This window comes from Pyxicephalus adspersus, chromosome 4, assembly GCF_032062135.1.
Source record: "Pyxicephalus adspersus chromosome 4, UCB_Pads_2.0, whole genome shotgun sequence".
In the NCBI taxonomy this organism is placed as follows: Eukaryota; Metazoa; Chordata; class Amphibia; order Anura; family Pyxicephalidae; genus Pyxicephalus; species Pyxicephalus adspersus.
This window is the reverse complement of record NC_092861.1, coordinates 78,408,934-78,481,022: the sequence shown is the minus strand read 5'-3', so window position 1 is coordinate 78,481,022 and position 72,089 is coordinate 78,408,934.

Sequence of the window (72,089 nt, the reverse complement as noted above, 5' to 3'; positions counted from 1 at the left end):
CTGGGTTCTTTTGTTGTTATTCTGTCTCTCACACCTACAATAAACCTACCATTACAATTATAGACCGGTCATTTCTTTGTCAGAGGGCAAACGTACAAAATCAGCAAGGGATCAAATACTTCTTTCCCTCACTGTATATATAGTCATATATATTCATATTTTTAGCATCAACAAAGGAGTCGTTGCAGTTTTATTTGCTAGGCTTGCCATCACGTTCAAAATCCTTGAAGACTAGTTGTATACCTCCACATGAGCGCCTCCATTTTTGACAAGTTTCAGCCACCTTCGGATGCAAGCCTCCCCAATGTTTTGCAGCATCCCTTCCCGACCTCGCTGCAGGCCGTGTGGATTCTTTCCTCAAGCTGTGACAGGTTATGGGGCTTAGTGGCATACAGTTTGCTTTTGATATTGCTCCATAAAAAAATCAGAAGATGTAAGGTCAGGGGAGCCCATTCAAGGGGACCTCTTTGACTGATCCATCGATCGAGCAGAACAAAGACATTTGCAAGGTCACTCCTCATCTGAAGTTGTGGCACAGCAAACTGCTGCAGCATCTCTGTGTTTTCAGATGCATCACAGAAGAAAAATGGTCCAATCAGTCCAGTGCTAGACATTGCACACCAAACCACCAGCTTCAGAGAATCTCGTTTATGTTTGAGAATTTCTGCTGGGTTTGATCTTCCCCAAATTCAACAGTTTTGTTGGTTAACCTGATCAGAGAGATGAAAGATAGACTCATTGCTGAACCCTAAGTTTTCCAAGAGCTGAAGGTTGTTTGGTAATAGTGTAGGAGTGATTAATTGATGATAGTAGCAGGCCTTCCACTGCATGGTTTTTCAAGAAAAGAACTTGCCATGGATATGTGTTGGAGCAGTGTAACGGCCATAAAGCTTTTTAAACTCTAAACTGCTAACTACTAAACTGCAATCGGGGACTGAAAAACTTTTTGCCAAACAGCAAATTTGCAATGCTGCTCCAATGTCAATTGACGAGCCATGGTCAAGAGAATGATATGCTTACAGAAACTGCAAAGCCTAAGGCTATATACACACATGCAAGGGTTCTCGTCCGATAATCGTCTCAGGGCCGATATCGGACGAGAATCTGGCGTGTGTACAGTCCAAACGACCATCTTGGCGGATCCACGGGCGATGAACGACGAACGATCGTAATGCAAGTGAAGGGGGGGAGAGTGCAGTGGGGTGCTGCTCCGTAGTTCTCCCCCTCCTTTCTCCACAGAACAGAACAGTGCTGTATGTACAGCACTCGTTCATGCATTGTGCAGTCCTCAGTCATTGGAAAGGATCTTTCACAATTATTGCACCTGTGTACATAGCCTAAGTTGTCATATGCTGATGGCCTCAGATCCCTTCAATTGATACCTGGAACAAAATAGAATACACAATACTATTAGTTCAAGAAGGCTATGTGTGACAAGTGTTATTTTTCTTGGACGGATACTGGTTCCCACAATATATTGATTAAATCAGCAAAATATCTATGCATCTCTAGTTAATAGCGGCCAGGTATATCAACCTATTTAATTAATAATAGCTATAAAGTCTAAAGGAGAGGCAAAGGGAAAAAGTGTACCTGATTCAGAAGTTGATGTTTCCAAAGTTGGTGTCTGTGTCCAGGCAGTGGCGATGTCCGGCCCCTGATTTATCGCACTGCACAGGGATTCTGGGGATCGCCATTGTCCCTCTACATGGTGCAATGTCGGCATCTTCCAGTGCTGATCAATTGCGTTGAAAAGTGGGAAGTTCCAAGACTGTTTTGAGACCACCTACATTAGTTTTACAATATATGATGTACAATTTCTACATTAACTTTTGTTATATACAATAGGTACATGCATAATCCATTTCATTATATATGTATAAAAAAAAATTCACGTTGACTGAATCTAACAGCGTTTACATCTTATTTATGTTATAGCTCAATGTGCCTGCTTAAAGGAGTTGTTATGTTACAATTTAGAATCAAATATATATTTTCATATATATGCCTGTATAATTGTCTTTTTGTTTTACCAACATAATATCTGCCACAAATACAAAAAACGAAGTATGTAACTCCGATAGTCTCACAATTAACATGATGTTTCATTTGAATATGAATTCCTGCAGGTCATGAAATATGGGAAGCACCTTTTTTTTCATAGTTAATCCATCTATATTGATTGTCGGCATTACATCTAAATGTACCAAAATGGTTACAAGAATCCCCTTGTTGTGTTGAAAAATTACTTTTTACTAATTTAGGCATGATCTACGCAGACATTTTCCCCAGCATTTAACCTGAGGCTTTTAAAGCCCATGTTTGAAACCCCCATACAATCCTAAGGGCTAATCTACACCAGGACATTTCCTTGAGGCACGTTAATAAGCTTTATCTGCTTCCAACATTTAAAAAATTAAAACGCTGAGTTAACACTGGAATACGCCCAAAAACGGGAGAAAACCTGGGTAAACGCTTACATTGATTTCAATGGGTAGTTTTCCCGTGTTTATAAGCACTTAGTAAAAGTGCCTAAAAACGCAATAGGAACGTTTACATGCTTTTTTAAAAACGTCCGTGTAGACCCAGCCTTATCTCCTAATGAAGATGTTTTCTGCATACAAACTGTGGTTTATCTAGTATAAATTTTCTGATATTTTGGTCCCAGGTAAGTAATGGCTAGAATTTAGAACCTATATTTCGAATGGACATATGGTCCAGTAATTCAGAAATAACCTCTAATTGTATTATCCTTAGAATGTGTCTTTCGAGTAAACAAAACCTGATTTCTATCTTGGAGATTGGCCTTGTGATAGGTCTTTATAACATCTTTTTGCAATAACCCCATTGCAAAAAAATGCCCCTCTAGTTATTTGCATTTTGTTAATATTCTGACTTGCTAGAGCAATTTGTTCAAACTAGGTATTGTGAATAAGGGGTACACCTTAAGGGGTGCAAGTGTATTGTCTATTTGTTTAAAAATTTAAATATCTAAAAAAGACACAAGAGTAATAGTATTGCACAGTAAACTGTAAATTGTAGGATTTTTGCTGCCGTTCTGATATGAAGTATTTTAATAAATCTTCTCACCTGGTCCATTAGGAAAACATCATATATTCCTCACATTAAGAGATGCTTATCCATTCTGTGATCCCTTTCTGACCTTTTGCTCTGTATTCTGGACTTGTCTCTGTTGGAATGTTGGTACTGCTTATCTGTGGGCTCCTGGTCCTCTACCAGTTCTTCACCAAGTACCATCCCTTGAACACAGAAGTCTCCTGAGGCTGAGCGGGGGCTTGCTATAGCTGCAGGGTGCGGCATTAGATTAGGTGACTGGTGTCTGGTGAGTACTGTTACTGGACCAGGGCCTTACACCTCAGCCACAAAATAATGTGGTGGAGGTATATAGATACCCATTCTTGAAAGAAAACCCCTTGCTCCTGACCTCCTAAATATATATTTGCATATGTGGGGGTACACTAGGTCCTCATTGCCACTCCTTGAATTTGTAAACAAAAATCATTATCAAAGGTAAACACATTTATGGTCAATATAAATCTTAATATCCCTTCTCAGTTGTTAGGAGATGTAGTATCTGTTCTTATCAGTTTATTATAAATCTTAATATCCCAGCATAGTCTCATAAGGATTGATCTCCTTATAGAAGGACTTTTCTGATTATACAAATACCTAAATCATTAGGAATACTTGAATATAATTGCTTCAATGTCTATAGTGATCAGAATGGCATTGGAAAGGATTGTCAAATTATTAATAGGTTTCAAAAATTTGTGTGCATATTTGAGAAAGGAGGGCAAACCAAACATATGTGACGTTGCTTTCATGACAGCTTTGCACACTCTTCTCTGAATCAACTTCCTAAATAATCACCTGGAATGGTGAATAATTACCCTTACTCCGCAATAAAATGCCAAACTATACTAGACAAAAAGTACAGGAAGGTGTTTTACTATAGGAGTTAAGATTATCCAAACGCACCTTTATTGGCAAGCCTACTGAACATAGATCATACCTTCTTTAGGAACAGTTGGCAAAGTATTGTCTGCAGGTGCTGCATCTGACACTAATAGGTCAGTTCAAATTATAATTATTTATTGCTTATGGGCATCTTTAATTTATTACTTTATCTCTACTCTGTATGCATAAAGTATTTGTTTAGGTACTTATGCAATAAACTTGGTGATCCCAAAGATATCTACATATGTTTTACATTAAACTCCCTGCCTGTTTACCATAAACCTCTGGAAAGTGGAAATTGAAAAGTAAATGATTTGTGCTCACACAAAGTCAGATCTAGTCACAAGTTCCAAGTTCAATTCCTTGTTTCTAAAAATATGATTAAAACTGCAGTCAGAATCTTTTTAATGATATCTGAAACAATTACACAAGTTGTTGCTTCACTGTCCAGTAAGAAGGATTACAGACAAAGTGGTAAAGCTGTCCAAAATCATGCAATTACAATAACACAATCCAGCTGTTTTCATGGTTGAAGGACAATTTTATGTGCCAAATGAAAGACCAATATTTGTGGATAAGCTTTTGAGTTGACAGGTTGGAGAACATTAAGAGAGTTTCTCCACAAGTGCTCTCACTTGAGCTAATAGCATTAAAGCAGAACTAAACCTTCTGACATTGTGACTAGCCAAGCCCTTTATTGTAGAAGGGACACAAAAGTGTGTGTTCTGATCTGTTACTGCTAATATTATGTTTTGATTTGTATTAATACTTTTTAAATTAAATTAACCTCCCAACCGTTAAGCCTGTACTTTTCCGTGCAAAAAAAAGTTGCAATTATCGTTAACCCCGTACTTTTCTCACTATATTAAAATCCCACTTACGTGGTCCCGCTGTGCTCATCCAGCGTCGGGTCCGTGTTCCAGCGTCGTCCTCCAGCGTCGATCTCCCTCTCCAGCGTCGGGTGCCGTCTCCTATACCAGCGGGACCGGTAAGATGCCGGCCGGCGGAACACAAGATGCTGGCCGGCGGACCACAAGATGCCGCCGGCTTCTTACCTAGTCCCGCTGATCGTCCCGCGTCGTTCTCCTTGGATAGTTTAAGCCGGCCGGCTTTTTGTGCGTGCGTGCGCGATGACGTCGGCGCGTGTGCGGGAAATTCAAATTGAAACTCATTCATTCATTTTGTATTGGATTGGATACAGGAGCACCGTTCATGCATCGTGCACTCCCTTGTCGTTGGAAAGGATCGTGAAAGATCCTTTCCAACGACAAAAATTGCAAGTGTGTACGCAGCTTTAAAATCTGCTGTCATTCTGCTGTTATCATGGCAGATTAGATTGACTAGACTAGCATTTTCATAACAGCTCACAAACTATTAAAATTGTCAAAAACTATGTAAAAAATGAATGGTATCTTCAACAACATTGTAAAATTTTAGCAATAGCCATTGCCTTTTCTATTGTTCATAAACAGTGGATTATACATGTTTGAATACCAATGTATGGTTTGATAATTGCAAATGTGCTGCTTTAGGAGTTTAAGGTTAGAGCTTAGATGATCTTCCCTAATTTGGAAGAGACAGAAGTCATACACACTTGTCAAACTTACAGACAACTGTTCCTTGTTCCTTGTATTGTGAATATACTGCATCCATACCTCAGGTTAGACAGGCTCATCATTACTGCTGGTCGCAATTCTGTCACTTTTTTCAATGTTTTGGGAACAATAGTTTGCAAACTTTTACAATGTCATATTATTGGAAATGATGTTTAAATCGGTTGCCTAGCTTGCAAATACTGTCTATCTTAAAATTACTTAAAATAAAAGCAGCAAGTGAATTAAAAAAAAAAAACAATTACGTGGCATATGATTAAACATCTAAAATATTTTATAAAAACTTTTGTAAATCTATTTCTAGACAGCAGTTAAAACCAGTAAATGTGATGCATACAGAAACATACAGAACCATTTTTTTCTAACAATAATCTCATTAATAGGAGAATTCCAGATATAAATCTATTGTTTACTATTACAAATATACATTAAATTTGACATCATCACAGTATGTGAAATGTTCTTTCTCTTGTAACATGAAAAAGTGGGGTGGGGGGGCTTCTTAAAACATGCAACATTTTCTGGAGTGGACACAGGGAAAAAGCAGGAACCATTAAACCTGTGCTGAGTTTAGTGATTCTGCAGGTAAAGTTGGAACAATCTTCCCAACTTTAACTGCGGAATTGTGGAATTTTGTGGGCAGCTTGTGGGATTTTGGTGCAGTCAGTTGTCGTATTTTACCAAATTGTGAATGGCAGTGATCAGATAATTTAGGAACAGATTTATTAGGGTATCAGGTAAGCTAAAGAGAACCTGGGTTTTCATAAATAAGCATCTGAGTGAGTCCAAGTAGCTCTAGTGGGGAGTAGGATAAGGGGTAGGTCTTAGTATTTTGGTAAAAGAAAACTGTGCAATATTCAGTTCCTAAAAATACTGTGTGTTGTCACAATACACATTAGGATTGAGTGCATTTTGGAAGATCAACAAGTAATTATCTGTAATTGCAGGGTTAAAACATAGGAACATAGGCAGCACGGAAGCTTAGTGGTTAGCACTCAGGCCTTTTCAGCACTAGGTCCCAGGTTCAAATCCCAGGACATTATCTGCATGGAGTTTGCAGGTCCTCCTCGTGTTTGTGTGGGTTTCCTCTGGGTACCCCGGGTTTTTTCCCACATTAAAAAAACATGCAGATTGGGTAATTGGCTTCCCCCCAAAAAATTGTCCTCAGACTGTATTAATGACATATGACTATGGTAGGGACATTAGATTGAATCCCCTTAGAGGCACAGCTAGTGACATGGCTATGGACTTTGTACAGTGCTACGCTGGTGCTTTATAAATACTGTGTAATAGTAATGTAATAATGTGCATATATTGCAGAGATGTACTGCATATGTATTTTACCCGGACATAAAATAAAGTGCTATCTAAAAAGACAGCTACTCGACTTGTGACTCCCAAAGTTTGATTCCCTAAAAGAGCAGGGGATGTTTACTTAGCAAAGAGAAGCAGTGCCCTCCTGGAAAGCATTATTATATGCATGGGATTTTATCTTACATTTGAGTGGATAAAAGTGAACACAGCTTTACATTGCAAAGTAAACTTTTTTTACTTCTATAGTATATCAAATCCAGAAAAATTACCACTATTTAAATGCAAATGTATTATATTTTAGTTCAACCCAATTTGTTTCTACCTTTTTAGGTTAGAAAGAGCATTGATGGTGATAAACCGCATTGGTGCCATTCCTGTGTAATGGAAGGCAAAGTGCTATAAATTAAACAGAAGGGAAGAGGGTTGTTGGCTAACTTCCTGTGGTTTTAACCTCAGTGTTTAATGTGTGCTAGAGACTTTAATATGGAATACACAAGTAATTATGGCTTCTTTATTAAAGTCACAGAGATGATGGGGAGGTATAGATGCAGGCAGTATTTGAAGTTAGTTAAGCAGATGTTTTAGTGATTACTGTTTAGTGTAAATGATTTTATTTTACATATGGACATAAATAACTTATTTATTGTTGTAACATGAATGTATTAAAGTGTTGTTGGCACCAACATAGAACTCACAATGTATATGTACATTAAGGGAAATAATTATATATCTTTTTATAAGAATGTCAAGTAAATAAAAGCTGGCAGACTGGTAATGCTATACACAGTAAATGCAATTCCATCTACTACAGAAACAAGTGATAGATACAATGTAGTTTACTTATAATAAAGGTGTGATTTCACTTTGCCAATTGAGATTACTTTCTAAAAGTTTCATGAAGCCGCTTGTATGTCAGACACAGATATCCTAGGTTATGTGTGGTGGTTGCCATGTTCATCTATGTAGTGTCTTTTACAGTATATATTTTTTATTAGGTATCACTAACAAGTCACATTGGATTGATTTATGAGTGATCAGGTGATTATAGCTTTGTTCCCCTAGCACCGGACAGCACTTTTTATTAAATAATGCAGCTCCCCAGCTATAATCCCAAGCCCTTCCAGATGTCCTTTCTTCTAGGCTATGTAGAGTTATTAACAATCTTAAATAGGGTATTACCATTCAGCCATATGTTCTTGTTTTTATTTTACTTACAAATGCAGTTACAACATCTTCTGAGCAATAGGGGAGAAACTTCGAACTCTGATAAATAACCCAAAGGCATTTCAATCTTTTTACAAGTAATACCTCTACATACCATTGCCTCTCCTTAAACAAGAGTGCAGGCATTTGTGCAATTCTTTGTGTCCTAAACTATCCAACACATTAGAGATTGTTCTCTCTGCTTTTACTTTGTCATGTTATTCTGCCTACCAATGTATTATCTCTTAAATTGTATATAAATACCTAATACAATCACATCTAAAATTTAACATTTTAATAAATAATCTTCATGAAGATCCTTGTGTTGGTAGATCCTTGTAAAGAATGAAAAGTTCCTGTCTCCTGTTTGTGCTCTTGTATTGTCACTTTATCACATGCACTCCCAATGGAGACAATAAATATCTGTTTAAACAAACATTACATAGGCATAGTCCACTGTTGTCACAATCAGAAAACACATCCTGAAAAATGCCAGAATAATTCTGTCCATGGCCAATAATAGGATACAAGGTGTTGGAAGAATTCTGGTTGTGCCAAAGACAATAGGGGCCAAAAAAAGTAATTTAGATGACATCCACTTAATCACAGCCATTACTTTCATATCTGGAGTGCTGGAAGTACAATGGTAGGTACACACTGCAGTGACACTTATGTATTTATTTTTCTAGTAAAGCACCAGTAAGTACCCTTAGCAGTGTGACATGGTCTGCCTCAACTGTAACCGCCACTTTTGTGGAGAAAAAATTAAAGCCATGTAAAGCAAAAAAGACATTCGTATACTTTCTCTTACAGGTAATAAATTCATACTATAACTAGAATACAATATAGTGAAATTTATTGACATTGCAACTTTGATGGGTGGACTATTCTAAAATAATAAAGTCGTATAGAACCAGTCTTCTTTAATTAAAGTGATATCTTTGCACAAGCAGGCATGTTTACCTTTCAGTAGCGGGTATGAATCTTATGTCTTATCCCTAGTTTGCTGTTGATGACCTAACAAGCATCTAGCTTCTGCTGCAGGGTATCCTGAAACAGTGAAAGCCAACTGATGGAGCCCATTAGTGTGAATGATGACTTCCTTTTACACAAAGCTCAATTTGCAGGTAAAGTTTTTCCACAGTGTCAGGAGATAAGGAGAGCCTCCTTTTTCAAATGTCCTGCAGCAGATCCTTGGGCCATGGAAGGTCCGGGCTCAGTAAAAGCTTTTGTTTGTTGACATTGTTCAGCTATTTTGAAAACTGTTACGCTATTGTTTCCCGTGTTGATGAATTAATAAGGGTATTCCTAGGTCACCTGAAAGCAAACATTCATCTTTAATGAATCTTTAACCTCTTTGCCATTCTTTCTCTTTTTGTACATTTCTTCTGTATAACACATGTGGCCTCTGCTCTACTGGCCCTCAACAGTGCAATAGATGGATATCTGTAAAGTGCTTAATCTTCATTTTGGTCTTTAATGTAGGGGTGCTGGGCTCAATGAGGGTCATATGATAAAAGAGGAGAGATTAGTGATATCCCAGATTGGCCAAAATGGTAAATTATAAGGATCTGGATCTATTACAGCATAAAAGAAAAGAAAGACATCTTGTATGTACAGTGGCTTTAGAAAGTATTCAGACCCCCTTCACGTTTTTCAGTTTTGTTATGTTGCAACCTGATGCTACGATTCATGTAACCCCCTAGCGTTCTAATTCTGTCTGTATTTTCATGCAAAAAGCATTACATTTTTTTGCATGGAAATTTATTTTACATTGTAGGCCTAAAATTCTTAGGCATAATTCACCAAAATATGTCCAATATTGAATAAATGTAATAATAAACTCTGTTAAAACAAAGGTGCATAAAAATACCAAAACCTGTAGTATAACTGTACAGTAGCATGTATAATATATAATTAATATAATTATATTTATATTATATAAATATTTCTTTTTATTTGATTACATACAGTTATTTTGTATTGAAACCAATACAAAATTATTTAAATTTCCCGCCGCACCTCCCGCCTGCACCGACGCATGCACCCACGTCACTGGGAAACCCTGGAGAACGTTTCTGCAGTCGCGGGCTGAAGGTCGGAAGAAGAGTACGCCGCCTGAGGACCTGCAGGGATGAGCAGGATGCCAGGGGACCCCAAAGGAACAAGGTAAGTGTTTTTTTTTAATGTTTTTGGTGACCCCGAGTGTGACTCAGGATTACCGCTTTTTGCAAGTAAAATCCACCCCAAGTCACACATTTGGGAATACCACTGGGGGGGTAAAATTCTTTATTTTTCTCAATAATCTTCACATATTACCCCATAATGACAAAGTGAAAACAGAATTTTTGACAATTTTATAAATTTATTTAAAAGAAAAAAAATGAATATTGGATTTACATAAGTATTCAGACCCTTTACCTAGCAGTTGAAACACCTTTGGCAGCAATTACAGCCTTGGGTTGTTTTCGTGTATGATACAACAAGCTTTGCACGCCTAGATTGGGGAATTTTCTGCCATTTTTCTTTGCAAATCCTCTCAAGCTAAGTTAGGTTGCATGGGGGCAATGAGTGGACAGCCATTTTCAGGTCTCTCCAGGGGCAGGGCTCTGGATGGGCCACTCTAAGACATAAACAAAGTTGTCCCTAAGCCACTCTTGCGTTGTCTTTGCTGTGTGTTTTGGATCATTGTCACGTTGGTAGGTGAACCTTTGGCATAGTCTGAGCACTGTGGAACAGGTTTTCATTGAGAATATCTCACTTTATTTTGCTTTATTCAGCTTTCCCTCAACCCTGACCAGTTTCCCAGTATTTGGCAGGTGATTAGCAGTGCCTGGTTTTCTCAAGACATAACATTTAGAACTGGGGCCAAACAGTTCAATCCTTATTCCATCAGACCCGAGAATCTTGTTTCTCACAGTCTAACACCTTCAGGTGCTTTTTTTTTACACTCCAAGTGGGCTTTTCTATGTTTTGAATTGAGGAGAGGCTTTCATCTAGCCACTCTGCCATAAAGCCCAGATCCATGGAGGGCTGCAGTTATGTTTGTCCTTCTGGCCCCATCTTCACACAGGATCTCAGCTCAGTCAGAGTGACCATTGGGTTCTTGGTCACCTATCTCACTAAGACCCTTATCCCTCAATTTCTTGGTTTGGCCAGGTGACCAGCTCTTGGAAGTGTGCTGGTTGTGCCAAACTTCTTTTATTTGAGAATTATGGAGGTCACTGTTCTTTTGGGAACCTTCAATGCAACATACATTTCTTAGCCTTCCCCAGATCTATATTTTGAACAATCCTGTCCTTGAGTTCTGCAGGCAGATCCTTTGACCAACATGGCTTGGTTTTTGCTCTGATATGCATTGCCAGCTATGAGGCCTTCTTCATATCATGTCTATTCAATCTAATTTACCACTGGTGGACTACTATCAAGGTGCAGAAACATCTAAGCAGTGATCAAGAGAAATGGAAGGCACCTGAGCTAATTTCCAAGTCGCATTGCAAAAGGTCTGAATACTTGTGTAAATGAGATACTTCAGTTTTTTTTTTAAATCCATTTACAATATTGTCTAAAATTCTATTTACAATTCTCTTTGTCAATAAGGTGCAATTGAGTAAAGATTAATGAGAGAAAAAAAATTAAAATGGCAGGTACCTTGTGGAACATAAAAGCATATAAACTCCTTATTTTTGAAGAATCTTTTGAGGGCTGAGATCTGTACACATTTTAGAAATGTGGTTTAAAAAGAGTCAGAATATGCCCTTTTTACATGAAAACTATGTGTGGAGGTTGACAACCATAGTTTATTTATCATGACGCAACCTATCACCTATCACCCAGACTCCAACTATTTTTTCAGAGCTAAGGCTGACTGCTTTTTAATAGACCAAAGCAGAGCCTTTTTCAGGATGAGCTGGATTTTGGTTGACTTTATTTAATATACACCTTCCCTTACTGGGGTATCAATGGCAGTCTTTGAAGAAGTGATGGATACACTGCAATACACATGCAGCCTTGTTTTAGATCACCCTCCTAAATTACCCTAATTTTGCTTACCCTGAATGTATGTAGCCTATTTTGCTCCTGTTAGACACTCTTTAATCTTAGTGACTTTTAAATATTATGTTTTGATATATACTCCAATATAACAATTACCAAAAAAGTTTATTTGGGCTTCCTCTTATACTTACTTTTGGTTATGGGAGATTGGGTAGTAGAACTATTGTTCAGAATGGTTTGTGCTGCATTGTTTTTCATTAGACCTAGGTCTGTTCCTAATGAGTGATCTCTTTGATCCTCAGATAGACATTTCTTTTATGATTGAACAGATGACAGGATTGTTTTCCTTTTAGTTTGATTTTATGTGAACTTCATTGATTTTATGGGGTTAATGATGGTTAATAAATACATATTATTCTTTCATAATATACTAATTGGTATTCATCAATTTACGTGGAGTGTCCAGTGTTGTAACTATAAACTTAACTTAAAATGTTTTATTGTCATATATGTACCAGTTTAACTTAAAGAATACAGTACTCCTTTACATCTCCCAATTACTGGCAATAGTATTTTTTTTAAGCACCATTGGGTGGCTCTCCTCTGAACTGCTATCCCCCTATGGAGTTCAGTGCATAGATTCCTCCCTAGGGCATGTAAATGATCAAAGCTATACTGAAGCCAGGGTTCATCAGTCGCACGCCCCAAGGATAATTCTATGCATTGAACGCTGAAACCAATAGGGGAGAAAAGTGCTGCCCACTGCATTGGAACCTGCATTCAGCTGTCAGCAATAGGTAGCTTGTATAAACATTGTAAAACCTAAATCCAGCTACAACTTTTAATTTTGTTTTGAATAGAGCAGAAGAGAGGTAAACGCTTTGTCCGGTTTTATTGCGGTCTGTGTCTCAGTTGAAAAGATGCTAGAAACTTGCAGCTCAGATCACTGCATACAACGTATAGACCTCTTGATAAGATGAGTGCTGTATTGACAATGGCGGCTCAAACCATCATAAACAAAGCAAAGCAGAATAGAGTTTGTCATCAGTACACCAAAGTAATTTCCATTGTAAATATTATTGTAATGGGATAACAGAACATGGGATGTTCTGGGTACTCAGGATGACCCATTCTTTTTGGTTTTAATACCAAAACGTCACATTTTCTGATATGTGATTTCAGTAAATACTTGCAATGGGAATTAGATTGGTGTGCTGGTGATGTGCCCTTTTCTGCATTCTTATTCAGGAGAATTCCAAAAAACTTTCCGTCAGGAAACACAGAATGAGGAAAGGTTTTGTATTGGTACAGGGCCCAAGGGTCCATCCTGCAGAGAATTATTAGGAAACAGAACCCCTCTTCTACCCAGTGCTATACTAAGCAGCTAAACAGTCCCCTGTTTGAAACCCAAAGGTTCCGCTAGCCTATACTTTTTTGTCATTTTTTTTCCATGTTATTAACCAACGTTCAAAGTAATCCCAGCTTCTGTGTATGTTAAATATATAAATAAAAGGGCTACTATATATATTTTCTAGCACAACGGTAAGTTTCTTGTCCATATTGTTCATTTTTAAGAGTAAAATGCAGAATTAAGATCCTAATTAGTTGTTTTTGGATATCATTCAATTATGGACAGTTTGGTCTTTCATAAGATCTGCTTACTTGTGGTCAGTAATATTCAAGCCTAAAAGCCATTTATGAAGTGCTTCCAGAGCTTCCAGCGCAGAGTAGAAGTTGCGATATGGGACATCATTTTAAAAAAGCCTTATTTATAAATGTAATCATTCTGCTTGCCTTCACCTTACTTAAACAGAACAACAGAATGCCTGGTAATTCATTGATCATCCCTTATACAATGTGCATGCTTTACTCTAACAGTTATTTATCTAAATGTTAAGTTAGGTGAATCAGTGTGCAAGGAAATGTAAATAAATAACCTTTCGATAGATTGTTGAGTATTTGAAACAAGCATGCATAGAAACTTGGTAATAAATGATGTAGGTGCTCTCCGGATAACTTTTAATTTTATTATTTATAATATGATGCTGATAATTAGAATCTGGATATAATGAATATAAGGTATTTAAAAAAGAAAACAATCATTTTATAACTTTCACTTTCTTCTTGCTACTAAACATAATAGTTAATATGACTGTTTGCTATGACATTACCATCTTTTTCAGCTTTTAAAAATCAGCCTCAGTTTTGTTACATGTCAGCTTTTTGTATACTCTTCTACTGGCGTGGTCCTTTTATTTATGTACCATGTAGAAACTCGCGCTCTATTTTCAGCCATTCGTGACGGGCAGCTTGCAGTATGCCTTTTCTTGATCTTCAAAAGAAATTTCACATGTTAAATCTGCTACAAAGGAAAGGGCCAAGTTTATTGTTTTTCCTGTTCACTTCTGTAGTCTTTTGCCACTGGTACCACATCTAAGCACAAGCTTCACACAATAATGGTATAATTAGGACTGTGCCAAGCAGCTCTCTTCCATGTTTGCATGCTTCACAAACAATGGAATTTTGATGAGCAAGGAGCCTATTACCCTATGTATAATATTATACAAATATATATGCATATCTATATTATTAACAGATATTAATACATATACATGCTTCAGATGAGAGGGCAAGTCATTTTAACATCTGCCTGATGTATTAAAAAGCGAAAAATAATTTTAAATTTCATATTATGAAACATTGTATTCAAGTATAACATCTGTCACTGATTTTGGAGTGTCCATGTTTTAAATCAAGGCTCACTTTAAAAGTATGAATCCCTGTAGATCTTTTGTAGTTTTTTTGTTAAATAGAAAAAATAAAGAAAAAGAAAAAAATAGTGCTTCTAAACTAAACTGAAATAAAAAACAGATATATGGACACACTATAAATAGGTGAGACTCCCTTTTTATTTTCTATCATTCTTTATTCTTTATCAGAAGCCTATATGAGTGCTAAATTAAAAAAGGGAACTAAGTAATATATGACATCGGAAGAACTACCCGTGACAAGCCTTGTCTGTTTTTTATTCGAAGTATTAGAGGTTTTTGATAGAAAAGAGGCTTGTTTGTGACTTATCGCCTGTTTTGTGACCTGAACTAACCATCGCACATGTAATTCAGTGTAATTTAAGAAAGTTTGAGTGAACACCCCGTCATGTGCAGAAGAATTAAAACGATATAAATTCTCTTTCTACATGATTGGATGGTAAAACCGAATATGGCTTAACTCTGTACAAAATGTAATATTTTAAACAACCTTATAAGGCACACAAGCAGTATTATGGCTGCACCATGGTTATACTGCTGCTTAAAAAAAGCAAATACCATACCAAAAAAGTAACTGATTTTTTCTTGGTGATTAAAGCAAAAAGATATCTGTGATTAAAGGGGAGTTGATGATGTGACCTATTAAATGTCATATAACTAGCTCTCCTCCAATCGTGGAGCTCTCTGTACTCAGCAAAGTGAGCTCCCTAGCTCTATTGTTTCGTAGCGGGATGGGCCATAATAAACAATGAAGTTCAAAATGATAAATAATGGATAGTAATATCCACCTTCTGTAATACCTATGCCCCTGAAGTGTGTATTGACAATGGCCTGTTATTTGTGGATTAACTGGGGGGTAATTTACTAAAAGTGTAGGAAATGCTCCATTACTGAAACTATGGGCTCAAAAAATTTCAATTGAATATATTTTTAATAGCCACAAAGTTTTAAAATTCACTTTGTGGACACTAAATGATCCAATCCTGGTTATTACCGTGTAATAATAAGAGAGAATGTGTAGAGAGCAGAGGGAGGGACCCAGCAGACCTTTTCACTACAGGCTGCTTGAAGTAAACTACACGGGGTGGATACAAGACCAGTCCTACACAAGGAGCAGCAGTTACCAGTCTTTATTACTGAAAGCTTCTGCACAGAGAAAAGATTTCATGCTGAATTACTGAACAGATCTGAAAGACATACTGTACCCAATCACACCAAAATTAGTATGCCTCCTTTTTAAATATTTAAACAATATTTGCTCTTCCTGGAGTTCAGATTTAGGTGTATAGATTGAATATTATTAATACAGAATAATGGCTTGCACAAAGTAAATACAGCTTGTTCTTTTCACTAAGCAAAGTGAATGTTTTATACTCCTTTTGTACATCAAAATCCATTATCTCCCATGGTGTGATATGAAGAATGCAGAGTTGTAACTGTGTTCTGGTGTTCTTTATTCTAAATATTTTCTGAACCTAAGTCATAACAAAATAAGTTTTTTATGCAAATAGCAACATTTAGCTGTTCAGAAAAAAAAGTGCAACATCCTGCTCTCAGTTAATTAAACTGAACACAGAGAAAAAAAGTCAAATAGGGTGAATGTCCAGTAGATTGACAGAAGTTTTATTCCTTTGATAAATCAAGAGATTTCAACAAAATTGTGTGCTTTTGGTGCAATGCATTTCTCTCAATAGAAAATGTATAATCTAGGCAATTTTTAAAGTGTGCAGTAGGCTTTGAATGGTTTTTAAAAGAAAAAAAAAGACAGTATAAGACAAAATTGAAACGCACAAATTAAGATTAAATGCACAAAAAGGTAAGAAAACACCTACAATCAACATCATTAAAAAAAACTAATCTACTCTTATTACACTAAATAAATTGGTATATTAAAAGTTCATGCTACATTCCAGCCAAACCCCTAAACCCTTCCCAGTGTAGGGGAGATATAACTATCAGTAGACAATATTTGCAACTTGGCATGCAGTTTTCCAGAAAGCTATATTATTTTGCTATTTTTTCAATTGGTCTATATCTTTTAGGTATGTTAGAATTATGTAAACAGAAGAACATTTTGCTATTGTAATAAAATACAGATTTTCTGTATGTAGTAGCTGCCCAGTACTTTGTAAACATAGCTGTTAATGACTTTAATAAATACGACCATTGACCCTCACCAATGTGTCTGGATATAAATTTAGAGCATGCTGATAAAAAATAAATTGTCAAATGAAGAAATGAGTAATACTAGAAAGCATAGATGACTGCCAAGGTTTTACACAATACTGTAAATAAAGCAATAAATATGTACTTTATCAGTAATTTAATAAACTAACCTGACTGTTTGCCACAGATAGGTTAAATACAGTAAAGCTCTATGAATTCATGTGCCTGTACTTTGTACTAAGGTGTTTATTTAGTATCATAAATGGGTATTCTAAAAGCTAAATCTCCTTTTTCCTATGATGTGTTTTTTTTTAATCATGTATTATTATTGTTTTCTACTGTATTCAGCCATACTACCAGTATGAACTGTTTTTTATGCAAAATGTGAATATATATATATATATTTTTTTTTAACTAATCCTGGTATAGTAAAATGAAAAAAAAATTACCTCCTGGTACATGGTGTACTTTGCTCCTATGAACACTACTAAAGTAAAATAAGACTGTCACTGTACGGTTTCCTTAGGGTAGGTACACACGTGTATGGTTCTCAATAATCGGGTGAGGGCTGATATGGGAGTGGAATCTCTTGTATGTACAGTGCTCGTTGTCCATCATCTGAACGACCTTCCTGGCGGATCCACAGACGATGGATGAGGAAGAGTTTAACGGAAGTGAAGGGGGAGAGAGCGCAGCGGGGTGCTGCTCCGTCGTACTCCCCCTCCCCTCAGAACGGCGCTGTATGTACAGCACTCGTTCATGCATTGTGCAGTTGTTTGTTGTTAGAGACGAAAGTGAAAGATCCTTTCCAACGACAATTATTGCATGCATTTACATAGCCTAAAGCTGCGTACACACTTCCAATTTTTATAGTTGGTAAACGAACGACGAATAATCTGCACGATATCTGCGAACGATCGTATGGCGCCGATCCTGTACATACAGATGACACAATCGTTCAAAGATATTGTACACACGATAGATGCGATCGTTTGAACGATACAGGAAGTGACGTGCACCAGAGGAAGTGAGCGAACGTTCGTTTACCGCGCATGCTCAGACCATGGACGATCACTGAACGACCGTACACACGATAGATGGTTAACGATCGTCGTCCAATCCGATCCGCCGGTCCGGTCGTTCATTTCCAACGACTATCCTCGTTTGTCGGCGTCGTTGGTTACTTTTTTTACGAACGATTTTTGGCCAATCGGTCGTTCGTCGTTCGTTCCTCGTTCATTTCCAACAATAAAAATTGGAAGTGTGTACGCAGCTTAAGTTTCTACATTTTAGTGTTTGGCCAACCAAGAAGCCAAGGACTCCAAACCCCAATACTGACAGTGACAAAAGAGAGAACAGACATTACTGTGCTGGAAAGGGTTGCTTTGTCTGAATAAACACCATAATGTGCAAATCTGCTTTCTTTACGTGATCTTTTACATATACTGTTGTGGTTTAAATCCACTTTAAAGGTGAACTTTGTAAAGAGTCTGAAAAGGCTAAATGTTTGTTAAGACTGTATTGCTGATAAAAACAAATAAAAATTGTGGGGTAAGCACTTCCAAATTTTTTTTTATATGTATTTGCATTTACATATTTACTTGTGCTTTCTATATCACAAGGTTGCAAGGAAAAAAACATTCATAGCTAGCTTTCATGTATTTAACAAAATCTTGTTAAAATATATTCCTTTACTCTTTGCTTTTACAGAAAACTAGGGTACTACCCCAGCTGGAGTTCCTAAACTTTTAAGGGTGTTTTTTCACTACCAATTTCAGCACACTAATATCAGTAAGTAAAAAGCAGTACTTTCTCAAGTGTTTTAGTATTCTCTAAGCCTTTGCATCAGGCAGGGAAACATCTTGGTCTACTTTTCCGTACTCTGCATGCCTTGGTACCAGCGGAGCAGTTAAAGCAGGTGATAATTTAAGAGCTCCCTGAGTGCTCCTGGTGTGTGATTTACTAGCGCTGGCCAAGGATCATATGGAGCCGTACATGTTCATTTCATTGTACAGACACAAGCCTTCCAGTAAATTGTGAACAATATAAAATCAATTTTCTCTACATTGTCAAGTGTGAACTGATTAGTGAAAACCTTTAATGGCAGGAAATTGTTTCTTTAAGCAAAATGAAATGGCTTCTTTAGTCCATTAACATTAATTTCTCTTTATGGGAAAGGAGAAAGATCAGGAAATCTCATAAAACGTAAGCTTCTATAGGACACCCTTAGGACACAGAACTAGAAGAAGGTCATATGAGATATGTGCTATTGTAATGTGTAATGCTTTATGGGACTCACATTAATTGTGGAAAAAAAACTTCTGCATTACACTTTAGTAATGCATGGAAATGTGTGTCAGCTTAGTTGTTAAATATTGCACGATATGGGACAGAGGCACTAAGCAGCCATATTTCCATAGTGGTAGGTATATGCTTGACTCAGTTTACCATGGATTTATTTGTCATAGGAAATGATCATATCTTTATCTTTTTCTGTATATCCTTTTCAGTGCTATGTTTCTCTACCTGCACTTTTTCACATTACAACAGTCCAGAGAATGGACACTGTAATACTAAGTAGAATAGATACAAATCAATTTTTATGTATATAAGTGGATCTGGGTGTTCTTATTTGTAATTATAAATTTGTACCCATACAAGTTCTCATTATGAGCTAGATTAGATTATTAACATTCTGTGAAATATTTGTGACTTGGATACGCAACATTTTTCCGAGACCAGTGAAAGGATGGTGGTAGATGTAGTTGTTTATTTGCCAGTGGAGCTATCCTCTCATTTCAAAAAGGAGGCTACTATTTGCATGGGCTCACCACAACAGGACAAGAGAAGATTGGAAAAATGTTGTCTGGTTTGATGAGTTTCGATTTCTGCTGCGACATTCGGATGATAGGGTCGTAATTTGGCATCAACAACAGAAATCATAGATCCATCCTGTCTTGTATCAACAGTTCAGGCTGCTGCTGGTGTAATGGTGTACAGAATATGTTCTTGGCATGTTTTTGGCCCCAACTGAGCATCATTTAAATGCCACAGCCTACCTGCATATCCTAGAATTGTCTGTCCATGTCTTTATGATCACAGTGTACCAATTTTCTCGTGGCTGCTTCCAGCAGGATAGTATACCATGTCACAATGCTCAATACATCTCAAACTGTTTTCTTGAACATGAGTTCACTGTACTCAAATTGGATTGAGATCCGATCCTCTACAGTCACCCCCACAGTTACCAGATCTCAAACCACAGTCACAGATCCTCCACAGTACTTTAGGGATGTGGAGAAATGAGAGAGTCACATCATAGACGTACAGCTGACAAATCTGCAGCAACTACCTCATGTAATCATGTGGATATAGACCAAAGAATGTGTCAAGCACTTTGTTGAATGCTATGAAGAATTACGGCAGTTCTGAAGGCAGGGAGTTGAACCCAATACTAGCAGGACGTACCTATTAAAGTGGCCAGTGAATGTAGTTCCTTGGTATTGTAGCATATGCCAGAGTTACAGCCCAAATGCATAATATACAATGTTCATGTTATTTTAATTATTTGATGTTATGAATACATTTAACTAATTGTTTTATGTTGCCTAACACTTCAGCTGTATACTAAATATGTTAAAAAAGTATTTTAGAAAAATCTAACTTCTTCTAATCTATACCAGACAGGTTCAAAGCAGTTGTTGAATAACATAACAGGGATGCTGCCTTTGATTGGCTGTGGAAAAAACCACACAAACGCCTCTGTATTAAAGCTGTGTTCACATTAGAAAGTCAGAAGGGATCAAATAAGGACGATAGAAAACATGGTGGTTGTGTCTGGGTGCGGAAAGGAATAGAATTATGTAGGACATTCTCCAGATGGGGTATGCTTGGATTAGACCTTAAGGCTGTAGTTAGCTAGACTGGCTTTGGAGGTTAAGCCTCCTGAATAAGCTATTACAGATTTTTGGGAAAATGCCATGGCAGCTTTATCATGCCTTCCCACAACACAAAGTTCTGAATATGTTTCACTTTTAAGCGTTTGTTTACTAATTGTCAGAAACAGGGATTATTTTCCTAATTTAACAGCCTCTGTCTTTGCCTCGGATTGGACATACTTTAAAAACATTACTGGTGATTTGTGATTTACAGTGTCTGCTAAGCTAAAGATAATTAACAAAACAGCAGGCAAATGTGTTAATCAGTGTTTTACTGTAATCACTGCCAGTTTAAAGCTGAGCAGTCACTAATTATGAAAGTGCATCTTCTAATACAATGCCAGGCAACCTGTGGTTTGCCAGATGCTCTGTATATACATTTCCCAGAGCCTGAAAGAATGGTTTAGGAGAGGGTACCTACAGATCCTCATCCAGCTCAGTGTGGATAGTACTGTACAAAGCAATGGAAGGCAAATTCCTGTGTTAAAGTGACAGTTTAATGCAGGCGTGCCCAACAGGTGGATTGCAATTTACTGGTGGATCGCAAAGGCAACACTAGTAGATTGCGGAGCCCTGCCTTTCAAAATAAATTCTGACGCACACAGGAGTTATTAGATCCAAGTTTTTATTGTTGGTAGATTATTTTGACCTGGTCATTTTAAAAGTAGCTTGCAAGCCAAAAAAGTTTGGGCACCCCTGGTTTAATGCACTGAAGTAAAAATAGAGGATTTATTTGAAGATGGCATTCCCATGAACTTCAAATTTCATGATTCAAATTTAACATAAAATATGTCTTTATTCTCTGACCTTTTTGATTATCTGCACTTCTTACCTCCCTACCCAAGCACATCTGAAATGACAAGATGATGTTTTTAGGAGTTGCCTCTTTCCTTTCCAATTGGCCCCCCTTCCTGCATCACCCTGCAGGACTTCTTCACCACTTCTTCATCTGCATTAGTGTATCCTGGCTCCAACCACATCTTGCACCACCGAGGAATTGAGAGTGCCAGCTGCTGGGGTAATAATGATTAAGGTAAAAATAGCAGCTTTTTCTACCCCGCTGATCTAAACAAGCATTTAAACCCTTGAAGTAGATGTTCATGATGTTCCTTTACAGTAGCTGTATATAGCATACAGTATAAGGTTGGTTAAAGCCTAACATTATAAGAAATATTTTACAAAGTGCAGGAACTAGTGTGTTTATCCTTTGAAAACCACTCAAAATATCAAATGATCATTAAAATATTAAATTATTATTAGATCTGAAAACAGTAAACTGAAATCAGATTGGTTTATAGATTGCTCTCTTGTCATTGATGTTGCTTTTTCTCTAATAATGATATCCAAAAGTGTGGAAACTAGGCACATGTTTTAAGTAAAACTGCAGTCAAAACAAGTTTTCACACAGTGAGGAATTTTTAGAACATTTGTAAGATTTTTGTTGCCCTGGATGAGGTCACAAAGCGAGCAATCATACACTCTTGGTGTACATTTATCAAAGATAGAGATCTGTCCGTAGCATAACATAGCAGCCATTTACATTCAAACCTCCATATATCAGCTGTCAATTTCCAGTGCAGATTTGATCCTGAGTGGCAGCTATGGGTCCAAAACAGACATTTCTAATTACAAAAACCTCCATGATACTGTCACTTGATATACTGTTGCTACTTCATCCCATAAGAAGAAGACTTCTAGCTTTAACAGTAGAATTTTTATGGTTGGGATGAGAAATCCATGAGGGGACTATAATTAGGCATGGTGTCCTGCACCCATATACAAGGATTTTCTATGCTTCCCCTTCGCACAATGAATCAGAAGTGAATATTATGGTAGCACCTACAAAATACACCACTGAGATATGAAGTTTGTAAGAGATATGAAGTATATTTGTGTGTTTCCCTTTTTGATTCGTTGAAAGACATTCTGTCTTACATACTGAAATATACACTCCAGAAAGGATGATTACACAGGTGTTGACTGTCTCATTCATGAGTATGGTGAATTTGTATCCAGATTTCCTTGGATAACCCATGATTCATATATCATCTGGCAGTCAATTTTACACTAACCAGCATCTGGAGAACAGCCTCCTAGCTGGGGCTTGGCAGCGTTTCCATATTTTGAGTGCAGGCTATATTGTAGTTTGTTAACTAATGACATATTGTTTCATGTCTATTGTTAGGTTTATACAGTAGGTGACTTTAACTTGTTATCTTTAGAAAAAAAAAATTATTCATTAAATCTAATGTGAAAATATAGGCAATATTATACTAATAGTTGTGTTTTAAAATGTCATATTATGTCACTTGCATCTAAATACTGATCATGGGTTATTTAAAAATCACATTGTACTTGTAGGTTTAAGAATTGTATAAAGTTATGTAGCTGCAGCCTACACATCAAAAGCTTGTTCAAGTCTCCTAGCATATTAATATGTATAACCATATCCAAGTCTATGATTTGAAACATATTGGATTCATCGACTTACAGTTTGGAGCTGCCACTAACAGAGAGTTTCCATGAAGACTATCTGCCAGGTTTATGAATCTTGCAGCTTCTGATAAACACAGAGGAGAACTACACTTTCAATGATGTGTTTTTTATCTGGTTTATTGGGTTTTGGCTTCATCTTTCAAATTCCGGCAAAAAATGTCTGGAACAACTGTGCGCGGCTTTTCAAACACAATTAATTTAAAATGCTGCCATTACATTGTATTGAGTGCTTGGGCTGTGTCTGTTCTCATAACGTATTTGCTGTGATTTGGAATCAGTGCCTTCCAAAGTCAGCATAGGGTAAATTAACAATAATATTAATCGAGACAATAAATTTATAGTTATGCAATGTACTTCAAACCTTTTACTTTAAAAGTTACTCTGTGAGTAAAATAAAACCCTCGACAATTATTTAAAATACTCATCACTCCTTTTGCCCTTACTACTCTAACACCACCATGGGAAGATTTTATTAAATTTCAACTTTCAAAGAAGTATTGGAATCCGTCTCCTGCCGCACACTTCGGTTCCACCTGAATGCTAGACTAAATCTGTATAAACTGTCCATTTTTTGACTATCAATGTCCTTCTCCTATTTTTCTCCCCCTAGTACTTGCTTACAATGCTTTTTTTCCAAATTGTTCATCTTTTCTCATATATTTATGACACAAGTTGGATCTGTGCCTTCAGTGTCACTTGCCCATCACTTATAAAGGTGTTTCCATTTAGAACAGAATTCTGTTACTCATTTGTGAACCCATGGGGGATTTTCATCCCATTGTCAATTGTTTCTAGGACTTGCTTATGTGACATTTTAGTTGTTTGCCTTTTTTGCCTCTTGCCTTGATTGCATTGCTTTTAATAAACAAGTTTGCAAAAAGAAACAAAAATGACAAAAAAAGAAAAATAAGAAATGTACAAATTATGTAAAAATGAAGATATAACATTGCTTTAGCTCGATGAGAAAAAACACTATGTAAACCAATCCATACAAAGCAAAGAAGAAAGATTAAAACTGATTACTAATATTTTTGACATGAGTTATATTTTTTAAAGTAAATCAGCTGTATGTAAAGCATAAATCAAAATGTATAGATTCAACATATATCAACCAGAATCATTACTTGGAGCACTTTCATCCATAAAATCTCAAAGTTTATTTATTTGTTTAATGTAATAGATGCATTTACATGTATGGAACCCATACCCAATTTTAAAAAAAAGCTATGTAAGCCATAGCTAATAACCAATTTTTGCCAATAAAATATTGTTTTATTGTTTGTCAGATGTTCTTTATCATAATAAAACAAGAACAACTAGTTTTCAATTTAGTTCATCCATAAATTCCAAGATGTCATAATTGTTATGCTTTCAAGGAAGTGGTAAATTCATATGACTGTAACAAGGTTTTACAGAAAATTGACCTTGATAACCCTAGGAATGGGTTATTGGGCAAACCTGGAATGGATCTGGTCCAGGATTCAAAACATTTGCTAGCAAATAGCAAATGACACTGAAGGAATCCATTCAAGGTTTGCTGGATCACCCAGCTTCACTAATGGAAGTGTATGCTAGAGATTTATTAAATCATGCCCATTATACCTGCAAACTGTCATATTTATGAATATAAGAAAGAGAACATATGATTCCATATTGTACCACTTACTTAATAGCCATATATTAAATACACATTGAAGTCTTGCAGCAGTTAGTATATATTACATGTTGATTATCAGCACCTTGGCATGTCACTCCAATCCCCCCCCCGACTATGCTACAAGACATGATGTAGCAATTTTCAAGCTAGCTGCTTTAAATCGAACATTTCCTGCTTGAAGAATTTTGGGTTCTGATCCAGAGGGTCTGGCAGCTATAACTCAGAAATGTTTATCAATATCCTAACTGTAGAAGCCTCATAGGAAAACACCTGCATAATTCTATTTGGTGGTCTTGACCACCAGGAATTGCAAATTGAAAAAAATATATATATATTTTTTTGTCCTATAAAAAACCATCTAGACATGGAAATTGTACCTATGTAGTAACATAAAAATGTACCTTTTTAGGTAAAGAAATAAAATTCCCCTGAAAAACTGCAGTGTACAAATTATTCTTTAGATCCCCTATTCCTACTTTTATTGTATTTGGAATCTAAGAGGACTCCTACTTGGGACTGATTTGATAATCCAACCTATTTGTTTTTGTTAGTTCTTGAATGTTTTCCTGCTTCGCAATGGGTCTATAGCAGTGGTAGCCAACCTTTTTGGACCCATGGACCACTAAATTTACTGGCTCCGGACCACGCATGCATGGGGAGCCAGGTGTCACTTAAGGGGTAAGAAACTTCTCCCATAGTGACGTCATGATGCCAAAACCTGTCTGGGTTGTGTCCAGAGATCTGTACGGGGGACATGGTCTGTGGCTCTGGCCCGTGTGCCCTCCCAGTGGCCGCGGACCACCAGTTGGCGACTGCGGGTCTATAGGATGTGTGATACAGTTAGAATTAGTGTTAGCTAGAATGAGGAAGAGTTTGTAAACTCTTGACCTCTAATGCCTATTTTTTATATATGGATAAATATGTTTTTATAATATTGACTGGGAAGACGACATGCAAGCTTCACTCTTGTGGTGTCCAGTCATTTCCCCAAGATAGGCCATAGCTTGTGTCACTATTTGGGCATGGGGGTTCAGTATCTGATCTTTCTATCAGCTAGCCTTCCTGCAACCCCCAGTCTTCCCTATTTGTTTCCCTTAGCTTTACCAATTCCCATTCCTGATTACCCTTTACTCTCTTTATTCTTCCCTGGGTTCCCCTTTTTTTTTTTGTGTGTGTGTGTGTGTGTGTGTGTGTGTGTGAGGGGGGTTAACACACTTCATACTGCTAAGTAAGTGAGCACCACATACTACCAGGTAAGTGAGCAATCTATCACTTTATTAGATTTGGTCCTGGCACATGGTTTTTAGACCCCTTATTGGCCACTTACATATAGCTGTGGACTTTTCCTTCCCACACTCCCTGCATGGTGCCCTTTATTGGCCTGGGAGATGGTGTAAACTCATTCTAAAGTTACATAGTAACATAGTTAGTCAGGTTGAAAAAAGACCATCAAATTCAACCACTAGGGATATAAATCCCAGACAAAAACACTTTAGACATAGTTGATCCAGAGGAAAGCAAAAAATCCTGGCACAATTTGCTCCAACAGAAGAAAAAAATCCTTCCTGATTCCCTGAAAAAATCAGATTTTTTTTCTGAACTGGTCCGTCATATCCTTTTTAAATCTCTCCTAAGCATGATCAGCCATACAGGTCCGAAATATCCTTTACACTCAATGTGCATGTCTGCACCATATATTAGTGCAAATTTTATTTGTAGATATATTCTCTAATGGCCTGGTAGATCAACTACCTAATGATCTATGAAGAATTTATAACACAATAGTGAAAATGATTTTACTACAATAATATGACCTAATGCTTGATATATTTGAACAGACATGCATACGTGCATGCTATACTGTATCTCCCAGATTGAGAAACTGTTAAGGAAGCTTCAACGACACTGCTACTGTTGCAACTAACTGCTGTTTAGTAATAAATGTCATTACACTGTAATATCCACTGATCCCTGGCTTTACATGGTCTTTAAGACAGCAATGAAAGTGCCATTAAAGTGAAATGAAACTTGTGTAATCAGCAGTATTAGGAAAGTGGAAGGTGAAAGTGTCGATGTCTGCTACTATGGAGGTTTGTCTTCTGTCACAATACATGAGGTGGTTACAATTTTCCCATCACTGTCTGTGCTGAAAATTTACAGACGAAGGCGGTGTAGTCCATTACAAACTTATTTTAGATTTATTATAAAGAGCACTTTTTTTCAAGAACAATTTAATAATTTACTATGAGGATTTGATGCAGCCACCTACAAGGACCTGAAGGTATTTTATTATAGTTTGAGTAGGAAGCTCCTGCACTTAATTCCTCCAATTGTTTTGTTGTTTTAGTACTGTTACTCCTGGGACACACAAAGAGCTTAAAGGGTACCAGCAAGCACCTCAAGGTGCCTACTTATCAATCTTGGCTTCACACGTAGGGCAAAGTAAAAGGTCCACTTAACCTCCCCTCCCCCCATACCAAACAGGTAAAATGAACCTCTCCTTTGCTTCCTCACCTCTCACTATTACTATGGGTGAAAAATACCCAACTCAAACATTTCGGCACCCACTTCGGTGAAAGATTGCGCATGTCTAGGATAGTGTGCTATCTTTTTTGCGGATATTTGCCGGTCCTCAATATTCAGCTCATGGACAGAATCGCAGGTTGCCGGGTCAGTTGAGGTTGGGGGGCGCCCACTGCGGGGCTCATCTTTAACGGTGAAATGCCCAGTCTTGAAACGAGATATCCAGGTTTGACAGTGCTGTAGGAAGGACACTTCTCCCCCAGCATTAGTGACATCTCAGTGTGAATGTCCTTTGCTGATTTTGCCTGGAGAAACAAAAACTTCATGGCGGCCCGTAACTCCAACAACGTAAAACTTGCTTGTGCCTCTGCCATCACAGCTTCTCACTAAAAGAAAAAACAGTTTTACGAATCGCAAAGACCTGATATTTGTTATACAGTTACATACTAAGATATTAGGCTGTCATATGCCCCCACACTCATTTTTCTATTTCATCTGCAAGGGGGCAAAGCCAGGAACTTCTCAGCACCCCCTCGTACAAAACATACTTTATTAAAACTTAAATTGGGCCAGTAGCTATGTAAAGCATTGTTCCTTTTTCTGTTTTAATATTATACATTGATCTCACAGTTTATTATAGAAATCTTTCCCTGAAAATAAAAGCTGTCCATCTCTGTGTTTGTTCCTTTCATACTTGTACAGTTATCTAGTAAAAATCACAATAATGTCTGAAGAAGCAGGCGGCTACTATAGATCATAGGAATATGATGTGTCTGTTGGTAAACACAGCTGGTGATAGAAAAAGTGTCAGTTTTGGCTTCAGAAAGATTACATCAAACACCTGGACTGAATGAAGACCTTTGAAGAGAGTGTTTGTGTTTACGTGTGCTGAGATGTTTCACAGAGAGAAAATTTTGTAGGATAATCTATCAAAGCATTTTTAAAGTGTCTTAATAGGACAGAAACTTCAGAGACCAATTATGGAGTACATTTATTTCAGGGAATTTCTAGGATTTTATAATCATTGATTATTTCTTTTCATGAAAGTTCTAGTGGCTCAATATCTTATTTACATACAAGAAAATAAGAATACATTAAATAAATGTTAGCAGAAATCAACAACTATACATATTTACCCATAAATAGCCAATTATATTAAAAATTTCACTAATATGACTACACTAAAACTGCATGTAATTGCCTGCAATTGGTTTTTCAGACATTCAACACATTCATTGCTTGATGAGATTGTACTTCCCTGTTTGATGGGATCAGTCAAAAGTGTTCTTGTAAGGTTTATTTCTGATGGTATTTGACCCTGATGAGAATATCCAAATGCGCTCCGTCCTATTCTTTGCTTTGTTTTCGGGGTGGCCAATCCCCGGGTAATAGGCTGCACATTTGGTGCACTTGTCCAAAGGTGCAGCATTTATGGACCAGAGTATATTGCTTTATCTACTTGGTGCTATTTATTATTCTTTCTCTTTGGAAGCTCTTCTTTTTAAACCATTATTAGACATCCCAAACATGAGCGCACCCTGATTTCCCATATTGACTATACTGACTCATTTGGATCTGACCCCTCGCTTTTCATGTATGCTCCTTGGGACCCTTCCCCACCCCTCTCCCACCTTTCTCCGCTTTCCTTGGCCTATTTTCCCCAGCTGCCCATTTCCCCTTCATAATGTGAACAGCCTACCATTGTTCCTAGACATTGGTATACTGTTTATGAAGTTGTTTTCTGGCCTGCACTATTATTTAGACTTTTACATATTAAAGACTGCTTTTGGTCTCTATGCAAGTCAAAGTATAAGTAAATGCAGCTTGAATGGAAATAAAGGGGATTTTTTTTAATTACAAATATTTTTTTTATACTATTTGTAATATTATACTGTTAGTAAAAATTACCTTGTTCTATACCTTGTAGCAGCAGAATGTGTATATTGGATCTGATTCATTGCAATTTTAGACTGAGCCCTCACTCCTCTAACTCCTTTACTTTTGTTTGTACATTTTAGCTTAAGCTACTGATCTCTGTAAACAACAGAACACTACGATAGGGAGAAACTGGGAAGGACTTGAAACTGAGACTAGAACATGAACTGATAGAGAGATTTTTTTAAACAATAAACCGTAATAAATAAATAATAACATGCACAAAGTCATTACACATTTCCTTGAAGACATATCAGAAGCAGTTCAGAGCAATTTAAAGCAATTCATAAACTGAAACACAGATGCAAGTCATAGCAAACAAAAGCATACTGGGATTTATGCCCGTGCACATAAATCCTGATAGGAGAATATAGGAGGATCCCCATCCTAACTTGTTGTCATGGGCCAGGTTTTTACAAATTTCGGAATTTATTTTAGCTATGTTAATGCACAGAAGATAATAAAATGAAATATACTGTTGTTAAAATTTAAGTTTATGAACTGATTTGTTCAAGTAACTTAAAAACAACCATTGGGAACAGCTCTGCTTTAGTAGTGTCTGTAAAGAACACTGTAAATGCAGAATCCAAAAAGGGGAAATTTATATATTATTTTTGGAATGTGACTAATAACATATCATGGGATATGTTGATATTTTTATAATATGCGCCAGCTGAAAATATACATTCCTAAGTGATAAATAACAAAAGCTATATTGTTTTTACACATATCAGAGGAAAGAAACGTCCATGTGTTCCCTTCCAGTCCGTTAAATACTGTAGAAAAATGCAAGACATACCTATAAATCCTGCCAAAACTCCAGTGCTGTTTTGTGTACTCAGCAGTGTAATATGATTTAGGACTACTGCTACTAGAATATCTTCCTCTATACTGTGGAGATGAGAAGATATGGTGGTCCATAGTCCTAAAATACTCCTTGTCTATGTTGACAACATTGCTTTTTCATAGATGCAGTACAGTGTGTAAGTGTTGTCATCCTAGGACAGAAAGTTTGCTACTGGCAAGATCACCAAACAAAGTCTAAAATAAAGCAATGCAGCCATCGCACCCGAGGACTGGTATGTTGCAATATGTTAAATGACATTTTTAAAGTCACTGCATACAGAGTTAGATGGACCTCCTTCATTCATTTACATATGCAAGGCCCTACATGGATACCAAATGAGAATGCTCATGGTTAAACAGGATGATTAGAACTTGTACCAGGTTTTAAATGATGTCTACATCCCATTAAATTTTGTCCAAGATTAATGTGCTGGAGGTTTAACCTCAATTCCTGTGTCCTGAATAGGAAAATGGGAGGAAATCTGGACAATGGTGTCATAGACATGAATGTAATCCTATCCTAGTATCTGGTTGACACATAAAAAGATAAGTGGGTTGATTTTTCCTTACTTCCTGTTCTGTCCTTCACTTACCATATTGACCAGGGGGGTCAAACTCTGGCCCTGGGGGCAAATCTGGCCCCCAAGGTCCTGTTTTTGGCCCCCAAAGGAATCCCAAATATGAACTGCAGCTGGCCCGCCTCTGCATTGAAATAGTGCTGCTACTACAGAATTATCTATAGGCTCTCTGTGTATGGGTGGCCCCGTATTGAACTGCTTTATAGACAGTTGTAGAATTGTAGTAGCGTCGCTTTTACAATGAAGAGGGAGTTCCAGTGGCAGGCCATTCCTCCAGCACCTCTCAGCTGTACTTTTCCTTGCTACTCCAAGGCATGGACTTGAATGGCTGGATTTTCATAGAAGAATATTGTTATTAATATTGTTAGCCTGTGCAAAAAGGTTACCATTGAAATTTAACTCAGAAGGCAACAAATAAGAGAAAAAGGCATAGTTTTTTTTCTTAAATAAAATAAAAAAATTTGTATGCCTCTTTCTCTATTATAAGCTTGTTCCAGATAGAATGTGAAGCAAAACCTCTTTGTTTCCATATGGAAAGGTTTTATATCTAATGCGAAGGAAAAACTTCCTCAATTTTTTCAATAAATTTCAAGGTTGGCCTGCGACTTGGTCTAAGTTTGTAATTTTGACCCACTGTGCGTTTGAGTTTGATACCCCTGATATAGACAGAAAGTGATGATACATTTCCAAAACAGAGAAACATTTTAAACATATTGATAGTGATTTGGCTGGAGAATTGTCTCTCTCAGCATAGAACATTTATAGTGAGAACAGTTTAATTAGAAATTTAGGACCCTGATTAGAGATGAGTATACTGATCAAATGTGGAAATGTACTGATCTAAACTGAGAATGGTGTGGTTAAGAAAACAAAACAGTCCTATCATTAGATTAACTTTAAAACATTATCCAGCTGCCTGGAGACAATGTAACTTTTACACATGTTCCAGAGTTACACCATTGGGGCCCTCCAATGGCAGAACAGGATCCTTGTGCTCTTGGACGTCGGCAATGGAGATGTCGCTTTCCTGGGATGACAGGTCATCGCTGCAGGGTGGACTGCTGACTGGACAGTGAAAGAACAATAGCAAATGAATAAAGCCATCCTGCTTACTCAGCTGTCCCATTAAATCAGCACATTCAATGTCTGCATATGTACATGCAGCACACCTTACCCATAGTCCTGCCTCTCTATCTTTATCATTCTAGACCTCATTTAGGGTGCAAAGGCACTAAATACATTAATTTATGTATTATTGGGTACAGACCTGTATTCACTTAAGTTTTTTGTATCTGCCTGGTGTTCAGCCCAAGCACCAAAATAAACATATTTAAATAAATCTACAGTAAAATGCACAGTCGAATATATATCTGTTTCCTCCTCTACCTGCCATTTTTTTGTTTCTGTACAGGCATTCCTATCATTTCCACATTTCTCTTTGCCCAGAGCCCCAATTGCATCAATGTTTGATCTAGGAAAGGTTCCTAAACCAAAAATCTGATACATGTAAAAAAGGTTATTTTGGGAGTCAAAGGCTACGTGCCTGCAGGTTCTAATAAAGTGATTGCAATAATTTTAATAAAAGTAAATATTATTGATTATTGCCAATTTTTGTAATATGACAAAATCATCAGGACTGTGCTGTAAGGACAACATAAATGTTGGCCAACTAAATGAGTACAGATAACTCTCCAGAACTTTGCGTCATTTACCACTTCAAAGTGACATCTGACACAGATTTTAATTAGGGCTCCCTATTGCAGAGTGATAGAGCAAATCCCGAACTGGGGCACTGCACATCCTAAATGTTGTCTACACATCCATGTTGTACTAATAAGCCTGTCTGCTGAACTGAAAACACGCTGGAGTAATGATCTTACATAGGACGAGCAAAGAAAAACTTCAAAGGCGGCAGGGAAAATGATCAAAACAACCCAAAAACCAGTTAAATTATTGCATGTCCCTTTTTTTAGCTTATTAAAGAAGTCCAGTCTGCATTTATTGCACATTTACCCCCAAAACACGAGCAGACAAAGCACGTAAGCTTTCAATTTGCATCCTCTGTAAAAATGAAAATTATACACTTTTTCCACAGAAAAGAAAAGCATTGTAGTGTAATCATAAATTCTGAATATCTGGAGGCAGGGAAAAGTATAACCATCCATGTAATCCTCTACAGAGTATTTCTTCTGGGTGCAATGTGGACTTTAATAGGAATAAACAGACAACTCATTCAAAAATGAAATGTGTGGTGTTGTAATGTCGCTGCCTACCCATAAAACTGTTTCCCTTTCACTAGTCATTTTATTTTTCCTTAGCGTCCTGCTATAAAATAAAACAGTTTGTCAAGTCTGCAATTATTTTTCAAGTTTTAGCTCTGCCTTCTATCTCATATCCAAGCTTATTAAATACCGTCCCCAACTGGCTCTAATGTATAGATTGTGACATATGTGATATATGTGTCTCCTCGATCTGCCCATTATTTCCAATGTCTACAGGGGTTGGCACAGGCACACCTCTTGTCAATTGGCTTCTGTGCAGATAATAAAGGAAATGTATTGCATTACAGGTTGTCATTTACGGCATAGTATAACATTAACCATGGCTCTGTGTATTTATCATACTTAAAGCTGAACTCCAGGTTGATATTAGCAAACACCTAAAAAATGCAGTTTGTAAATGTATTTAAAAGCAATTATTATAGATACTTTAATTTGACTGATTACAGTCTTTTGTAATCCCCTGTAAAAAGGCACTTAGACTGGAAAAAGGAGGGGTAGCCTGTGTTGACAAGGAACATGCATTGTCAATAGGAGGATTGTGCAGAGAGATGACCTCATCAGTTTGTTGCTGCTTCTTTTCTGTCTATCTATCTATCTATCTATCTATCTATCTATCTATCTATCTATCTATCTATCTATTATCTATCTATCTTCACACAACCACTGGCCAGTTATCAGATACCCCTTCCTAGTAACCCGTTAAAACCTTTCAGAACTGCCATAATTCTTTGTGCTGTAGATTTTACAAGGTGCTAAAAACTTCCTCAGGGATTTTGGTCCATATTGACATGGTAACATTATGCAGATGCTGCAGATCCATCCTAAAGGTGCTCTAATGGATTGAGATCTGGTGACTCTGGAGGCCATTTGAGTGCAGTGAACACATTATCATGTTCAAGAAACCAGTTTGAGATGATATGAGCTTTGTGACATGGTGCGTTATCCTGCTGGAAGTAGCCATCAGAAGATGGGTACACTCTGGACACTGGCTGACACCGATCAGTGAAATTACTAAGTTAGGTTGTGGCATTTAAACAGTGCTAAAATATTACTAAAGGGTCCAAAGTTTACCAAGAATATATCTAATATAGCAATACACATGCCTGAACTCATAATACAAGGCAGGATGGATCTATGCTTTCATGTTGTTAAATACAAATTCAGACCCAATATCAGAATGTTGAAGCAAACATTGGGACATCATTCCAGGTACCACATTTCCAATATTCTCTTGTCCAATTTTGGTAAGGATTGGATAAATGTGTATACATAATATATTTCAATTTAATTTCCAATATGTATACAATGTAATAGAATATAACAATTCAGCTGGTTTAAATGGACTTTGCCCCCATTTTTGCTAGAGGTTTTTATGGTCCTAATGCTAAGTATATGTATCCTAGAAAATGAAATACCAGGGGAAAACTTTACTTACCTATACCTTGAATTATACTATACTTAGTATGAAGACCTTAGAAACCTCATGCAGGTGATAGCAGTTGCTTATATATAACTGCTATCACCTTTCATTTACCAACTGTGTGCTTGCAGTACAGAATAAAGCTGAATCCTGTTTTCCTTTATACTCTTTTTCTGTTATCTTCTCTAATAAGTGTGTTGTGCATCCTAATTTATATCCTAGTTAGAATAAGATCAGAAAGCCTATATATGTTCTGGTAAATATTTTAGATCAATAAATGTAGCTGGCCTTTAAAAACTAACATGGTAATGTTTTGGGTACCTTTGTAATTTCGTGCCGTGCCATTCTAAAACGAATGTATTTTTAGGTGCTTCTCATTGTCATTAGCCCATATTTTGTCTCTTTACAACACCCATATGTTGCCTTTGATCAATTGCCCAAACATGTGGCATGTTACCTTTTAATGTCCTCCTCAAACATCACATCTGCACAGGTGTCCCTTGAGTTTGTTACTATCTGAAGCCATTATATGGCATTTTGCTTTGTAAAAGGGGAAAATGAAGACAAAAGTACAGATAAAACAAGGTTTTTTCGGTATGCCTGCTTGATCTCACAATTTATGCTACATGTTTGTATTGTGCTATTCACAGACAAATGAAACTTCTCTTTAGATCCTCGTTTCTTTTTTTTCCTCTCCTTCCAGAATTTTCCAGTTATCTTTTTGAACTTGATGTTTTCCTCCTCCTTGCAAGTTCACAGTGATACAGGCTGCAGAGACGCAAGTGACGGTTGGCCGTGCTGCATTTGTGTTTGTAGTCCATGGTGGGAGGTCTGTATGCTCACAGCAGATACAACTGTTTAATTTGAGGCATTACAGACCACCCACCAAAAAGATAGATGAGAGCTTTCTCTTTCCAGCTTCGTAACCACATGGCAGAAAACAAAAACAAAACAATATTAACGGTCACAGAGTGGAAACTGATGTTTTTCTTATGTTGTTTTGCAAATGGAAAATTTGAAGGAAATATTGTGTCACGCATAGCTTTATCAATAAATCTGAAGTCAAAAGTAAAGTAAGCAAAGGTAAGCTAGTCTGAGCAAAAAGTATTCTATTACAAGAGTACAGTGTGTGCTGTAATGTGAACATATAGCTAGATAATAATTTCAGAATACTAATCATGATAAAAATAACAACCTGTTTGTCTACACAAAATGTTTTGTTTTTGTTAGCAATACAGCAGTGAAATCACTCAATACCCGCACCTTTGTCCTTATTTAGTAATATAACCGATACAATGAAAGGTAGATAAATGCTTGCACTGGGATATGGCACATATTACAGGACCTTCATCAATAAATTATAAAATGCAGTAACTGAGGGTGGTTACAGTTATAGGTATTAGCATGTTCCATAAAGCAGAACTAAACCCTAACATTAGGAAAACTGCAACCAAACAGGCCCAGACTCCAATGCTGTCCACTGCAATAAAATAACCTTACCTGCCTGATCACAGTTTTTAAAAACACTCACCTGTCCCATTCCATGGGTGGCACTGCCGTCTTCACCCACTCCTTTTTGGGTTCCTAATCTTTGGTCAACTTGATTGGCCAGCCCAGAATGCTGAAGCTAGCACACATTTGAAAAATATTGCGAATAGGCAGGTAGGTATATTTTATTGCATGTCCCCTCTGCAATCAAATCCTGCCTGATCACAATTTTTCATTACAGAACTGCAATTCTTTAAGGCTGTATAAATGGGGTGGGGGTGAAAGCAAGCAACTGCTATTGACAGGTCAGCCAAGCTGCTATCCAAATTGAACAGATTGGGTAATTCTAAGCCAAAATAAATGACCAGATTAAAGTAAACCTTGTCTTTATGGATACATTCTTAACTTGTCTTAGTTTACAAAAGTAGTATAATTTTCTCCAAGGAGTGCTACCATTTATCAATAATAAGGCAGTTCTTGGGAAAAATAGTATTTTAGTTTGCCTATGCTGAGATGTCTTTAGTCTGCCTCTAGAAGTAGGTACTATCTCCTCTCCTTCAATAATCAGACTGTGGAATTGTATATTTTGAAACTGTATATTAAACTTCATGGGCAGGTTGCATAGGGAGCTGGGGTGTTGAATATTGTAAAAAGCAGTAACATATACTTGACTGTGCAGTGTAGTAGATGTGTTTTAGTCATAGTTTGTTGTACAGAATTTTCTTTTGGATATGGATATGGAAAATATATTTTGGGGGTATCCCATTGGATACATTCCATACAGGATATCCTCATATGGAAATGATGATTATCCATGGACATGGTAATTATCCTTTGATTTGAATATCGAAAACCAGTATCATATGTACCGGGACAACAAAATTGATCACAGTTTATAAATACAAAAGACAGTGTACAAATACAATATCTATTTTTGTACTGTGAAAGCCATTTTAAAGAAACACATTGGGTGTAAAAATGTTTCATATGGCAAGCACAAATCTACAAGTACAAACATGTCTTCAGCAAACCTGAGATACTTGATATTTTAGTAAAAAAAAACTTGATACAATAAAGGTCAGCTACTTCAATTGTGTCCCTCGAGGTTTTACAGAACCAGATGCCACATGGGCGTAGGAAAAATTATTTGTTGAGAACCACAACTTTATCTTAGATATCAAGTCTGGCACACTGTGCATACATTGGATGGTTGCACAGGATTGGGATTGTTACTCCTAGCAATTCTTTTCATCGTTTCTTTACAGCATACGGTATGTTTACTATGTTTTTGTGAATCAAGAAAGCTAGGTATATGTCTGCCCATCAGGAAAATTACAGTCAAGCAAAACTTTTTAAATGTTGGAAATGTTCCAAACCTTTAATCTCCCCTTTTCCCCTTAAAGTCTCATAATTGATGTGATGACATTATAAGCCGATTTATGAGGCCGTTCATAAATCACTGGTTATACAGGATCACAAAGGTCTGTGTATCAGGTGTCATAACATTCTTACCACACGTGTGATTAACCTATGAAAGAATGTTAAACAGCAATGAATATACCGGCTACACCTTACAAAAACTTGGAAATAATCTATCACTGTAGTCTCTCATGGAGTCATACTGAATGTCTATATATCTAATTTGCTTAAAAAAGTCCCTGTTCTCTGATTTCGGAGGTGTTGGTATACTAAAGCAGTAGAAAGTTAGTTTAGCTCTGGGAAGCTATGTTCACTTCAAATAGCCAATCATGTGTTGGGGAGTTTTGAAAAATAGGAATTTCCCTTGTATATAACTGGATGAGAAAAGTAGTTTCGTTAGGCTAAACACGTGTCTTTTAGTTAGTCAACCCACTGTATTTAATTCTTTAAAGTCCCTAAATAAGAACGTTTTTCATCACCGTATATTAAATTCACTACTTTGCAAGTATCTGGCCTAACACCAGGATCAAGATAGCCCTGGAACCAGTTCTTTCCTTTAAAAAAGTCTGCAATCTATATTTATCCTCACAAGTTTACCTAAAATATAGAAAAGCACAAAAGAATGCAGCTCTACTACAGTGGGAAAAAAGCCACCTTCTATATTAAGCACTTCAACCATCATTCATACTATTTGGTAGTTTAGCAAGTTAGAGGGATAAATGCTTGCAGCCTTACCTGGGCGTTAGGAGAATGTAGGAAGTGGGATGGTGAGAGTGCAGGAAGTAGGAGGGAAGAGTGCAGGAAGTAGGAGCACAACCACTCAAAAAGATCTTTAATTTTGGTAGTGATCACCAGGTTATGAGGCTTTGAGGTGCTAAGAAAATATTCTTAATGTATTTGTAGACACCTGAAGCTTTCTGTTTTACAGTTCCAAAGATAAATTGCCACATTTGAAAAGTAGATTTAATTTTAGTTTCTCAAAACAATTATTAGTGATAGTTTGGGGGTGACAGTTTATGTTCAGACATGGGAGGCATAACTTGTTTTTGGAAGAGGGGAGGACCCCCGCTGCAGAGACTATGTTGAATCTTGTTATTTGTTTGTAGTTTAGGCTCCTAAATTTGTGAAAAGGCCATTCATATGAATGGCTCAGTTTACAGTTATGAAGTCAGGGGTTGCACAGATTTCTGTGATTACCGAACTGCAACAAGCAGTAACCACAGAAAAGTGTTGTGGGCAGAAAGCCGCCAAGCAATTGCCTGGCAGTCAGTAAAACAACTACTATACATGGATTTCTAGATGTATCAAATGCAAATGTGAAGTTAGCCTGTTTGACCTGGCTTGGCAGACGGCTACATAATGTTGTGAGACACCTGTACTGATGCTAGATCATAGTGTAAGACAATAACAAATGGTCATCTTCAGCAATGGAAGTCCAGTGCCTATACAAAGCTTTGACTGATTTTGTGGAACATTATATATTTACCTTCTGGTGGGAAATGGATGGGAAAATTGTTTTAAGTTATTATTCTGTTTGATGATTCATAAAAAAAGTCCCACTTCTGTAGAAGACTGGCAAAAATGGCTAGTAGCTGTCTTTTTTCTGAGAAAAAAATCATCATGAAATAAGGAAGTCTGCTGAGAAAAACACATTGCCCAGACTATGACTCTGAATCACACATTGTACCACACTCTGTACCAAGATTTACTGTACACACATTTATCACTTTTAAAACAGAAGAGAAAACCATTTTTAACCTTTTACAGTTCATGAATATATCGGGATTCTAATGAATGTCTTTGCACATCAGGAAGGAGATATAAACAAACAATTAAAAAGGCTAAACTATACATATAGGTTAACACATAACACACATAAGGTACAGTACTTTATTGAACAGTGGTTGTTTATACTGGAAAGTATGGCACACTTACAGGTTAAAGAATGGTGTTTCTTTTTTCAATTTTGTAAAAAAATTTTATACATCCCTACAAACATGAAAAAAATATACTACAAGCACAAATACATTTTCTAATAGGGATAATTAAGGCTAAAAAGAGGTGCAGTAATAACAACTATAGGAGCGTGGCAGAGCTGCACAGGAATGTTATGACCTGTGAGGCCTACTTGTATGTCTTCTGTGATTGACCTGATCTCTTGTTGTATTGTATATTGCAGGGGCACATGGCGAAGTATTTATGCTCCTGGTTTGTAGCTTTTTTTGTGTAACTCTTCCATTTGGCACATGCATTTGACACCATTTGCATTGTGAGTCCATAGCCAGTGGGTGGGGTAGGATGGTCCGGTCCCTACAAAGCGCAGGCACATTTACACCTATGACTCCTGCAACCTCAAATCCTGCACCACTTTCCTTACCTCCTTTAGGTATTTGTACCAGGGTGATAATAAGTGTATATGTATACATTCATATTATGTATATCCCTCCTATATCCAAGCCAGCAGATATGGTTAGGCTGGAAACCAAGCACTTTTCAAATGGAAATTACTTACATTTTGATGTACTTTTGGCAGCTTTAAACATATATTTAGCAAGAGAGCATCACATGCATACTGGTGAAGGTTTTCACTTCACAGTCTGATCATTCAATCACATGCAGGAGAATTTCCTATTTTCTTAATGTTTTCAGTGCAAACTTAAATATTTACTGTACATAAGTTCACATGTATTTCTTTTACTAATAAATCACATCCCTAGTATTATGCCCTGTTGCATTGTATGGGAATATCCCAGGAACATATCACATGCATATCATAATTCTTATGTTGAAAACAAAACAATTGTACTGCTTTCAATTTTTACCTCTGTTTATCAGAAGAGGAAGTTTTCACTGTGATTATGTGAGCATTTTTTTTACAGTGCATTTCATTGAATAATTAAAACCTAACTCCAAGGCACAATAAAAATGACCCTATCCATGGGGCAACCCTCAACTGCAAATGATTACAATCTTGTTTAGGTCAAGGGTACCATATAAAGATTTTTTCTTACTCTATCCCTCACTCCCCCAGACTTCTTTTCGTGCAATTGAACCACCCTCTACTTTTATGAAGTTGAGAAAAATAGGAAAAAACATTTGGAAAAGTTCTAGAATACCTACAGCACAGAGAAAACAGGTTTGACTATTGGCTATGTCCACTGCTGGCTAAATGAATAACTTCTAATCATCCAGAGGCAAGGTAAAAGGCAAGTTAAAAACAAAAGGAAAAGGCGAATATATGGCTATGTACATATGTCAGATGATTCTCATCCGATACGGGCCACAGAGCTGACAAGAATCTGTCATGTGTACAGAGGCCGTCTGACATCGTTCGAGGATCTGTCCTGGCAGATTCATGAATGACAGAAGCTGAGTGACCACAATGGAAGTGTTGGGTGTAAAGCGCAGCGGGGGGCCACTCTCTCATTGCCCCCTCCCCTCTCCATAGAACAGAATGGTGCTGTACCGTGCTCATTCATTCATCTTTCTGTCGTTTGTAAAACATCTAGCGTGTGCATAAAGTTCTATGTTGTACTCAAGTACTGTTCCCCCACCATATGGTTAGATCCGACGTTGTAAGAAATACAGGGAAAAACTATAGATAAATATACAGTTTAATAATCTTGTTTGTATTATGTAAATTTTATGTATGGTCTATAATTACATGAAAATTAATTTCCCCACATGTTTTTATTAGTAATTGTTGATAATAATAAATCACAATTATGGAGTTAAATTATTCACCTTTCATTTTTCATACTTAGAGAATTTAGTTTCATCTTGATATGGTAAAACATAACAGTACAGTTTTGCACAATCATGTAGCCTCAGATGCTGAGTAAACAACATAAAGGGAAGTCTCAGTTTTGTAACTTGAATATATAACATATGCATTACACAATACATTTTAATACTGTAAGTTATATAACAAACAAAATTAAAACAAGTAAAGTAAGTACACAAATTTACTAAACTAACAGATTTCTACCCAGGGCTAACATATGTTGTGGCTTAGGGATACAAAGCAGCCACACACGTCATATTGATGACTGTCAGTAGCACAATATGGCTGAACTCCGAGCTTCACATGGCCACATGACCTTTCAGTTTAGAATTTTCCATCTCTTGCATGATGTGGATACTTCTGATTGGCTGTCCAGTAGTGGGGTCCTCTCAAGATGCAGAGAGAGTCTACAGGTAATACCACCAGTGCAGGAATGTCTGTAGACCTGGACTACCCTTACCCAGAAACTTTGCCTACAAGGTACCCAAAGGGGTGAGTAATAAACACTTCACAAGGAGGAAGAAGCTGCATAGTTTAGAGTTACATTTTGATGCCCAACTTGCACAGTTTTTACATTTTTGTTGGTGGCATAGTGCACCATGTATTGGGGTGTACACTGAGAATAAACCTGCTAAAAGACTAGGCTGACAGTTTGTGTTTGACTATCCCAGTAGTAGAAGCAAATATATAAATAAAAGCTATAAAAATAAATATGAATATGGGTTACTGGAGCAGCAGTAAATTGTAGTCTGTTGGTTCTTAGAGATCTCCTAGTGATGGTAAGGCCAGCTAGTTGACTGGGCTAGGGGACGAAAAGGGAATATTCATCCTAGGAAAGCAGAAATGATCATTTTACCTCCATCTGTAGGCAAACTACCTTGGAGATCTCCTCTTAAGTTTCCTATTCGTGCTGGAGGACTAGGGATACAGCTATGCACATAGTCCCTTTGAAAGAGTCTTTATTTTCATAGCTGGGTTGTTAGGATCCGCATACTCTCTAAACGTTTAACCAAAAAAAAAAAAATGCCCTTTGACTGGTATACTGTAGGTAGGTTGTTTCAGAATGTTTGCTAGTATTGTCATTTTAGTAAATTGAGTTCTCCAGTTAAATTTAGGCTTATAGAACAAATACATGGGAAAAAAAGAGAATGCCAAATTTATGGATTACAGTCAGGGCTCTACTTTATTTACAGGAGTCTGTAAGCAGAAGGGAAGAATGATCCCTTTGTTATAATAACCTCATGTACTCAGAGCATTCTTTTTAAGGATTCCGACCTGATTTAGCATATTGGAAGAACATGTCCAATGACTCTACAATGAAGAGCTGCCTTTTTTACCTTTTGCCTATGGGCCTACGTGTACTGTGCTTGTTGTTAGATCCTACTTTGGTAACAGTTGCTGGGTTTTTGTGGCTTGACTTGAGTTTTGCGTAATTCAGAGTGGTAGCTGGGATGAGCAGGGAGTAACCAGGAAACACAAACAGGGAGGAACCAAGCAGATAGTCTTGGCTTTAGAAATATCATCATTTAATGTATTGACACGATATTTATGTTATTGCAAAACATAAACCTTGATGGGTTTCCTTCAGGAAGAACTTAAATATAGAGCAAGTTAGTATGTTCCCCAATTATGGATGTGTTTGTAACACCTATTGTTCTCAACTATCATTAAAATAAAGCAAAATAATAAAATGAAAATACTGCACAGTTTATTTGAGAAATGTGACACATTTTTGTAATAACAGTTAATTAAATAAGGTTAATTGTCTCTGAATATCTATAAAAATGTCAAAATCATCATTATATTGTCAAAACTGTCATGCTATGGTTTCTGTGCTAAATATCTATACAATTAGGAAGTAGCTGTATCAAAATTATTCTATTTTGGCAACATGGACTACCGTGCTAAAAGTGTCTTTAAGTTTTTTAGGCACTTTTTAAAATTTCCTTTTTTGTATGGAAAAATATATTTGTACTTCTAACATTTCCTATTTTCCAAATACTGATTCATTTTTACCATATTGCCTATATAAAGATTTACAGACATTGTTACTATAGAGAAAAATATTTCTACTTTGGCAGAACTTGGAAGCTTGAATTTGATCAAGAAAAATAAAGTAGTAAACAATTAAGATAACAGTAATAATTATAAATGAACTTAACAGATTAGTTATATCCATTGTGAAACTAATTTTCTAACTAATTTTAATTTATTAAGCAAAGGATGAAACCAATTAATAGATTTATATATTTACAAACCTAAACTGGGACTATAGTCTCAACGAATCTCTATGAACCATAAAATGTAAAGATATCTATCAATCACAAATACCATACAACTGATATAATACTATGTATACAATACAATGTTGCACGGATAAAATATTAAGCACACTTTTGCAATTACGTTTTTTAGTCCCACAGGCAAATATAAAGCAACAAGAGTCTATTGACAGCTCAGGCAGTTTAAAAGTAGTTTATTAATTAGACTAATTATGAATTAGTACCTGTTAGTATTTAGCTTTCTCCAAGAGGCTATTATTAATTATTTACTTTATTACAAATCAATTGAAATTTTAATAAAATTGTACCTAAGAGATAATATTGCGTGGCTTACTTTGTGTACACAATTCCAAAAAGCTAAGCCAATTATAGGGAAAACTATAGTATAATACACTCCAAAAGCATGTTTGCATTAATAGGTAAGTCATTGGCTTAATGAATATCAAATTTAACACACAGAGAAACACCTATCATAATTAATATTTGGTCAGCAGCTATGCTGCCTAACTGTATGGAAATGTAGCTTGTACAATATAGAGTTTGAATTTGAGGCATTAAAAAAGACAAATATAATATATATTTACCTGCCCTCCCTCCATCACAGGTATCGACATCTTTACCAGGTTTTCTGGATTTGGAATTTTCAGCTTTTGTGATTGACCAGGCCAGAATTATTATTATTACACAGTATTTATTTAGCGCCAACATATTACGCAGTTCTGTACAAAGTTCATAGTCATGTCATTAGCTATCCTTCAAGAGGGGTTTACAATCTAATGTCCTTACCATAGTCATATGTCATTAATACAGTCTAAGGACAATATTGGGGGTAGCCAATTAACGTAACTGCATGTTTTTGGAATGTGGGAGGAAACCGGAGTACCTGGAGGAAACCCACGGAAACAAAGGAAAAACCTGCAAACTCCATGCAGATAGTGTCCTGGCGGAGATTCAAAGCTTGGACCTAGCGCTGCAAAAGCCAGAGCTCTAACCCCTGAGCCACCATGCTGCCATAATAATGTAATTAGAGAAAATGTACACAGGAGTTAATTCATTCCAAGCAAGCCTGGGTTCCTACTGCATTAAACAACCTGCTTGCTTGATTTTTTTTATTAGTTGCTTTTTAATAGATATTACTTTTTGCCTGCAGACAAAAAAGATTGACTGGTATCTAAGAATGCCAATGGAGGCATGCTTGGTTAATAGGTGGGTAAAGTAGGTTGCTTACAAGTAGAGGAGTGCTAAACATAGATTTTGCCAGTATGGTGATGTTTTGTAGAAGAACACAAACAACATTTGCATTGCCACATAGCCTGCAAAATTCTTCCTGCCCTTTATATAAAGCATAGTGATGATATTTCATTGATTGTCTGTGCTCACTGAAATTTGTTAAAAGTCCTCTGCAAATCTCCCAACAAACGCAGCAATATTTTATGCATAAGCACAGAATAAAGTAGCTGTTGTTTTTAATATTTATAAATTATATTTGTGTTTTAGCGTAAGAACCAGATAAAATTTGGAGTGCTTGTTTACAAAGCAATTCAACCTAAGAGCCTGATTTGGTCCCATCATAATGGAGATTTGTTAATGACAGGAGCCTGTGTAACACAATAATAAGGCACATTACATAACTCAGCCAGAAACTGGATTTTTGCCATTTTACTTGTTGACAACTTTTTAAGGAATCCGAAAACCCTGTTAGTAATAAACATTTGCTCATTGACTGGATTTTCTATATTATGTTTAATGTCAGACTTCTTTGCAATTAGTTGGGTGGCCCCAAATGTTTTTCCTCTATTTGACTTGCTTTGAAAGAGAATGTGACACATAGAAGGTACTAATATTTATGTAACTTGTGATGCACAAACTAAGCTTATTATCTGTTTACAATTGACCTATTTGCATACATAAATATCTTAGTCATTCATATATACTGAAATTCCATTTACCTGTATTGACAAAATATTTAAAATGTCACAAGTCAACATAGTAACAACAAAAAAAGTTTTAATGTATATCTAATGTGTAAGTTTTTTATGGATTATTGCATTTTTAGACTTTCATAGAATTGGTGGATCCCAGTGGCTGGCACCACACCACTGATTTCCAAAGAACTAGAATCTGCAGATTTGGCAGCAGTAAGTGGCTGTGAACTTCTCACTGCTCCCCCATTTATTCTCTAAAAGCTGATTACCTGGCGTTGCCTGGGTATTTATTCATTGCAATCTTATAATATACAGGAAAAGGAATCAAATAAAGCTATAATGATTTTCTTGTTCATGGTGTTGTTTCATTTTTTTTGCCTTTGGTTGCACTCAGCCAATTGCCTTACATTTTCTCAAAGGCATTATTACAGGCCAGAAATTCTTAAAAATATAAGCAAAAGGCACATTGTCACTGAGCAATACATACACACATACATACATACATACATATATGCAAATTTACCTCTGACATATACCACAGCGCTGTACAAAGATCAGCGGTGCACTCACATGAGTCTCAGTCATATGTATAGCAAGTTTGGTTGAAATGTCTCCATTCGCTTTCGAGTGCTGGTGGAACATACATACATACATCCAATTTTATATATAGAGAGAGAGATTTATATAGCTTTGACATATACCATAGTGCTGTACAATGAAACACTGAGCTAGACCTATCAGTCTCTGTACAGAAGAGCTGACACTCTAATGACCCCCCCCCAGTCACACACTATTATTATACATTTATATACCTCTAACATATACCACAGCTCTGTACAAAGATCAGCGGTGTCATATGTCTAGCTGGTGGAACATAGCAAGTTTGGTTGAAATGTCTCCATGCATTTCCTAGTGATGACATACATACATCCAAATATAGCTCTGACATATAGCACAGCACTGTACAAAGATGACTGTGTACTCACATGAGTCTCAGTCATATGTATGGTGAAATTGGTTGAAATGTCTCTATGTGTTTTCGAGTGATGGTGGAACATACATGCACACACATTCATTGTCAAAAATAGATTACAGATACTTCAGATCCTTACAATTGTAAGTGATCAATTAGGGGGCCATCAGAGATGAAACTATACAGTCTACCCAACAACTACTGAAACAACTACTGAAAAGTCATTAGTTCATTCATTTTTTACTTCAAGATCTTGTATTAATGATGGTCAGACTGCTTTCTAAAAGGAGTCAGACTGCTGTATAAAGTCTTTTCCAACAAATCCCGAAGATTCCTAATGGGGTTTAGGTCTGGAATTTGTGGAGGCCAATCCATATGTGAAAATAATGTCTCATGCCACCTGAACCACCAAAATGTGAGCCAAATGAATCCTGGCATTGCTATCTTGGTAAATGTCTGTGCCATCAGGGTAGAAAAAAACATTAGTGGAAAAACCCAGTCATTCAGTATATTCAGGTGGTCAGCCGACCTCATAACTTTGCAGAACCTATACTTGACCACCTGGAGTAAACCCCAGATCATAACACAGCCACCACAGGCTTCGGCACTTTTTTTGGCCAGGTAGTATATTTTGACCATGAAAACCTATTCTAAATTATAAAAAGGATTTTCCTATGTATGACCAGTTTATACTACAACTCTAATTAAACTGCTTACCAGTAGTATTTTGGTTGAGCATATATATATATATAGGTCCATAAATATTTAGACAGAGACAACTTTTTTCTAATTTTGGTTCTGTACATTGCCACAATTTATTTTAAATGAAACAACTCAGATGCAGTTGAACGACAGACTTTCAGCTTTAATTCAGTGGGTTGAACAAAATGATTGCATAAAAATGTGAGGAACTAAAGCCCAATATTGTAGCAATTTCTCGGATGTTTTTTTTTCTGTTTCTGCAGCTTAAGGATGGCTTGTTTCACCTGCAAGCACTTTTATCTGCTTAATTGATAATGACATAACGAAGGAATTGCCAACATCAGCCCATGAAATAGCCTTAGAGTCAATTGTCCGAATACTTTTGAGCCCCTGAAATGAAGTGATTGTGTAAAAAAAAGGCTTTATTTCCTCACATTTTTATGCATTCTGAAAGTCTGCAGTTCAACTACATCTGAGTTGTTTCATTTAAAATTAATTGTGGTAATTTACAGAACTAAAATTAGAAAAAAGTTGTCTCTGTCCAAATATTTATGGACCTAACTGTATATATATATATATATATATATACACAAAATATTAGTCTACACTGCGTGTAACATGAAAGACACCAATAAATCATCCATGCTTTGATAACTCCACAATTATGAATTCAGTGCTTCTTCATTATCAACGCTATCAACAGTGGTGTTACAAAAGTCCAGAACAAAAAAAATACCTTACAAAGGACTAGTAATTACAGATGACTAAACGGCTTGGAAGTTTAAGTGCATCTTGCAGTTGAGAAAGACCTATTACTGGCAATTATTGTTTTTGCGTGGCCTCAAAAGTATTTAGAGACATTCCTATCGATTAGCAAACAGTTACCACCTCAAATCAAAGCAAATGCAAAAATGGTAAATAACCAAAGTGAGGACAAAGGTATTTATTTTCCTTTAAAGAGGATGTCAGGTTTATTAATGTTTCACGTAGGTGACACATTCAATGTTATTGTTTTGCATGTACTCCCTGGATTGTGGACAAACTTCAAACTTGAAAAAGCGATGCTAGGAATGCAGAATAATCCATAATCCATTTATCATAGGACATGTGGTTTTTCTGATAAAAGTTTTTTTTCTCTTACAGCAACATGCTTAAAAGGAACCTGTAATTGGAAGTTGCTAATATGACACTCACTGAAAATGCTAGTGTCCTGGCTTTCCATGGTGGTCCACATTCTTCAATACTATGAGTTATTATTGCAGAATCCCCCTCCTGGATTGTAAGCTCTTCGGAGCAGGGTCCTCACCTCCTTATGTCACTGTCTGTATCTGTCATTTGCAACCCGTATTTACTGTACAGCACTGCGTAATATGTTGCCGCTACACAAATCCTGTTCAATAATAATAACAAGTATGTCTGGTTGGTGTACATATTGTGAATCGGTGAATCTACGAGGGGGTGCTGAGAAGTTCCTGGCTTTGCCCCCTTGCAGATGAAATAGAAAAATGAGTGTGGGGGCATATGACAGCCTAATATCTTAGTATCTAACTGTGAAAATATCGAGCCTTTGCGATTCTTAAAACTGTTTTTTCTAAGCTGTGATGGTAGAGGCACAAGCAAGTTTCATGGTGTTGGAGTTACGGGCTGTCATGAAGTTTTTGTTCCTCCAGTGAAAGTCAGCAAAGGACATTCACACTGGGATGTCACAAACACTGAGGGAGAAGTGTCCTTCCTACAGCACTGTCAAAACCTGGATATCCCGTTTCAAGACTGGGCATTTCACCGTTGAAGATGAGCCCCGCAGTGGGCGCCCCCCAACCTCAACTGACCCGGCAACCTGCGATTCTGTCCATGAGCTGATCATTGAGGACCGACGAATATCCACAAAAAAGATAGCCCAGATACTTGACATCTCACGGGAGCATGTTGGGTTTGTTATCACCACTATCCTAGACATGCGCAAGCTTTTCAGGTGTATCCAAATGTTTGAACAGTGATCAGAAGAAGGAACGAGTTGAAGCAGCCAAAGCCATTTTGGCCCATTTTGAAGTAGCACATGGCGTTTTGGCTAGGTTAGTGACTGAGGATGAAACCTGGCTCCACATCTATGATACTGAAACCAAGGAACAGGTCTCAAATTGACTAAAATGCTCTGGATTCTGATTCTCCCTTGGGAGTGGTGGTTGGCTCTGGTTCTGATGGGGTGAGGACAACCGCTATCCAGGTGTTTTTGTCTATGGGCCAGTGGGTACGTTTGGTGCTCATTAAGGCAAGATTAAAATGAATGAATAGTTGGAGAATGGGAAGTTTGAGGTGGCCAGCCATGGAGAGATAGAAGCCTGGGTTAAAGCCCTCTGACCTTTATTGGCTGGGGCCCAGAGTTTGGACTGCTGGGAAAGGGGTAAGTCCCAAAACCAGAATCCTGTCTGATATTGGCGAGACACTGCCGGAGGGATCTGCAGGAAGATGTTAAATCTGCCGGAGCCAGGTTGTGATTGTTTTTTGAACTATTGATGCAAGGAAGATCAATTCCAAGGGAGAACGTTTCTTCCTAAATGTTTTACCTTATCACTGAGTTTAGGCTGTGAAGGATTAGAATTCTAAAATTTACATTAATTGTGACAAATCACTATCTGGATTTGAAAATGCAGCAACTTGACACTCTGCGTACCTTGACCCTATTTAATAATGCTGAGTTTTTAAAATACTACTAGACTGAAAATAGAATGGACTTGGAAGATTTCTTTTCATCACATCAGAAGGTAACCCAGGAACATTCAGCCGCTGCTGTGGGGATGAGTACTACAGAATGTAGCTGTGTGCAGCTGTCCTTCATACCTGGGAACAGGTGTCATTTATGTATAGATCAGGGATTTAAATAGGCCCAAACCTCTTGTTTGTTTCTTGGGACATGTAGCAAAAGGAGATATTTCTTTTGAGGCACAAACAACAAAAACAATCTGATCCCCCAAAAACCTTTGCTAGGATAAACTTTAATCTTCAGTCATTACTGCCTTGTTCAAATTAAATATGAGCACTTTGTAGCAAATATCCAAAGACTCAGCGGAAGGAGAATACAATAGAAATTTGTTATAATACTGTAATTTTATAACTAGTTTGTTACTTACTGTTCTCATAATAAATTAGTAAGGATCAAAGTAAGATTATAGTTCAATTTGGATACTTCAAAGTGATCTGCTATCTAAGTGAGAAAGCATTGCAAGGTAAGTGACAGGTATGATACTCCTTTGATGTGTTTTATTTGTTCTTCCCCCTCACTGTCATGTTTGTGTTGGATGTATATCACCCCAATAGAAAGTGACAACTCCCTTATCATAAATATTGGATCCATTTAACAAAGAAGCTTTTGCTAGCACAGGAAATAATCACAGCCTACACAAAACGTGTGGGAGCAATTATTTTATTTGTAGACTACTCCCTTTTGCATTGCATTGACGTTTTGAGCATACTTGTACCTATCATTTCACAAAATGCTTCGAACCCCTGCAGCCAAAGAAAATATCTACTGAAAGTAGGACATTTCAAAGAGGAGGTTTAGTCAGGGTTTGCTGTTGCCAACATCAAACCCATTGATTTGCCAATAACACTTTAACAATTGTGTTATAGATGTGTTTTATGTGGGTGCCTCCAGTTTTTTAAACTTGACTTTTAATTATACCTAATTATTGGCATGTGATCAGCAAAGAGCCAGATTATGTCATTGCCAACCTCAAGCACATTGATATGCCAAAAACACATTACCAACTGTGTTTAAATGTGTTTTATGTGGGTGCTTACAGTTTTTCAAACTTGACTTTTAATCATACCTGTTTATTGACAAGTGATAAGCAAAGTATACCCTAACATAAGCTCTAAGCATTCATATGTATGTGAAATGTAGAGATATACGGTGTCTTTTTTGTCTCAAGAGAACAATAAAGTACTGTCTAAAAACTTACAACCAAGCAGATAACATTTACTGAACTGGAGATCCCTCCAGTTTGTTTTTTTCAAGAGAAACCCAGACTTCCCACAAGTCCAAACACGATCAACACTCCCAATGTATAAAATCCACTTCACCTGCACACATTAAAAGCACCAATCCACATGACAGGATAACATGTGATGACCTGAACAGGTCTTTATCATTTTTATATTTAATTTAGGGAGTGTTGGAACCCATAGTACACAGTGAGATCATAATCTTACCCCGTGGAAACCAGAGTTGTGTGGGAGATCATATCATGTTTTTTAGAACCTTGAAAGTTTGTAACGTGAAAACATTTTTTTGTTTTTGATTTTTTTCAGTTTCAGATTTTGAGGGTTTGATGAAAATTTTTTATCAAGAACAAAAAAAGAACTTTCTACTTCAAGCTTAGTGACTACCTCTAATTACAAATAAATATATCAGAATGTATCAGAATATGTATATTAAACACAGCAATCTGCAAGCAAGCTTTATTGCAGTATAATTTCCAATGAACAGGGGGGTTACTAGTAAAGGAATAAAAGTGAATGTTTGCTACTTTCTGTGGCAAGATTTTTCCTGAAATAAAAGTTGCACTATTACAGTAAGACATTCTCCAAGTAGTGAAGTGAAATTTGTCGTGCTAGTTTAACATTTCCGTAAATCACACACATTAGGTTTTGGTTTTCTTCTTATTGGGAAGTTCCAAAAATTACACACACACACTTTCACTTTTTGAAGCATTTTAACTTTCTCTTCTTCTTTATTAAAATGAATGTTATATATAGCAAGAGAGTCTCAGTTTAAATTTATTAGACCTCCTATGATGGTTTTGTTTCCCAAGGAGAATATTCTCCATAACACTGTGTATACTGTGCGAAGGGTAAGCTATATAATCATATAATAAAACAATACATACTGCCATATGGCAAAAATTTGTCCAGGAATTGCCTACTTCCTTTGTTTTTCATCCAATAAAGCTTTCCCAAATGTCACTACAAGCATACTGCCACTCCTAGCAAACAAAAATAAATTAGTCATCACTCTCCTTTTATAAATTACAGAATGTTACTTGGAAACACTGATCATAATAAAGATTCTCCTTCCATAATTATGATTTAGGTTTAAATAGGCTTCCCTAAACAGTCCAATTTGATTTAAATCATTCTGCAGGCCATAAAAACAACACAAATTGTAATATTTTTTTAACCACCATTATAAATATATTTACTCTTGCTATACACACTCTTGCTCATAATATTCATTTGATCTTTCTTCTGTCCATTGCATCTCTATTGGATTTCTTATGTCAGAGATCCTTCTGATGATCCTTCTGTGCAGCTCATTGTACATGTTCTGCATGTTTCCATGCCAAGAAGAACTAGTTCCCTTGTACATGCATTGACATTTATGTCACCATCACTTAGCTAAAGCCAATGAAGAGTGCCATATATACCAGACCTGGATGACAGTGGCAATGACAGGGCAACATGGGCCTTTGCCGCTGTTGTAGAGCTGGAGGGGATTCTTTGGTAGGTGGGTTTGCCATGATGTGTAAGTATGCTGATCATTGCACATTTTGGCAAAAGCCAGGGTGCTAGCAGTGGAGTATATTTCCACATTAGCTCAAACCAAAAATTAAAAAAAACGTTAAGGATAGACTTCTGTCAACTTTCTATTGCTGCCTGTGACCCTGTTGGGTAGATATATCAAAAGAGAAAATGCAGGAATTGGGTATTACAGAGTCGGGACACTGCTTTTTTCATTTACATTCTACAATCACAATGATTGCATTTATCCTTTGTAAATAGTATAAGGAAATATATATATATATATATATATATAAGGAAGAACCCAAGATAATTTAGCATGTATAAAATAATTCAGGTTCTGCACACCATTTTGGGATTATAATGATATTGTATTTCTAGTGGCATATCACAAATGACAGGCACCACAAAAAAATTATAATTTACAGGAAACCATGTCTAGGGTAACAACTCCGTTCTTCAACAAAAATAATGTAGAAAACCCTTCCCCCTCCAATATAAAAAGGAAATTAACACAGTTCGTGTGCTCATTGCACAAAGTAGGACCCACATTTTATGTTACTAGAAGGAGTTAAACATACCCCTTTAAATAACTCATGATGTGCCGAAACCCAGATGTGTCCTTTTTTGTTCTAAAAGTCCCTCTAACCACTAAGCATTGCCATGTGAATGTGTGCACTGTCATGGCGTAGGAGTTACGAGTGATTTCACAAGTACTTTGGTTGAAAAAGAACAAACTCTATGCCCTCCAGCTCGTTGCTTTGTATAATCTCTGACTTTCCACCCAAAAGGAAAAACATCAGCTAGACTTACTAATAGAACTGTTCACTTGAATTTAGTCAGAGAAAATAGATAAGATTTACAGATAACTTCACTTTTGCAAAATGGCCTACTATTACTGTAATAGTGAAGACACACGTAAGAGGAAGTACTTTTTACTTTATAGACTGACCACACAAGTTCCAAATGTGTAACAGTTTTAGTTCAGCACATCTGTCACGCTTACATATTTTAGTTTGTACTCTTTACGATTTCAATGACTTGAAGATGACCTCAGATTTCAAGACGTAAAACGTCACTGACAGTGGTCGTAGTCACTGACCAGGTATTGAGAACTGGAATGTATCATCAAAATTATTAGTTACACTTTGCTTTAAACTGTGCAGACATAAATGTCTTTCTCAGGACAACAGAGCTGTCTTATTTTATTCTAATACTGATTTTTTTAAAGACGATTTTATCTAAATCATTTTTAGTTTTAATGCTCTAGTTCAAAATGAAAAGTAAAGAAAATGCATTTTATATCATAAGGTGGTCTAATAAAACTAAAAATATAATAATTTTACTATGTGTATGTACAGGGATCATTTAGATAAGAAAGTGTCCCTAGTTAAACTAGAACTTCTCTGACTAGGGGTGTCTAGACTGTTGAATGGCTGCTTCCTTCTTTTAGCGGGAAGATTTTACTGTATATAGTTGAGGTTGAGATCAGTATTGGGTGAAGGATGTTTATCCCTCTAGCCAGTCACTGGGATTGATGACCTTTAGGGTGGGCTCGTAGCAAGGAATAAAAAGTCGGGCAGTACGACAGAGGGGAAAACCAGATTTAGTTTATGACCTAGAGGGACCTGTGTGGCTTGGGGATCTAACCTGCCCTGGGCCAAGGCCTAGTAAGTAGTTTGCCAGGGGGTACCTAAACTGGCTGAAGAATTGGCTTTTCACATAAGAAGAGACCGTCTGATTATGCTAAAGAAAAGGATCCTGCAACTGAGCTTTTACTTCAAGACTGTCAGGAGTGGGGCTACCTTAACTGAAGCTGGGAAGCTGATGGTCCTTTATGGGCGAGGAGGTGAGATATCCATGAAGGTGGACTAAGGTTTAGGAGAGTCAGACAAACGTTCAAGACAAATAAATAAATCTCTGGTTTAAAGGTGAAAAATTGCAAAAGCTGGCTTTGTTATTGTATCTTTTAATTGACCAATATTTTTCTTCTTATGGCTGCAGTTCTGATTTAAATTAGTTTTGTCCTGTCTTTCAGGGAGTTTAGCTCTCTATGTTAAACTAAGCATTACTCTACTAATAGGCATTCACATGTGGATGTACCTTGATGGCAGGATTACCAATAATTATTTAGATAAAACAGAGGATATTACGTATAGATAAAATATACAGATAAACCCCAAGTGTTAGTAATCAGAGATAATGGCCTCATTCATGATGTGATGACTCAAGCAAGTGATGCATACTGCATTTGGCATCCTTTCTCCATGGTATGCAACTGGTGTAATGTTCTGTAATTTAACTACCGGTATGTTTTTTAATCTAGTGAAAGGATACTGCTTACGGGGGGTAACTCTGCTAGGACAATATTTATTTCACTCTGTTTTAGGCTAGAGTAATGTTTTTAGCAAGGAGTAATGGCATAATTCCTTGTCTACAGTGGCGTTATAAAATAACCTGAGTGCAGGTGTGAGTATTTAAGAAAGAATGGAAGAACAGCTAGAGAGTCACCTGAAATGCCAAAGTCACTGCCCAGAGGAAAATAGGGAAAAGGGATCCTGTATTCTGTAGTATAGAAAGTTAAAGTGTATGTATATCCCAGAGGGTAGAGGAGGCTTTAATCAACTATCAACTTAGCAAGCTTGAGAAAATCTCCCAAATTGTGCTCCTCAGACTGACCTTCTCAGCAAAGGTATTCCCAGAAGGCCCTTCAGAAGTTTAGGAAGGACCCCAGCCCCCCAAAAATTCTTAGGGTTATTGGCATGTCAGGCCAATTGAGGGTCTAACAAGGTCTGATTATTTTTAGATTAGTCAAAAACTCTAGTCTATGGCTTTTAGATAATTAACTCTTACACAAAATTTTGGAATAATAAAATGACTGATGTTTTAATTCTGTTTCCATCATTATAAGGTAGGAAAAGAACTCTAGGAAAATTGCTGCTGTAAATGTTGAATATTCTATTTCCATAGAACTGATACGTAGGAAGTTCATATATTGACGCACAAAGTCACATTATTTTAATCTGCCTTTAGTAGTCCCACTGGCTGTCATGCTTCTGTATTTCCTCTAACTTTCTTGAAGAGTTCATGTGATCGCTTTCCTTCCATTCTGTCAGATTCCTTTAAACACAGAAATAGACACCCGGCAGAGTCATCATCAAACTATCCACACACTGGACTTGTTTTTCCAGAGCAAGGAGTACAAAACAGGATCCAGCTTGCCAAACTTGTCTTTATGATAGATGTAAAAATAATGTGTACACTATGTATTGGCACCACAGCAGCCACGAGTAGATCATCATGGTGACATAAGCAAAAGAGAACATGGCCATTATTAGTTCCTGTAGGATGTATTACTAAATACAGCATATCAAACATTGATAAAAAGTGTTTCCCAGTTTGTGACTGTCAATTTTATGTCTATGAGTAGGGTGGACAGTATATGCAATGCACATGTAAAAAAATCTTGTATGAATTAATGGATCTTCTGACCCCAAATTTTTACTACAGGTAAACTGACACATCACACCACCAGTACACCTGCACTATTAGTTCTTACCATCTAACACAGCCAATCTCAACCGGAATTCCATTGATCCCCAGGGTTCCTCTAGTGGTTGGTAGGGGTTCCAAAAACTGTGGCTGATTGACCTCCTATTTGATGATGCCTTTATAATTTAGAGCCAACACCACTTAGTAGAGCCAGCTGAATGACTCTAAAGATGTTTTCATTTTTTTTATATTCTTTCTACAGCCCTTCAATTTATGGGGCTTTTTTCTCACTAACTCCCAATAAATTGGTTTTAGTAGGGGTTCCCCAAGACCTGGTGGGTCTTCTTACTCTTGAGGATTCCTCTTTGAGAAAAGCTGATCTAATATATCAAATAGCTGTAGTTGCAATCCCAATGAGCCTTGCCCCTTTGTCTTTTGTTTTGGCTATTACAAAACTTTATACAGTTACCAGGCTGAACATTAGGATATATGTCCTACACAGTTACCTGATTCAGTGAATGTGGTTTGGTACAAATTTCAAGACTTTGTGAATATTTATTGATTGCGAGCTGCATGGTCTTAATGCGATGAGGTGAAATTAAAAATAAATGCAGCTGAAACACAATATTGCACAAAACTGCACCTTTCATTATTATGCCAAAGAACAATAAAACATATTTTTCAGCTCAGACTACCTCAAGCAATTTTAACAGATTGTTTTTTCTGCAATGTTGTATGTAAAGAATACAAGCAGTACATATACATGCAAACAAAATGAGTTATTCCATATGTTGTTGCAGGTCAAACAATAGTCTCTATAATTATTCTAATCTGTCTAGTTTCCATGCTGGGTAATTGCATTTTTGTCTGTCTTCAAAGAAGACTGAGATTTGCTCTTACGTGTGATTCTTTCATCCTATAAAAAGAAAATTACTAAAAAAAGAATGTATTTGGTAAGTCATAACACACACCTGTTGTTTACTTTCCATTAAACATTGGGCACTCTATTTTATTCTTCATTGCATGACTTTTAACACATAAAAGCAGACATTAACTTATACCAGTACAAGTACTTTAAATTAAAACAGTTTTTATTACAGTAGGACAAATTCAACTATTTAATCAAAACAAGTTCAATGTGCCAAGCTCTATTTCCCCAAAACTGACTCCCACTGATAGTAATTTCGTGTTGTTTAATACATATCTTCAAAATGATTACATCAAAATTACATATCTTCAAATGTATTACATGACACTGCAGTGTTTTCTTCCTTTTTTGCTTTTTTTGTGGGGGGTGGGAGGCCTATACTAAGGCAGAATGTAGCTTTGACATAATGGCATCAGCTTCTGCACCAGTTCACTGATAGCGAAGATCTGGCATGATGCCCATGACCAGTGCACTGATAGTAAAGATCAGGGTGGTTTGTTAAGTATGAAATCAGTTTTGGAAATCATGGTTGACAATCCCCAAATAAGACAGATAAATCATAATTTTATCCTGAAAAAATATATTTTCTTCTATACTTTAAAGTGTTTTATTTAAGCCTTTTTAAAGACTCATGGATTAGGCTACATGATTTCCTTTGACTGGGATGCTTGGTGTTTATTTGCCAGCTCACTAAGCCTCATGTAAGCACCAACATCTTGTAGATCACATAATGCTAATTTGCCCTTAAGCCAGAAATGCCAATTGTGATATTTTGCCAGCAATAAAGCTGTTCCAGTCACTTACATGTGCCAGCTGTCCTCAGTGCTAAATGCATGGCAAAAAAAAACTTTAATAAAAAAAAAACGCATTTTAAAAAAAAACTAAGATATCTTCTTTATTTTAGCGCGAGGGGGGAAACTAAATCAAATAATTTTCTGACGTTATTATTCCTATTAGGAACGCCGTAAAATCAAAAAAAAATTAAGTAAATAATATTTTTTTTTTATTTCTTTAGAAGGTAAGGCAAGTTCAAAAACAGATTCTTCACATCCGGCTATGTAATCATAAAGACCACAAAGTAAAGACTTGAAGCCTGATATATTCTGATTTGTGATATTAGAAATTTGAAGAATTATATTTTAATCGTGGTGTTCTTTTTGTTATACTGGTCAAACATGTATTTATGTTTTTCTTTACTTTGGTGAATAATGAAAATAGCTGCTGTCTGTTTACTTATTACAACACACAAAATAGGAATAAATATAATCTCTGTGAAATTGGCACCATTGACAGCCAACAGTAAAACATTAAATTATCGAAACAGAATATTTTGTACCCTAAGATATTTGTTACACTGTAATTTGAATGACTCTAAGGTGGTCTACATCAGAAGCAGTATATGTGCCTTCATGAGCCAATCACATTTTGTTTAAATTTGTTCTCAATCCACTTTTACTCATATGGAGAAAGGAAGTGAGCATGTAAGGCTTTCTTAAGCTTTTTTGCCCCTTTTTTAGAATACTGTGATGATTGTAGTCATCTGATTAAGAGAAAGAGTTTCAGTTGTCAAATAAAACAGTGGTTCTGAATCATTGAACACAAAACAGTGGTTCTGCAGAAGCTGTGAAGACAGAGAGATGTTTCTGTTGGTGAGAGCTGTTATTACACCCACCATATGAGATATAAGTGAAGTTTCTATCTTCTTTTATGAACAAGGGATGAGGACCAGGTTCCAACAAGGATGTGTTTAGAGTTTTTCTTCAGAGGAATGATTAGATTAAAGAGACTTCAGCCATGGTCCAGTCACATTGTGTTTTTAAAGAATGGGCCTGATTTGCTCATCCTGACGTGTTACTGCATTAGAGACATTCACAAGTAGTTCCCTAACAAGAAATGTCTGTGTGTCATATAAATCAAGTGGTACTAGAAAAGTACATCAGGTACTTTAATTAACCTCTAGTGCTCCGGGATCGCAGTGGATTCTTAGGGCTGCATTCATTCATGCAGCCCTGGGAATCCTGTGTGCGATCCCCGGCACTAGAGCACCATTCAAAAACTCTGGTGCTCTCTGATTGGCTGAGGAAAGCTTTCAGAGCATCAGAGAGCACTAGATGTTTTGAATGGGGAGACTTGTCCCCATTTAACCTCTAGTGCCGCGGATCGTACACTGAGCTGATCAATTAATGCCGCCAGCGCTGCATTCATTAATTAGCACAGCCCGCATTCTTTTTTTTTTTTTTTTTTAAATTCTATCTCGTTTACACCGGCCGCTCTGGCTTACGATTTCGGTGAGCAAGAACAGCTGAATTTCCCAGCAAGTCTACAAAAAGCCTTGTCTACATAAAGCTTTGCCCACCCTTGTCAGTGACAGTTTGATATACAACCTACATCTTGAAAAAGTGCATTCATTTTATGTGAAACTGTAAAAAGTAATGCAAATGTTTTAACTTTGTATTTCCTGGTATTTGTGTCAGTAAAAGTATATTAGCATTGAGAGAGTCTCCAGATTGTAATTCTTTGTGGACTGCAGTACTGATGCTACGGTTTGGGCATACACAAAGACCTGACCCTGGGAGTAGGCTACAGCAGTGCTGTATGATAATATTTGTTGTGCATTTAGAAAAAGGCTATATATAAACGACGATATAAATATGGCTCAGGCATTCTATAACCTTTGGGAATCACACACCTAAGATAACAATCTTCTCTACTTCCCCCTAATCTGGGCTACTTTGTGGGCATGAAGCAAATAAGGGCACAATGAATATCTGTGTACTGTAGGCCTCTTAATGATAGATGTGACTCATTTATTCTACATATACATGGGTAATTTAGCTGTGTACATCAGAAGTGCTCTATTTTTACTTTAATTAAACCCCCGCAGGAAAATATTTATGTATAGGGTGTGTTCTGCATGCTTTGGAACAGAACAGTTGACAATAAAGAGCTCCCGATAGCATTACATACATAAATTATAATTACCAATAGAAAGTACAGGTTAACGCCAGGTGAATAAAATATTGTGTTTTAACATAATTGTCTAAATGAATACACTAAAAGTGTACTGTGGATGAGATTTTAAGGACTGAAATGGATTAAGTTTCAAATTCTGAGAGTAGGGAATGTCTTGAACTTTTTTTTGCTGTTTCTGTCCCACTGGAGAGAATTCTCTTCCCTCTTTATATTGAGACACAATTGTAAAAGAAACTTTTTGGGATGAATTGAGGATAAAGACAGTAATCACTAAGACAGTGGTCCTCATTTTTATGTTTACTACTCCTGATCCAGGGACAACCAATATTGGGTTCTCCACCACTTTCTAGTCCAGTGATAATGGTGATAATAATAATAATAGAGGGGATACATTTTCAGTTCCAGGAAGAATTGCTGACTAACTGACCAGGGCTAAGGTTACAAGTTAAAACAATTAGGCACTGGACTTTTTCATCTGCTTTACATTATGTTACATAGGAAGTGATATGATGGACTATGATGGCCATGGACTTCCTAGTCAGTTCTAAGCCTGAGGCAGCCTATACCTGCACCAATATATCACTGCTATAGAACAGAAACAGAAGCTGAATGGGAGAATGGGATCAGGTCTTTTAATCTGGACCCCACATGAAAAAGAAAAATGTACCAAATATAAAGGTGGGTATCCACAACAGACCGCATAAAAAAGAATTCAAATTTTTGGCTTTATGAGCAGAAAAAAAGTATACATTCAGGGTTAGGAAACAGACTTCCAGAATGGGGTGAAGTCGAAGTCACAAAACAGGATGCCAGAAAGGTATGAAGTTGAAGTCTTCATTTAGCAGGTCATATGTACAAGTGACCCTGTGCTGACTTGCGTGAGGTGGATCAATAAGTTATCAATTCTGCGCCCTGAGAAAATTTGCATTATAACTGGTCTGAGGCCTCAAACCTTCAACTGTAAACTGGTATGGAAGGCTCCTGACAGGGAGCCAGGTAGTAGGCTGGAGCTCCTGTGTGTCCTTTTTTAAAATCATTCCTAGATAAAAATGAGAATGTAACTTCAAGTATTCTTGAGGTTCATCTAATATTTTTTGTAATGACTAATGGAGATAAACTCAAGCTTAAGCAACTCTAACCCTCAGTATGATTTAAGCCACCAGCAGGCAAATCTCACTGAATTCATATATCATCCTTGGAAGAACAAATGAAATCAAAATCCTGTACTACCGTGGTCCCCAACCTTTTGGCACTTGTGGACCACTAAATCTACGGACTCTGGACTGTGCATGCATGTGGAGCCATGTGTCACTCACAGGGGAAGAAACCGGGGGGTTGGGGACCTCTACTGTACTAGATAAAACAAGAGTACCATAGTATATTTAAAAAAAAAACAACAACATAAAAGAGCAAAGAACAAAGAATGAAATGTCTAGTGTGGGCTGAAGGAAAAACACATTAATTAGTTTTCTCGTCATTTAATCATACATATAGGCCACAAAAGTCTAGAGATCAACAGTTTAAAAACAGTGTAATTGTATAGAGAAAAACCATTGTAAAATGGAACATATTTTACTCCTTTTTGTGTGATTATTAAAAAAAAAAATAAAAATATATATATATATATATATATATATATATATATATATATATATATGTATAGGAGCACCTGCTATTCTGCCTCAGAACATCAACAAGTAGTGATTGAACCTTACTATGACAATATTGCAATGAATGCTTCCTACAGTCATTCTAAAATACTCAAACTAGTCCTGGAGAACTTAGAAACAATTATACCAAAGGCTGGTACTAAATCAAGAATTGGCTCTTGGAATTTTTATTTGCTTTATTTGAAAACTGAAATCACCAGCTTTACCAGTTCCATATCTTTTTTGGTATATATATTTTAAGGTCCATGGACATATCAGTCTTTTCCCTCCATTAAAAGGTAATTGGAATGCTCATTTGTCTATGATGATGAAAGTCTTTATCTTCTTTTCATCCACAACACCTGCAAAGCACATTGAAAATTTCACCAAAGACTTTTTAATGGTTAGTAAGGATGTGCCTATCCGGTCAGTGTGAGCTATCTTATGGTTTTAATTAGTTATTTGTATCTAGCAAAAAAAAAATGTGATGCAAACTTAACACACTGCACATAACTCTGTGTAGTATGATTGAAACTAATACAAGTTCATGGCCTGAGTATATGTCATTAATACATACTTTTACATGTAAAAGTATAAGTAGACCCTATGAAAATTGTTGAGTATTTTATTTTTTATTTTATTTTATAGAGTCAATACCTTCACTGTGGGTAAAATATTCATCAAATAAATAAAGATAAGTAAAGATTCCAAATGACTGTTATTACGTCCAAGACTTGCTGACCCTGCAAAGTCAACCCAAAAATCTGACCATTGGATGCCAAAAGAAAGCTCAATTTTTTGCATGATATGTTGATAACTCTTTCAACACTTGTTGCCCAAAAAGAACATTGGAGCAAACTACAATTTTCAATTGGACATATAGGCATTCTGGGATAATTTGTTTTGGAAAAGTTATGATTTGGGCTTTACTTTCTGTTTTATGACTTGGACAGCTTGCAAATTTCCCATTGAACATTGGTTTCTGCATCATATTAAAGTGTAGGGAATAAGTGTGTGAAGCCATCTTTCTTAAAGTTAAATCTCAATCAGAAATAGATTTTTGGCAATAATCAGAAGCACACTAGCAAATCCATTTAGTAATTGTTCTAAATTAGGAAATAAAGATTCATGAACTGGCCTAGCAAAGACCTGAATTGAATGCCAATAAAATGTTGTTGACGTTTGAAACAGCCAGTTCATGGAAGGACATCCCAATCATCTTGCAACTATAGTTGTTTTGCATGGAATGGTATTAAAAAATGTCACCAAATTGATGTTAGTGACTAGTGGACAGATTTTCAAAATTCTTACATAAATTTTTTCCTGCAAAAGAGGATAATATTGGCATTTAGGGCCAATAGTGTACTTACTTTTTACACCGGTTTTAGTAGTTCCACTTTGATCCTCCATCACCCTTCACTCCTTCATTGAGGCCAGAAGGAGGAACCAGTAAATGTAGAGGAGGACCACAGTGTCTTATACTCGCATAACTGTTGGTTTGCAGAGGTCTTTGGGTGATTTTTTCTAGCAACTGAGGTGAGGTTCAGTGACAGTGTAAAAAGTAAATATTCACTGCCTGCTTTTGCACGAAAGGATCTGGAAACATTGCTACGGCTTTGCATTAAATACATGTCACGTATACAGACAGATTTAAGACAACATATAACAGGTCAAAAGATGGTAAAACTGCTATTTCATTCACTTAGGCTGATGCCCTGTGTTTCATTTTTAAAATGATTCTGAAGAAAAAAGATTATTATCACATCAACCATGTGATAATACTATTTTTGTTACACATGTAAATCAAGTCCACCAGATAATAAAATATGATTGTCTCAAAGGAAAAATGTATAGTGCGTCTTTTAATTACTGTTCTTTTTTTATCAGAATGTTTTAATTATTGTTTTTGTCCTCTAGCTCTGTTTTGCTGATTTGATGCCAGTTGAATCGTCTCAGCAGGACCTCCCAGAACTGAGTAAGTTAACCTCGGGGTATTCTGTCTGCTTTCTTGTTTAAAAGGAAACCAGATCTCCCAAGTAATGATAGACATGAAACAAGGGCAGAAAAGAAATAAAATGACTGCTAACAAATATGGCCACACTTTAGAAATACAAGAGGAGTTAGGAAGTTGAGCAATAACCATGACTGATAAAAGTGTTGCTTTTCACTGACCATCCCCATACTGACAACAGATATTGCAATATACAATACAGAATGTGAATTTCACTAGGACAATGTAAATGAAGAACATTGCCATGTCATTGACTGCCACACTCTTTAGTGAAAAATGTTTTAGTTTTAAACCTGATCTCCCCCTCCATCCTTCCGCATCGAATCCCCTTACTTCCTGAAAAATTGACATGATCCTTTTACTTACCTAAATTCATGGTCAAGTAATTCTCCAATCAACACAAAAGAACCATTGGGGTCTGGCCAACAGGGGTACATCTGCGAGTTTAACTCACATGCAAAGTGAATTTGAGGTGGGTTGAATGGGGTTTGTTTTGTCTAAAGATTGCCTTTAATTTAATTAAAAAATGTAGGTTTAAAGTTTAAAAGTTAAAAGTTAGGTTTAAAGTTTATGTAAGTCATTACAAACAAAAAAAGCCTAAGGATATGTGGCAATTGCTCAGGTCAGTCTAAAAGCATACATATAGACAAACTCTGACATAAGCAGTAGAGGAAGCATGGAAGATAAAGAGAATGTAACCACACCTAGGCATCAGAGATGAACTGAGAGAGAGTTATATTAGGTTTTATCTGAGAGTCCATTTGTAAATACAGGGTGGCCAGAGCCACCAAGAAAAACAAATGCCCATCTCTGCCTCTCAGCTTCTACATTATTTTTATTCAGGTCTTTTTTAAAGTCTTTCCTTGGCTTATTCTGTGTTTGTGGATGTGAGCTGTGTATTTGTTCTGTAGTCCCGCAGTGTGTGTTGTCAGCCCAAACAGGAAATTAAAAGCTCAATTAATTGTTTTGAGTTTTTTTGTACTTATGGGGTCTATGCATTGAAAAAAATGTACCTTTAAATGAATTTATACATTTTTTTGCCCTGACATGCAAATAAAACATCCATTTTATATATATATATATATATATATATAAATTACCCTTATTTGATTTATTTATTTTTTCTGATGACTGCATTGGGTGTTTACTGTTTAATACTCTTAAAACATTCCCGTAGTTTCTAATTCAGTCATAATGCCTTTTAGTTCAATATAAATATTTACTTACTAACTTATTTTAAGAGCTGGAAATCATACCTAGGAAAAGTCAAGCATGAAAAGAAAGTATCAGCTGAAAAGACATGCACTTGAGCACAACTTACAATATGTACTTTAATAATTCACACAGGAAGAGCTAACCAAACAGGATGAGATAAACTATACAAAAGACCACGATGGGAGACATGTTTTAAAATCTTTGTTGCTATAATTCGATCAGACTACTTTTCTAGCTTCCTTTAAATAGAAGTATGATACCATGCCCTATGGTTGACGGTAATGCAAGTTCCTTCATGGATGCTACATAATGTAAGTATACGTCTGGTGTTGTTGATAGAAAATGACTAAAGCTTGAGTGATATACAGACTGCTCTTTGGACATATGATGTGGAATTTCAGTGGCTCCATGGAAAAAATAAGTAAATGTAAAAAAACTACTGTAACTGAATAATTCAAATTTAAGTCACAGTGAAACAAAAACGTCTATACAATAAACACCTTCACCTGTGATTATTATATTATTATTGAATTGGAGTGTTTGGTAATAAGAAATAAAGTGACATGTTGTGTACCTCACCTGTCCAATATTTTGGAGCTATAAACCACATGATATCTTTTTGTCTATATTGTATCTTATCTATAATGTATCCTGATTTTTGAGTACATACTGTATAGAATTTCCATTGAGAAACTTAGATCACATTGGGTATCACATCACTGATAGCAGCCCATCAGTGGCAGGAAGGCTCACACAGTACTAATTTCTCCTATTAATGTAAAACAATGAAGTATCGGGCTACTGCTGCTCCTTTGCTGGTAAACAGGATTCTACAGCAAAAAAGCAAAAAACAAGTGCAAAAAAATGGTTCCTTGCCAGTCTGATACAGTTGAACGGGATGGTTGGGAGTGTGCAGTAAACTAAAATTAGCTTTGGTGATCCTGTTACTGTTAAATTCTTTTCTGCCAGTAACAGGTTGGCCATTGTGGCATGTCATTATTTTTTTTGCCTCCTTTAAACAAGAATAATTTTTCCTACACTTACCATACACTATTCCTACTAAGAATCACTGTGGGGGAGTAGGTAGCATTATTTGAAGAAGTCAAGTGATCACCACTCTGGGATGATAAAAAAATATCATAAAGCAAATTGAAGTCTCTGAAATATATTTTACATTAGTTAGACATTGTGCTGTTACCTGCATTTTCATAGTCCTAATCATACAACCATTCTGAGGTCTAAACCTGACTGTGCAGTTGAATAGGCACAAGACTTCGATCTTGCTAACCTTACAGATGTGGTAGTTGCACCATTATCTTTTTGCCAGGCCTAATATTTTCACCTGGTGCTTCTGCCAGAACCACACTTCTGGACCTAGGATGATGATATGTATTTACTTTTCTGTATCTGGACAACAAGTTTGGACTAAATGACTCCACACTTCCCCATACTATATACATGGGCATGGTTCGTAAGTCCTTAGAGAAAGCTAGGAGCAATATATCTGAAAACAGTCAACACTGACAGGTAGCACAGAAAGTTTCCAATTTTGCCAACATTAACAGGTATTTTTTTTTTTAAAAGCAATAAGTAAAATAAATATGACAAAATGCAACAATGGTGTATGCAACAGACAAAAAGAGACCAAATAAGAGAAGGTTTACATACAGTTCAGATACTGATGAATGCTATTAGAAATGTACAGTAAGCTGTTGTATACTTACAAAAATACAGTAATGGGAAAAATAACTGCACCCATTGTAGTTCACTTATCAATCATGGATATATATATGCATAAGTCATACGTGAATATAGGAATCAGAATTACTGACTACATACTCGGAGACTACAAGATGGTAGACGTTTATGTCTCCAAGAACTGGCATTATTTTTGGATTCTAGGCAAACAGGAAAGGATTAGATCAGTGGTGTGATCAGTGTCAGTTGTGTATTTTATTATTGCCAACATTAACTTCCTGAAAGTAGATGAGTTATTTTATGTTACAAACTAAACTTCAAGTTACCAACATGTCAGAACTGTTATTATTAGCACAGTTCTAACAAAGAATAGTACATTTATAGTTGTCCTAATTACTGTCATTTTAGTGTCTAATAACAAAAGGATTTTGTAAGATTAGTTGTTTTTACCACAATGACAGAAATTAATGCTTTGGTACTTGTGTACAAATCCTTTGTGGGCACGACAGTGTTTAAACAGTAATTATAATGAATGTTTTGCAAGTCTAAGGTATATTACCTCCATAAGCATTTTGGTTAAACTATGGTCATTCATTTTGGTTTTTAGATTATGATAATAACAGCTATGGCTGGCATTTGTAAATATTATATAAGCTGCATGCTACTAATTATTTCTAATTCTTGTTATCCTAAAGGAAATTTATTTCTGCATTTACTATAGATATTCACATTTTAGCATAAATATGGAAACTTGTTTTATAGGGTTAAATAGCGTCTCCAATAAAACTGTTAGTTTAGATAGAATTATGTTATGTGGAACCCTGTTATTTTTTAATGTTTTATGCCTCAATCTTTGGCCTATATTTGCATTTAATGCAGTCTCAGTAACACATTGCTAGTGCACAGTCAGGTCAGTTTATTGCACACAATGTCATTTGGTCAATTTGACCATTAGGTTATCCCTAGAACTCATATTACAGTGTATTAGGTGTATACATAACGAATATATATGTACAATATCAATTTTGCTATAAAAAAATTTCTGTTTTTCCAGATATCATGACTATATAACATTTAACACAGCTAGCTGGATAATTAATAGTTAAAGGGAAGTCACCTTAAAGATGTGCCTTTAGAAGAGACTTTAATGCTATTTTTTCCATGTGGCAAAATTTAGAAGGAAGGGTATCTTATGCTGATTGTTATTCATCCCATCTTGTGCCAATGGAAAGCAGAAGTTGTGTAGAGCAAAGTGCAAAGGGTTGCCTATCATCCAAAGCACATGGAAAGTTTATTTTTTTTTTATTTAGTTTTTATTTTTTCGTTGCTGGACATTGACAAAATTAATGATTTACCCTTTCAGTATCATGTGGATAATTACTAAAAGCTGATGCTAGTGACTGTGCAATACTATATGGACAATATATATACATATATATATAAATATATATATTTTTATTGACCATCACAATGGTGATCACAAAAATATGCAATGGATCTGGCCCAGGATTGAAAAAAACGTTGGCTATATATATGTTTAAGTGTATATATTTTGAAGGCTGCACCTCTTTCTGCAGCCACGGAATACCAAAGGTTTGTTAAGAGTTTCTTTGCACAATCTTACCCCATCCTGGTAAGATATCCCAATTATTAATAAACACTGTGCCCTGTTATGGCATGCATATCTCATGCTATTCTCTGTGCCATAGTGGTACTCTTGATGAATTTTGTAGTAAACCGCACTTTGTCAAAAAAATAATAAAAATAATATAAAATAAAATAATAAATAAAATAATAAAAACATAAATGTTTTATTTGCTTGTTTTGTCAACTGGTGTTGATCCCGAACTAATCATTGCTTCAAGGCTTCTGTATGGATTCACTGACCTGCAACAATTAAACAGATGATATGTTAGAATAGTAATTCAGTGAACACAGTGAAAACACAGGACACATAAACATTTGTGCCTTACAAGGTGGCTTATGGTACAGGAAAAAGCATACATACAGCCATTCAATTTTGTCTCTCCAGCATTTGTGTTTGTTGAGTGATAGTCCTTTTTGTTCTTATTCCTTATGTAGCAACATAACTGTAACAAGAGTGACTATAAAAAATAAAAATGACTTGAGTACTCTTGAGTCCTGAGAGTTAAAGCCCCCAAAGTTTCTCATTATATTGAGTTTAGGGGTTGCCAAAAGGGATCATTATGTCATCCATTCGATGCCTTATGAAATTTGTGACAACCACCTCTGTGTTAGTAATATTGGTATTCATTGTGTAGAACAGCATTTATCTATCCACAGGTTGTGTGTTAGGTTTGGGAGATAGCCAGTATTGTGCTTTTATTTACCTGGCAACATAAAGTCCAAGTTCACTAGTTTCATGTAATGGATTAGGAGTGGGGAAGATACTCAGTTTGCCCAAATTACCAATATATATTTAGAGGAGCATTACAAGATGATAAGCACTTTCCAACAAAAGTGGGTGAGTTTGAGACATTTCCAAAATGTAGATAAGTCTCCCCTGTCCTGAGGTTCATTTGGGGCGTGAGGGAAAGTTCCAGTGTGAGAACGGGAAGATTTTTAGGAGAGTGCATGAATCAGAAACAAGTTGGCTAAGTATTTGAGGGATATAATAATTTGAGATGTTCCACTTAATGTTTTGATTTGTATTTTTCTTCAGGTATTATAAGGCTATTTCCAAACAGTCTCAAGACCATCATTCTACTTGAAAGAATACTAACGTGGAAAACTTTTAAGACAGTTGTCAATCTTCCATGTGCGTGGACATCCCAGCAATTTCACCACAAAGTCAGATCATGCAATGCACAGCTTAGATTTGCATCTGCCCAAAGCACAAAACTTCTGGAACAATGTCCTTTGAACAAATAAGACCGAAATGGAGATGTTGGGCAAAAAACACATCTTATCAGCACAAATACCTCATACCAGCTGGTAAGCATTGTAGTGGAGGGGGGATGATTTGGGGTGGTTTTCAGACCCAGACCTGACAATGAACTCCTCCGTATACCAACATTTCCTAGAGGGCATCTATGCAATAGCTAAAGCTTTGTGAAAATGAGGTCAAGCAACAGGACAATAGCACCAAAGTATGATTAATAATACCATCTTGTATTTCTATAGTGCCAACAGATTACACAGAGCTTTACAAAGTCCATAGTCGTGCCACTAACTGTCCCTCAAAGGAGCTCACAATATATTGCCCCTACCATAGTCGTATGTCATTATGTATTTTTATGGGATGCCAAATAATCTAAAAAAATGTTTTGGGATGTGGGAGGAAAACCCAAGTGCCCAGAACTTGCTAAAGAGGGTGTATTTTCTTTTCCTTATAACTGTATATATTTTGAGTTGCACCTGAAATTGAGCCTTTTGCAAACTATTCAAATGGACAGAGTGGACTTATTTTGCTAAATCTTAAATGTACTCGTATCTTTCACCTGTTTATTGTAAAGACGCCAAGATCCACCACAAACAGTGCATGGGTTCACATACAAGTCTTCAATGCAATTTCTATATAAAGCTTTAAAAATATGATAACTAACAGGAGCAAATACATTTTATTTTAGAAATGAGAGTGGTATAATTTGACTGTAAGTGGGTTGACTATGTCTACAAAGTTTTACAGTCAAGATTAAGAAAGTCACTTAGCCAGTTTTGGCACAGGGTGGATTGTCAGTTGGAATGCGTAAAATCTAAAATGTATAGTAAAAGTTTTTTACTTCACACACTAGTCTAGTCACCTTATAGGGGACATGAAGGTTATTAATGTATGCTTGCAAACTGGAACGAAAATTGTACGCCTTTTCATCTCTCTTTCTGTGATAAATGCCAGAAAATTCAAGTTGGTTCCCTCTTGTCTGATCCATCCACAGACGCATGCTTTCTTTCTGTAACCAGCTGTACTTAATTGCACCAAGGCAAGCCTCTTTTGTGTACATGAAAAGAAAACCTGCAATTTATTGCAACATTCTGTATGGTTTCTGCTGTACATCTGCCCTTTGTGTCAATTAAATGAACTGATCTATTAGGATATGTTTGCAATTCATTGGATGGACAGCTATATTTGTAACAGAAAAGAGATGAAAAAGTAGGACATGTGGATTGCTGGTGAAAAGAGACAAATTGAAGGCATCAGTAAATCATTTGCACGATTAGCTAATGCTGAAATAGGACTAAGATATACTCAGGTCATTATTGGAGCAGCTTGACTGAGAGCTAGGAGGCTTAGTGATGTCTGGAGGATATTACATGTACAATTAATTTTTGAAAGGCCACAGTGAAACAGATTGAGGTGTGATGCTAGAATATAAAGATATAAGACTAGGAACCCTAATTTGGTGGTAAAATCAATACGCTGAAGATTAAATACATATTGAATTACTAGATATGAAACTTTTGGCAACACAGACTATGTATGTTTAATTTATAGACTAATAGAACATTTTCTAAATACTTCATTGTAAAACTTTATAGCAGGAGGTCTATGTGTAATCTTAGAACTTGGTCACTTGGTGTATTGTTCTCCCACTATACTTACCAGTTCACATTTAAACACTGTAATACCTGAAATGAAATGCCTTAAATTACTTTACCTACTAAAAGTGAGTAGGCGCAGCTGTGTTAATAAACTGGCCAATTTTTTTCTATATTGTGGCAATTATACCCCGTTTGATCAACGCAAGAATCTAACCAAGAGGGTGAGATTTGCTTACAAGTATTACTTTGGATAGGAAATTGGAGATTAGAATTAAAGTTGGGAAACTCATATCTTCTGTCAGGTGTGGTATGTTGGCCTAACACAATGGTTGAATGGGAAAAGGAATAAAATGCCTTTTGCTGTGCCTATTTAATTTGAGCCAAAAGGCAATCACTCGGACTGCTCCTTCTGTATGAGTAAAATTGCTGGGTTTTCGAAGAAGACTAATTCAATAATCGTCTATCCTGATTGTGAATCTACTCTGAAGCCAGTGCCATATGATGCAGAGAATACAGTGCCAGTCCCTCCTACATCTGTTGTTACTGACTGCGACATATTGGATGAGGAACAGGAGGATGATTTCGATGGTAATGAATGTTATGAACACCAATTTGAAGAGGGTAAGCCATATTTTATAAGCCAATCAAATGGTTTTAGATTTAGATGGTCTTTGAAGAAGAAGTCTGAATTGTTAGCCTCCAGATTAAACGAGTGGAATTTGCTAAAAAAAAAAAAAAAAGGAACGACAACTTCACACTTTCGTGATCGTCACACAAAGTTCGCAGGTTATTACAAGCTGGAAAACGATATTTGCTTCTG